Raw genomic sequence first — 72,089 nt, 5'->3', positions numbered from 1 at the left:
CCACGGGATGCAACTGATTGGTTACTGGGTCCTTTTGTGATAGAACTGCCCCCATGGCAAGGCTCGAAGCATCAGTTTCAACGATGTAGGGGAGTTCTGGGCGAGGATGTTTTAAGATCGGTGCAGAGATAAATCTAGTCTTCAAATTCTGGAAAGCTTGTTCCGCCTCGGTAGACCATTCAAAACGTTTGTTTTTCTTTAACAAGGCGGTGATGGGCTGGACTATTCGAGAGAATTCGGGGATAAACCTGCGGTAAAAGTTAGCGAAGCCTAACATGCTTTGAACACCTTTTACGGAGGATGGCGATGGCCATTTGAGAATTGCATCGACCTTCTTTGAATCCATACGCACTCCGCTAGGTGATAATATGAATCCCAAGAATTCAACTTCAGTCACGTTGAAAACACATTTTTCCAACTTAGCGAAAAGTTTGTGTTGACGCAATCTCTCGAGGACCATTTTCACGTGTTTCCGATGTTCAGTTTCCGATGAAGAATAAACGAGGATGTCGTCAATGTAAACAACACACACATCTATGAGCTCTCTGAGGACATCGTTCATAAAATATTGAAAGGCGGCCGGGGCATTGCAAAGTCCGAAGGGCGTGACCTGATATTCAAATAGCCCATACTTGGTGCGGAAGGCCGTCTTCCATTCATCGCCCTCTTTTACTCGTACCAAGTGGTAGGCTCCTCTAAGATCCAGCTTTGTATATATGCATGCTTTTCTGACTTGGTCCAGGAGTTCAGGGATCAAAGGTAACGGATATCTATTCTTAACGGTGATCTGGTTCAGGGCGCGATAATCTATACAAGTTCTAAGGTCCCCTTCTTTTTTTGGAACGAAGAACAAAGCTGAGGAAGCAGGGGACTTGGAAGGACGAATAAACCCATTCGCTAGGTATTGATCCAGGTATTGTCGGAGGTGAAGATTCTCAGGCTCGGTGAGGGCATAAATTCTACTACACGGAGGAGTAGATCCAGGTATCAGGTCTATCTGGCAGTCATAAGACCTATGAGGAGGTAGAGAGTTAGCCTGATCCTTCCGGAAAACATCTTGGAATTCTAGGTATTCAGGAGGTAACTGGGGAGCCTCCGAGGAAATTGCTGCCAGTGCAACACCAGGTCGAGGGTGACAAGTAGAGACACATTCTGGAAACTGAACCGTTCTTGCTCGCCAATCGATCTGAGGATTGTGCTTCTCTAACCAAGGAATTCCTAGAATAATCTGGAACTGAGGGGCCTTGATCACATCGAACACGATCTTCTCATGGTGTCCATCTTGACTTACTAGCGTCACTTCTTGGGTGGTATGCGTTACTGGTCCGGAGGCTATCTCCGTACCATCCACCGTAGTAATGACGTCCTTTACAGCCTTTGGACAAAGAGTCAGATTCATCCTCAAAACCATTTCATGATCCACATAATTGCCGATGGCACCGCTGTCGACGTAAGCTTCAATCGCATGCAATCGATCCGGATGTTCAGGGCTAATGAGGACCATAGGTATCACGAAATGCGAGGTCACGGAACTGGTTTTAACGCTCGGCAAGAGGACCTCTATTCTTGTCGGGCGAGGTCATTTCCCTGCCCAGAGTTTGTGACCCTGGTAACTGCAGCTCCTACTGCTTTCTTGGCTGGTTTCACCGGACAGTCTCGAAGAAAGTGCCCCGAGTTTCCGCAATAGAGGCATAATTGCAGCTGTTTTCTCCTTTCCCGCTCTTTTTGTGTTGGTGGTCCTTTCAGGCCCCCTATTTGCATGGGTTCCCCGGAGTCTACTCCTTTGGTAGGAGTTGGTGGTTTGGAAAATACTCGAGCATCAAACTTGGAACGATCGGCCTTCCTGTTCTGCAGTCTGTGGTCAATTTGAACGACTAAGTCAATATAGTCCGAACAGTCTTGCGGGGGATTCACTACTTGGGCAAACACATCTTTGAGCTCTCCACGTAGACCTCTATAAAACAGTGTAATCCTTTTGTCCTCAGGCCATCGAGTTTCCACTATCAGTCTGTTGAAAGACGCAATATAAGCCAAAAGGTCTTGATTACCCTGTCGCAATGAAAGGAGCTCATTGTCCAAGGCCTGCCCCTGTGAATGTCTTGCAAACAGTTTTTCCATACTGAGCTGAAAAGCATGAAAATCATGGAGAACCGGATCATCTTGATTAACTAGAGGGATCGACCAGTCTGCCGCATTGCCACTAAGGTACGAAAGCTACCTTAGCTTGATCAGTTGGAAAGGCTGCTGGTCGCCATAAGAAGTGCAACCGGAACTGGTTAATAAATACTGCAAACCTCTTTGGGTCACCAGAAAATCGTTTGGGCGGAGCCAGAGGTACATTCCCAGGTAGGTTGATCTGCACTGGGTTCGTAGAGGATGTGGAAGGAAGATTTGCCCCTGATGCGGGTAACGGAGTTTGTCCGGCTTGTGACTGTAGCAATTGTCTAGCGAGATCGTCTGTTCGCTCCTTGTAAATAATCAGTTCCCTTCTTAGAGCATTCGTTTCCTGACGGGCTGCATGCACTTCTGCTCTTAGTTCCCCAAGTAACTGGGCTAGCTGGTCGGTATCCAAGGTTTCCATAGCGCCTGGGTGGGAGTTTTGCGGTAGGCTTTGTGTTCTGTAACGCTCACCTGATTCCCGCAGAGGCGCCGGTCTTGACTGGGTGAATGCCGTATCTTCAAAGGTGATGTGTAACACACGGTTGGCTCTTTGGGCTGGACCTCTGTGCACTGTATGTCTGACTCGAAGAGTAAGATGTCTGCAGATAGAAAATATGGGATTAATGAACTGGGGGTTATTGGGTGCCTCTCTCCTCTTCCCTTTCTCTTCTCCTGTAGAACCCCAAAGGTTAACGCCCTCACCTTAGGTAAGTGAACGCCGAGCTCTCCATCTGCCTCGGGGCAGGGTGCCGTAACCAGTTTCTTCACTGGATAAGGGTGCAGGCCTCTTGACCTCAGAGGACTGCTGTCCGTCGTTAACTGCACGAACGGTAAGTTCTGGGCACTTCAAATGTCTTAAAAGTCTTTTGTAATGATATCTCTTGTTTTGCAGGGTTCCGGCGATGGCGGGCTGATGAGAGTTGAGGATCAAACCCGCGTGCGGAATAGAAGCGCCTGGAAGCACGTAAGTAAGCGCTTGTAGCCTGCTTCACAATGCGCACTAACTGTCCCTTTTATCTTGCAGGTACAAGTTTGGAGCTTTAGAGAAGCTGAAGGGTGCTGGAATACCCACTGGATTCGGCGTGGGAAGGAGTAATGGCACGTGAGTAATAAAGTTGCCCAATGTCTTTAAACGCACCTTCTTTTGTCTTTCAGATGCGGGATGCAGCGCCGAAGGCCTCCAGAGCGTGCAAAGAGCTGGTAAGCTTTTGTCTTTCAGATGCCGGAATGCAGTGCGAAGACCTCCGGAGCATGCAAAGAGTAGGTAAGCCTTTGTCTTTCAGATGCCGGAATGCAGCGCGAGGCGTTGGTGGCAGCCGATGGACCAGGTTAGAGATGCGCTGCCACTGAAGACCGTAGTGCTAACCTGTTCTTTCTTTGTCTTTACAGGTGCTGCTGAAGACTGGATTCCAGGATGGTAAGCCTTTGTTCCCTTGGGCCCAGGATCAGAAGCAGAAGACACGATGAGCGTTCTGCTGCAGAGAATGCAGAATAACGCAAAGCAAGATTCATCCATCGGGTGTGGTTTAAATAGCCTCCTGTAGTGCTTAGATGTCTCCTTCCACAGCCACGCCTAGGTAAGAAAAGAGTTCCTGCTTTCCAGAAGAGTTCCAGTGTTCTGAACCTAGGGAGTGGCTCCTGCCCCACCCAACAGGAAAAGTAGTCCCAAACAGAAGAGGATCAGGGTTCAACTGGCAGGTAAGTAAGCAGCATGGTCTGCTGCAGAAAAGTCCACCCAAGCATTATGAGCCCGGCGCTTCCAGCGCTGGGACTGGGCATCTTTATGAGCCTGGTGCCACTGGCGCCAGGACATGGTCCAAAAGGTCCCAATTGGGACTGGCTGGCACTCGGAACCGGGGCTATGGGTCTGCTTCCAAGGGAGTCGGGCAAGTCCTGATCTTTTGGAAGCAGAGATCATGACAGTCCTTGGCCATCGTGACAAAGCTGGGTCAGAAATCCTTCCCTCAATCCCAGGGTAGGACCGAGTTCAAACCCTCAACTTTCTCCTGCTTCAAGGGTTTCAGAGGCCACGGTATGCGGAGGCTTGACAGGTCACCCAGCGACAGCCGAAGAAAGCAGCAAAGGATGTTGCATGGATTTTTCCGCTTCCTTCTCTGCCCCCGCCTCTGATGCCAAAAAGCAGTGACGTCAAGGTTGGGGAACTCGGCTTGCCTGTGGGGGGTATTTGGCTCTGTTCCTGGCACCTGGAAGTCTTTTCAGCAACCCATGAATCCTATCCGTATTCAGACTTCAGCCTTCCTCTACCATCCTCTCCTCTTCGTCAGATTGGTTCCCCGGCTCTTTTGCAGGAGATCCTTAAGTTCTTGGAGATGCAGGCGATGGAAGCGGTTCCTCTTGTAGACAGGGGCTTCGGTTACTATTCCGGGATTTTTGCAGTATCTAAGAACAACCAGGCTGGCCTGTCGGTAGTCCTGGACCTGTCTTTTCTCAATCTGTCTTTACCGCTGGAACGCTTCAAGATGATTACTCTTGCGCACATAGCAGAGTCTCTGTGTGCAGGGGACTGGATGTGTTCCATGGACCTCAAGGATGCATACCTGCATGTACCTATTTATCAGCCACATCATAAGTTTCTGCGGTTCACGATTTTGTCTTACCACTTTGAGTACAAAGTGCTGCCCTTCGGCCAGAACTCTGCCCCTTGTCTTCACAAAGCTGATGAATGCAGTGGCAGGCATTCTTCGCTTGGAGGGTATCCTCTATACCATTATCTGAACGACTAGTTGGTGAGGGTGGGGGGTCACCACAGGGGGTGGTGCACTCCTGCCAGTGATTGGCAGATGCCCTTCCATCAGTTGGGGTTTTCCCTCAACTGAAGGAAGTCACAGGTATGCCCTTCTCAGGAACTGGTCTTCTACCATTCAGCGAGTGTTCCCCACGCCCGAGAGGTTTCGGTCCCTTCCGCAAGGCGGTGGGGCACTTTCTGGCCAACTCGTCCATCTCGTCATGGTGGTTCCAGCACATTCTGGGCCTCCTGCGTGCTGACTGTGCAGCACACCCTCCTCAAGATGAGGTGCCTCCAGATCCACCTGGTAGCCAAATGGGACCAGGAGACAGGCTCTCAGTAGGACAGGATCCCATTACCACCCCTCCTGTTGCCTGACCTTCACTGGTGGCTGATGGATGGCAATGTTTCAGTGGGAGCCCCCCTTTACCCGACCGGAGCGTACCCTGGTGGTGACAACTGACTCCTCTCTTTCGGGATGGGGGGGGGCTACTGTGGAGGCCTATGCGATTCATGGAGCATGGTCCAGGACGGAAGCCCTCCTACATATCAATCTGCTTGAACTCAGGGCAGTGAGCCTCGCCCTCTGTGGTTTTCGTTAAACAAAGTTGTCCCGACAGGAAAATCATTTAACCAAAACTTTACTTTATTTTTTGTTATGTTAGTAGTGTGAACATTATAGGCTTATCCTGGGGACAACATGTATCAATCGTATGTCTAACCACAAACAGTCCTAATCTGTAGATTAGAACTGTTTGTGGTTAGAGAAATATGATTGATACGTGTTGTCCCCAGAATACCCCCATAATTTTCACACTGTTGAAATAACAAAAAAACAAGTTTTGGTTAAATGATTTTCCTGTCAGGACAACTTTGTTATAATTTACGTAGACCCCCCCCCATCCCGTTAACAATATGGGTTGGTCCTTATGTACAAAGCTCAACATGTTTTTGCCACTTATCGGTGAGAAGTTGATTCTGTCAGGAGAGACAATTCTACTACAATGTTTTACCTGAACCCCCTGGCCTCTCCACTGCGTGGAGGCAGTTTCGATCTGGGAAGGGACCCTTACAGAGAGGATTTGGATTTCTTCAGTCCCAACTACCAGGGAACTGCAATGCAGATGCGGATCATCTGTGTCGCTTGGGGTTCAACACGTGGGAGTTGCACAACAACTCTTTGTGGCCTCTTTTCCAGCGTTGGGGGTTCGCTGACCTGGACTTGTTGACCTCTCCTGTTAATGCCAGGTGCCCCAGTTTGCCTCAAGGACAAGTCAGGGTCGGGGGTCACTGGGAGATGCCTTCCAGATTTGCTGGCATGTCTGCAGGTGTTACACGTTCCCGGCCACCCCTCTGCAAGTTCTGGGGTTCGTGGGCTGCAGCCTCATCTTGGTTGCCCAACATGGCCTTCGAGACCCTGGTTTTCGAATCTGCTGCAGTTGGGCTCCCCTGGTCCCATCCACCTTAAGATCCCCAGCAATGGGCTTGCTGACGCAGCAAGGCGGAGCAGTGGAGCATCCAGACCCCACCAAACTGGCTCTGGTGTCATGGCTCCTGATCAGCAGAGGCTTCAGCATGCTCAATTTTCGGATGACAACTGGGACATCATTCAGCATGCCAGGAGTCCCAGTATGAAACCAAGTGGACGAGGTTCTGCCATTGGGCTTGTGACAAAGGTCTCGACCCTGTTTCCTGCCCTCTGGATGACCTACTGGCTTTTTCAGCACACCTGGGTCGTTCAGGAGGTTGCTTGACGCACTTATTTGGTAGCCATCAGGGTTTACAGTATTTCCCCTCAACATGTGTTTTCAGCAGCCAAACTGGTGTTTAAGGCACCTTAAGGGGTTGCCCAGGATGTTTAATCTGGTGCATAGGCTGCACCCGGTCTGAGACCTCAATGTGGTTTTTGCAGCGTTGCAACGCAAGCCTTTCGAGTTGATGGCCTCGGACATCCGTTTGGTGACGCTGAAGACGGTTTTATTGGTGGTTCTCACCTCTGTGCGCAGGGTTAGGAAGTGAGCTGCAGGCTTTATCTTCTTGCGAGCACTTCACCACGTTGTGATCTTGCTCACTCACCCAAACCTCTTGCCCAAGGTGGTCTTCTGTTACATCTGAATCAAGATATCTGCCTGCTGGTGTTCTTCCCGAACCCACAGTGTGAGGCAGAGAGGGCCCTACATTCCTTGGACCTCAGGAGGGTTCTTAAGTTGTATATCTCGTACGAAATACTTCAGGAAGTCTGAGGCATTGTTCGTGACTTTTGGGGGCTTGTCTCCTGGCTCTCAGGCTACAAGGCTTCCATCGCCCATTGGATGGTCCAGGCTCTTTCATGGGCCTACACAACCATTGGCAAACTTGTCCCTAAGGGGATTCATGCCCATGCGGTCAGAGCGAAGACCACAGCCGTCCTGTTTCAGAGACCTGCTTCTTGGGATGTCATCAGCAAGGCTGCTACTTGGGCTACTCAGTCTGCCTTCTTTTAACACTATTCGCTGGACACCAGCTCCAGGCGTGATGCAGAGTTTGGTCTGGCAGTTCTGATGAACCCCTTTGCTTCCTCCTAGCTATGAGGCAGATTGTCACAGCTCCACCCTATTTTCTTGTTCGGTGGAATCCCCCACAAGGATGGAGGTAAGGGCCCCTGCGCTATACTAAATTTAAAGTGGATGCTCATGTTTGCGCTGCCAATGGTTCCGGTACAGTCCCCATGATGGTTGACGCCCACAAGGATGGAGGAAAGGGGACTATGAGTACTATAGTCATTACAGTAAGTAACTTTCATTTCTACATAGAGGAGCACGGCGGGATGCGCTCCTCTCGCTGGAGGCTCAGGCACTGGTTATTCTTCAAGACATTTTCTTCGTCACTTTTCACCTGGCGGGCACCAAGAACGCCATCAGACTCGCTCCAGCATATAGCTGCATTCCTGCCATGAGTGGGAACTTAACCAGGCGCATGGATCCCTGTTCCGCAAGCGGGGGGTCAGCCCCAGATCGACCACTTTGCAAAGGCCAACTCCAAGTGCCAGTAGTTTGCCAGCAGGTATCCTCAGCTGAGTAGCTTGGGGGGATGCTTTCTCATTGCTTTGGGATCGGCACTCTTTATGCATTCCCTCCAATACCAGTCCTGCTATGTGTGATCAATATACTGAGATGGTGCTATTGCAGGGTGATCCTCATTGCCCTGGCATGGTGACGACAGATCTGGTACCTGTACCTGCTCTGTCTGTCAGTGGCTTGGTCCATTTGGCTGCCTGCACTTTCCAATCTTCTCTCCAGAGAAAACGGACGATTCTGCACCACAACCCAGCGTCTCTGATCCTCACGGCCTAGCTCCTGCAGCCATAGAGTTCAGGCACTATTTCCTACCTCTGGAATGCAAGAAGATCCTAGCCAAAGCCAGAGCGTCCTCTGCACTGTCTTGCTACGGCCACAAATGGAAACACCTTGGTGTGGTGCAGGACCCAGAAGATTACGCCTCTGTGTATCACGGCTACGCAGCTCCTCCCGTACCTGCTTTCGTTGGCCAAGGCTGGCCTGGCTCGGCTCATGCTATCAATATACATCTGACTATAATATCATGGTACACCGGGACTCCTGTTAAGCCCTCCCCGTGGTTGCACAGGCTCTTCAAGGAGTTCTTTAAAGGCCTCATTAGGACTTTTCCACCAGTGAAGGCTCCTTCTCTGGTTTGGGAGCTCAATCTAGTTTTGACTAAGTTCATGACGCTTCCATTTGAGCTGATGCGTCAGGCCCCGCTAAAGGTTTGCTCGTAGAAAACTGCTTTCCTAGTGGCCATCACTTCGGCCAGGCAGGTCAGGGAGATTCAGGCCCTCTCCTGCAAGCTGCCGTACTTGTCCTTCCACGCTACTAGGGTGGTGCTGAGGACATACCCGACCTTCATGCCGAAGGTCCCTTCGGAGTTTCATTTCAATGAGCCGTGGGTTCTACCAGTGTTCTTTCTGAACCCTTCTATGCCTGCTGAAAGGGTATTGCATTCGATGGATGTTGCTCATGCCTTGAAGTTATATGCGACACTCACAAAGGACTTTCGGAAGAATTCTCAATCGTTCATCAATTTTGGACCTGTGAATCACGGGAAGGCCTTGTCTAAAGCTTCCATCTACAGGTGACTCTCTGGCTGTATCATGAACTGTCATGAACAGACCTCTTCCAGGCTGGCCGAGGATACATTCCACCAGTGCAATTGCAGTGATGACAGCATTTCTCTCTGGTATTCCCCTGCTCGACAGCTGCAGGGCTGCTACGTGGAGGTGCCGCGTCCACGCTTTCCTTGAGGTCTCTGAAGAACAGACTAGCCAGCTGGAGGGAGCTCTTCCACAGCCTCCAGAGGACCTAAAGGACTTAGTCTATCATCGGTCCAAGCCCAAGGTAGGGCCGCTCTTTTCCAGTGCACCCTGCAAGGGAGACGCCTTCCCAAGGACTCGTCCGCGTGGGAGGGACCGCCGAGGTACCACGGCTGTATCAGCTACCGGCCAACAGGCCGAGGGATCTGTAGATCCTCCCGGTGATGGTGCTGAGGGGCCGGAAGGTTCTTTTACCGGGTCTTCGCCATAGTACCGGCAGCATGTCCGAGAAGGTGCATTTATGCAGTTCTACCGGCAGATCCGCTGATGTGAAACACCTACAGGGCCTCGGCCTGATGAACAGGGTAGGCCCTATGATCCACACTCGAGTCCTGGATGGGGTGGGCCCAGTGAGCCGAGCAACATGACGCAGGCATGTGGAAGGCAGCTAGACAAAATGGTAGCCGCGCCAGAAAATCCAGACATCCGGCCGACACTGCTCCAAGGAAGGCAAGTGGAGGACCGTGTGTCGAGGTGGGACTGGTGTCAACCAGGTATGTGGCCTACAGCTTGCACTTACTTCGCGCAAGGCAGGTTCCTGCTGCGTCCATATGGGCAGGGCATGCAACGGCTCCAGCAGCCGCCCACTACCCCGTCAATATCGCCTACCATCAATCCAGCCTGCGAGGACAGGTTTTTTGTAAAGTTCCTCGGGCTCATGAAATCTTCCCAGATGGGAGTCATCCTCAGGGACGTCATCAGGGACTTACTCCCTCCAATGGCCCTGGCGCAGCAGCCCCCAGTACAGGCTCCTCCAGTCTCCGGTCAGCCTCAGCAGCCTGCTCTGGCCCCCCAAACGATTGGGCAGACGGTTCCGTACCAGCCTCCGCTGCAGCCTCCGGCTCCGGTCCCCGCACCTCAGCCCTCGGCTCCTAGAACTCCCCTCCGGTGCTGGACCAACCAGATCCGCAGGTGGACACAGATGAGAAGGAGGACCCCGACGCACCATCTTCAGCCAAGGCCTTCCACGAACGTCTGGCAGAGTATTTGGGCCTTCCTCAACCCAAGGTCGAACAACCAGCAGAGGGGGTCCTCGGCGGAAGTCCTCCCGCCACGTCCTGTCGCCAGAACATGTATCCTGATGTAGAAGGACTAAGTCGGTTTGGCCAAGAAGGGTCGGCTCAAGCCCCACTCAGCCCAGCCAGTAAATAAATGCCTGGACGCCAAGTACAGGCAAATGGAGGGGGATACACTCTTGCGATCAGCCCATCCTCAGCCACACACCTCAGTGATTGCTGCGGCATCACTGTACTCCAAGCCTCAGTCATCCTCGGCTGCCTCCTCCTCGGCGGCGCTGCTAGGCAAGGAGGAGATGATCTTGAAGGCGTACGGGAAGAAGCTGTATTCCAACGCGTTCTTGCCCCTGCGCGAAGCCAACACTGGTGCCATGCTGGCAGCCGTTAACCAGAGGCTCGGGTGGGAAATTGTGGATTTCCTCCCAAAGCTTCCGGCACAGAGCCAATTATGATTCAAGGCGGATTGGGGGAGGCCAAGTTTGTGGTGCTTTACATCATGGAGTCCTCAGTGGCCCACATTGACACCTCTAGCCATGCCATCTGTATTGTCACAGACATGAGAAGAACAGCCTGGCTCCATGCTACGAAATTCAACCCAGATGTCCAGGAACGCATACTAGATCTTCTGTTTGAAGGGTGTGACCTCTTCCACTCCACAATGGGCGAGGAGCTGGATTAAAAAAAAACAGCTTTCAAACGGCCAAATCTTTATCCATCCTTACAAAGACCACGCCCAAACCATACACCCAGTCACAGCAGCGCTCTGAGAAGGGGTGTACGTACGGAGGGTTCTGCGGCTTCCAAGAGCAGAGGTCCAGGCAGCTTGACCGTTTGCAGCCCAGAATTGGCGCAAACAACAAAGCCGGGGGGTGGGAGTAAGGGCTTTTTCCAGTGCCCCTGCTCGGCAACAGCCTCACAGGGAAAGAAGGCATGACACACCCCTCCAGTTCCACGTGTCTCCAGTAGGGGGCAGGCTTGCTCTCTATGCACATTTCTGGTGCCAGAATTTCACAGACCCCTGGATCTTCTCGGTAGTCTCTACAGGGTACCGCCTCCCTATCCCAGCCTCTCCTCCCCTCCACTCCCACAGGTAGGGACAACATCTCTTTTGGCGGAGATCCGGTCGCTCGTAGAGAGCCAGGCAGTGGAGGAAGTCCCAGCCTCCCAGCGAGGCTTGGGCTTTTATTCCAGGATTTTCGCCATTCAGAAGAACCAGCAGGCTGGCCTGAGAGTTGTGCTGGACCTTTCCACCCTCAACCTCTCCCTACCTCCACAAAAATTCAAGATGGTTATGCCAGCTTTGATAGCGGAGACAGTGTGCAAGGGAGACTGGATGTGCTCACTGGACCTGAAGGACGCGCCATACTTCCCACGCTCTTATGAACACACTGCACAAGCTGGGTTTTTCACTCAACCTCAAGAAGTCGCAGCTGCAGCCCACTCAGACTTACCTTCTTGGGCCTCATTTGGGACACGTGCTCCGAGAACATTTTTCCCTCTGAGGACAAGATCTCGGCCATCAAGAGGGCCACGGTGCACTTCCTCAGCTGAGAAGTGACCTCGGCCTGGTGGTACCAACACCTACTGGGTCTCATGGCAGCATCCTCTTGCCTGTCCCCAACGCAAGACTCAGGATGAGGATACAGCTGCACTTTGCAGCATCTTGAAACCAGGAACGGGGCCATTAATCAGAGATGATCAACGTTCCTCTGTCGCTTCACCCAGACCTCACATGGTGGCCAGGGACTGCAACCCGTGGACGGGCAAGCCTTTCCGGAAACCTACTCCACAGGTCACCATCACCACGTACTCCTCTCTCGAGGGTTGGGGGGGCCACTCTGGACAACCACTGCGTCCATGGCACCTGGACCCGGAAGGAGCAAGACTACCACATCAATTGGCTGGAATTGAAGGCCATCTGGCTGGTGCTCAGGGCCTTCCTTCCGGTTATCGAGGGCAAGGTCGTCCTCATTCAGACAGACAGAAATCGACCAGCATGTTCTATGTCAACAAACGGGGAGGTACTAAATTCCCCCCACACCCCTACTGTGCAGGCTGGCAGTCAGCATGTGGGAGTGGGCCCTGGAGAACATCTACCTAACGGCGGTCGACCTGCCAGGGTAATCCAACCTGGAGGCAGACAGGCTCAGCAGACTGGGAGCTGATAACGAGTGGCAGTTGAACGACCTAGTCCTGCAGGAGATCTTTCGCAAATGGGGTCACCCTCGGGTCGACCTCTATGACTCCCGGGGCAACAGGAAGTGCCAACTGTTGGCCTCCTGGCAGGGTCGGGCCTGTGTTCCCTGGGTGATGCCCTTTAGATAAGGTGGGATGGAATGACGGCATACGCCTTTCCGCCCATACCGCTCATTCACAGGGTGATATGCAAAATCAAGGACTCTCTCCTCAGCATCATCCGAATAGTTCCATGGTGGCCAGCCCGGCCATGGTTTTCGGAGCTGCTCAGCCTCTCAGAGAGGCTTCCCATTCCCCTGCCAACAGGCCCAGCACATCCTCTGGTGCAGCAGGGGGGCAGGGCCGTCTACCCCTCACCAGAGGAACTAGCCCTGACAGCGTGGTTCCTGAACAGGTCACGTTAGGACATCTCGGCCTCTCTCTGGCTAATCTAGAGATCATACAGGGCGCCAGGAGCAAATCTACCAGGGCCCAGTACAAGAGCAAGTGGACCAGGTTCTGTCAGTGGGCTTCGACCCAATGGCATGTTCCTTGGACGACGTGCTCTCCTTTTCGGCGCATCTCGCCCATTCAGGTGCGCATGTGTTCACTTGCCACACCTACCTTGCAGCCATTGGGGCGTACAGAAACTCAGAGGAGAGTTTTTCCTCTTCCAGCCCAATTGTCTAGAGACATTTGATGGATCTCGCCAGGCTCTACCCGTCCATCAAGAGGCCGCACCCTGTGTGGGACCACAACATAGCCCTGAGCGCCCTGGCGCACAAACCATTTGAACCAATGGCGTCCGCTGACATCAGGCTGGTCACCATTAAGACGGCCTTGTTAGGCAGCCTCGGCTCGCGGAATCAGCGAAATCCAGGCGCTGGTCGACTCTGAACCATACACTGTTTCACAAGGACACACCCAGCATTCCTGCCTAAGGTGCCATCTGCATTCCACCTAAACGAGGAAATAATGCTGCCCATGTTCTTCTCTGATCCTTAGGACGAGGCCCAGAGAGTCCTGCACTGCTTTGATGTTAGGCGTGCACTAAAATTCTACTTGGACAGAACCAAGGGCTTCTGCTAGTCAAATGCTCTATCACCTTTGGAGGTTCAAGACCTGGGTATCAGGCATCCAAGGCCCCCATAGCCCAGTGGATGGTCTCGCCTATGAAAGAAGCCTACGAGGGACAGCATAAGCCACCTCTGACCAACATGCATGCCCATGCGGTCAGAGCCAAGGCAACTGCCATCGCCTTTCAGCGACATGTCCCCTGGCAGGTCATAAGCAGGGCAGCCACCTGGGCCACCCCTTTGGCTTTCTGCAAGCATTACTGTTTGGCTGCCGGCTCTAGATCAGATGCGGCTTTCGAATAGGAGGTTCTTAGAAACCTATTTGCTTAAGGAGGGTCTCCTCTCCACGCTGGGGCTACATTCAGCTGTAATCGCCCATGCAGTATGGAGGAAAGGGGACGGGACGTAAGAGTAATTATAAGTTACTCACCGTAGTGGCCAACATACTCTTAGTCCCATTTACTCCATACGTCCCACTCCCCTAATGAAACTGGTGTCATTAGGCAATATTAATGCATTGTCGATGCGTCTATGGGGACTGAGGTGTGGGGCCGAGGGTGGAGCCGAGGGTGGAGTCAGGGCTGCACCCCTGCGTGCACCTCTAAATTTAAAGGGGAAGAAGGGTTTTTTCTGGTGAAAAAGGTTCAGTCTCCCTTCCCATGGAAGGGACGCCCATGCAGTATGGAGGGAAGGGGACGAAGGACTAAAAACTACGTTGGTCACTATGGTGAGTAAATTATAATTTGACAGGGATTCCAGGGAGGAGTCCTGTGTCGGCCAGGCGGTGCTACACAGCCTGTTTGCTTGAGGTGAGTCTGTTCCAAGGATAAGTGTATTGCTTCTGTTGAGCTTTGCCACCTCCCGTAGTTGTGTGTATATTCTGCTATGTAATTGTATTCATGTACAGCCAAATCCATGCCAGACCCCATGCTGGAGAAGGAACATGTTACTTACCTTTAACTCCTGTTCTCTAGCATGGGTCTGGCATGGATGCACATGCAAAACCTCCCTCCTTCCCCTCTGTGGCTTGTTTTGGTTCATACTGCCACTTAACGTGTTCTACCAAATCTGAGGATAGCCAGTAGGGGTGGAGCTTAGGAAGAAGACTGTCATTGGTTGGGAGCAGTATGACCCAAAAGACAGTGATTGGTTATAGGGGAGACTAGCAGTTTTCAGGTTAAAGCAAAACTGCTCCCTTTTTACCGAGGATTCCCTGCCTGATGGGGAATATTTGTGAGCATGTGAATCCATGCCAGACCCATGCTGGAGAACAGGGGTTTACAGGTAAGTAACTTGTTCCTTCTGTCTAGACACCAAAGAGCCTAGGGATTCAGGCAGCCTCAGCAGGCATAAAATGTGCCGGATGGGTGTGGTAAAAAGATGGATTAAATGGGCAAGAATGTCTATTCGTTGGGTAGAGTGGCTCTATAGACCATTAATGCATCTTGCGCACTGCTCAAGTATTTGCATATTTTGTGTGGTTGTCAGAGGCTGCTTCTCACCTGCCCTCAGGGGAGGAATGGCAGATTGAACAACCTGCTTAATGATGGTAAGGAGGCTGCATGCCAAACTTTGTAGCCCGACTTATATGTAGCAGACTGTTTAGCAAGGTATATGTACGCTAGTTCAGGATTTCATGGCTAAGTACTAACCGCTTCTCCCCTGATGTCCAAACCAGACTATTTGATATGCAATTTGATGGGACACTTCTAATTTGGCTCAAATCCTTGGCATTTGCAAGCGTTGAAGGCAGTGGAGAAGTGACTGGGGTGGCGGGCGGGGTGTGGCTGTGCTGCGGTGAGAGCCTCCCAAGCAGATCTCTTCAGTGCCAGCATGAAGGGGGTCAGCCATTCTACTACTACTCGTCCTTTACCTAGAGGGGGAATTAAGCGAGCTGAACCTAGGCAAGGTCAGAGAAGATTTAAGACCTGTGAAAGGCAGAGGTGGCAAGGGAGCACACGCCTCTTAGACTATCCCCCCCAGACTCTCCTACAATAAGGAATTATAAAATATTTTCAGTGTTTTGTCCCCATCCTCTCCCATCAAAGGAAGAGGGATGGTTCCGTAGATTGGATCCCAAGAAAGCCTTGACCTTTTACCTGCCCAGGACTAGGGAATTTAGGCTACAAGATTAACTTATCATTGGATATATTGGATCCAGAAGGGGCCGAACTGTGACAAAACTAACACTGTCCTATTGGACAGTGCTTCCGCATCGCAGAATCCTACTCGATGGAAGGGAAAGATGTACCTGGGGGCCCTCGGACTCCTTCTACCAGAGGGATGTCGACCGCTGAACCAGGTCATCATTGCATACTTTTGCTTAGCATTGTGCCTTTATTCTCTACCTATTCAGGACTCCTGCTTTGCCAGAGCAGTTCAACATTTCTTAATAAAACATCCATATCTCCCTCTGGTCTTGCTCTCTCCATCTATGTTGTTCATATAACTGTCTTGTGAGACTTAGATAATTTTTGGGAGGACACTATCCATTAGAAGAGCAAATTACTTATCTCTGGTAGCGTTCTGTGTGATGGGCGTTTTTCCCACAGATTTCTCATCGCCCTGCCAGCATAAACCTCTGATGAAGAGCTCTTCCACTATTCTTTGTGATCGTATAACGTGTCTGAGCAGGGACAAAGAAGGGTACTGAGGTCAAGGGGTGCATTACGAGCTTTATATGGACTTTCAACTACCTTTCCTGTCTGTGCTTTCCAGTGTCGAGGAGAGGGTACATTGAGTGATCAAGTGTCTGGAGTTGCACATGGTCCCTTGCCGAGCTTTTGCTCGGCAAGGGACCCTGTGCAACTCCAGACACTTGATAAAGGTAAAGGGGGTTACATGTTCTAACTGATGCTGCAGAAATATACCTAAAATATACCTAAAATGAGGAACATTTAGAAGGCATCCAGGATACTGGCAGTCCAAAACAGAATGTCTCCTACTATATACTGATCACACAAAACTAATGTGATCTCCACCTATTCCATCCAGCATTTCTATCTCAAAGGAACATATTAAAAACTACAGATAAGGTTAAATATCTTGGTGTTCTGCATGATGCCCATGTCAGTGATTCCGCAGGTCAATAACATTTTAAGTTCATTTTATCTGATGCTGTTGAGACAATTGTCGACTATTGTCAACATGGAATTGCGCTACTATTGTGCACTGTTTCTGGGGGCAAAAAAGAAGTGTTCTGCGCCTTCTGTTCACCCTCAACACTGCAGCACATCTAGTCACCAACACGCTTTGGTGGCTCTTATTACACCTATCCTTAAGAAGCTGAACTGGCTCATTGTATTGTAATTTTCATTTGTCCAATTTTACCAATATTATAGACTCCATGCGCTCTTAGTGGGAACGTCCTTGGGGGACCGAAGTCCAGAGTGTTGGAGGTCCTGTGACATTGGCTGAGAAAGGCATAGCAGGGCTGGCCAGGCTCCAGTAGAAAAGCAGCCCATGCAGTCAGGCATGTGGATGGGTGCTGACAAGAGTAGGGGTGGAGTCAGTCCTAGAGACTCTTCAGTGTTCCCAAATTTATCGTATGACTGTGCTGCATTCTGCTGTTGTGGGTGTTGAGGCAGTGTCTGGTGTAAGTATGCAATGAATGTATGTGAATAGCACAACCACATCTTTGTCATCCTTGCCGTATCGTATGTGGATAGCCATGCCTGTGGCCGGTGTAGTGGCGTATTATACATACTTTGCCTTCATTGCTGGCTCTTTGATGTTAGGGTGCCTGTTCAGGTATTTAGCTTCTTCTGTTGGTTCTTGCCGCTATGGTACCAGCTACAACAGTCTGTTCCCAACTAATCGCCATAAGAGGTGGACGGTTTGTGTTTCCCAGTTCATCTAGGTGGGTCGGAGTGTGATTGTGGAGGAGGTGGCATAGGTTCTATCACACCACTGTGCTTCTACTATTGTTGCGATTAGCACATTTTCTTTACATGCCTGGTGCATCCATTCATCAGTCCTGTGACATTACATATGAGTGTTGTGAAACAGCTAGTGGCGCTTGAGGGGAAGGCATGGTCATGATAGGAGTATGAGTGAGTGTGGTCCGGGCCGCCTCGAACACAGTCTACACCATCAGGTTTTGGAAAAAAGTTGGTGACGCCACGAACGCAGCCAGCACCACCTGGGGAGACAGTTCATATACTCTGGATTTAAGGCTAATGCAGTGAAGAGCCAGGTTTTGAGGGAGAGGTAGTTTTCGGTGCAGCGGATATGCAGAGGAAGAGTGTTCGAGATGGTGGGCTCTAGGATCGAGAAAGCTGAGCCGGCAACGCTAGTGGAGTGGTGGGATAGACAGGAGGGGAGCTGAGCCTGATCTGAGGTTTCTGGGGGGTTGGCGGGCTGGTAGTAGATGATTTTGTTCTAAAGGAACTCTGGTCCTGTATGATGGAGTGCTCAGTGAGTGATGCACATAGCTTTGAGGGTTGCTCTAAGGCGAACTGCGATCCAATACAGGATTCGGAGTGCAGGGGTGACGTGTTCTTTGGGAGAGAGGGTAAAGAGCAGTCTGGCTGCTGTGTTTTGGATACGTTGAAGTTTCTTTAGCTGGCCTGCTCGGACGCCGAGATGGAGGGAGTTGGCGTAGTACAGACGGGAGATAATGGCGAGTATTGCAGAAACTCTTCGAGGAGGAGAGGTAAGGAAAGATTTGTTTTAGGATGCATAGGTGTAAGTGGCAGGTTCTGGATATAGAGTTTCTGCTTGGAGTGGGATAGGTGTGTGTCCATAGTGCATCCATGATTTTTGATGGGAGGGGGGGGGGGGGGGGGGGCAGGAGGGGTTCCAAGGCAGCTGCCCATGGTAGAGGTTGGGGAAACAGAGCAGTTTTGCCACATATTAGGACCTCTGATTTTCCCTGGTTGAGGATAAAGTAGTTGTTGGTCATCCACTGGTCGATGTCTGAGAGACAAGAGGTTAGGAGGTGATGAGGGTTGGATCTTGGGGATTTTAAAAATTATCTGCGTATTGTCTGCATAGTTGTAGCAGGTAAGGCTGTGTGAGCGAATGAGAGCTGGCAGTGGGCTTAGAGGTTGATGAGTGGTGGGAGGGACGCTCCTTGCGACAACCCTTTCGTGACTGGGCAGGGTGGGGAGGAGAAAGGGCGAAGGAGAACAATTTCTGAGCGGTTGGAAATAAAGGAGACTATCCAATTAAGGGCAGAGTCTTGGATGCCTAGGGCAAGGAGCCTGTTCCTTAGTATTGTGTGGTCGATTGTATCAAAGGCTGCAGAAAGATCCAGAAGGATGAGTGCGGCGCACCCTTCGGAGGCGGAAGTTCTTTTATTGTCCCAGATGGAGACCAAGGATGATTTAATTCCACAGAGGGGTCGCCACCCTGGGAGGATAGCTCAGTGGCAACGTGCTCGCTTTGGAAGAAACACGTCACGAAGCAACACATATTCGATCCCCGGGTCCGCGCTTTGAAACCTCTGGGTATTTAAGTGCGTTATAACTATGCAACTAAGGCAACAACAAAAACAAAATTCTGTAACAGCGCCTCGATGCCCCCAGGTTGTGTGAGTGCTTTAAAAATGCTAAAATAAAATAAACCCCGATTGAGCAGGGTCGAGGAGACTATTGGCTTCTGTGAAGAGGCGAAGTTGCTTTTATGCTGGGCAGTTTATTAGTTTGGCAATGAAGCGGGTATTGAAGATTGGGCGGTAGCTTGGAGTGAGAGCGGGTCGAGGATGGGTTTTTTGAGAAGTGGTTTATGTGCAAAGTTTTGAAGGCCTCTGGGAAAATGCCTGATGCGAGCAAGCTATTTATAGTGGAGCGGGCTTCACTCCCAACACAGGTGGAGGTGAGGATCTTTTATAGGTGGGGTGGTGGCTCCAGGTGAGCCCGAGGGTCGGCTCAGTGCTAGCAGGTTATCAAAATCAGCCTGTGAAAGAGGTGAAAGTGGGTTGGGAAGGGGTGAGTAAGGGTTCGGGTTTGTGAAGTGACTGATAATCATTGGCGTATGAGGGCTAGTTTTGTGGTGATGGTATGGTGATTTTCGAGCACTACTTTATTGGAAAGTTCATCGCAGAGACCTTGTGAGTTTGCGGACACGGGGGGGGGTTAGGTAGCTGTGGGAATTGACCATAGGATTTTGTGAAGTTCCCTGCATGTATTTTTGGAGTTGGAGATTCTGTTTCCATAATGCTTTTTTGTTTTTTTTTTGGCTGTCTTATTTTCATGCAGGTATGCCCTGTTCAGTCTTGCAAGGGCTGTTTTGTTAGCCGTAGTGGGGTGGACCTCCAGGCGATGCTTGAGGGGTTTGATCGCTTTGAGGGATGGGGGGTGTACCCCTTTTGGGGCAGGGTCGATCGTTGGGAGGGGTGACAGGATAGTGTGAGGGGGTCATTGCTTTGTAGAGCCATAAGTCAAGGAGTTCAATGGAGGTGTGGCCTTCCTTGTGAGGGAGATCTAGAAGTGTATGAAGAAGGGAATTGGCCAGGTCTGGACTGATGATGATGATTTTATTCCAAAGAAGGAGGGAGGAAGGGATGGAGGGAGGAAGGGTGGGGCGGTTGAGGGATTGATTGGTGGAAGAGGTGGGGCGGGGCGAAGCTATTGAAATGTGGAAGAGATAGCCTAGTGATCTGACCAGATGAGTGAGGGGGGATTGGCCAGTTGTGCAGAAGAGTGCATCTAAGGTGTGTCTTGCAGTGTGGGCCGGTGTGAGATCAATTGTGACAGGCCAAGAGCTAACAGATTGTTGTTCAGGGAGCAGGTCATGACGTTGGCGGCGACATCAAACCAGATGTTGAAATCTCCTAGGTCAACAGTGTTGGTCGTAACCAGGAGGCTTGTATAGAAGAAGGAAGCTGTGGGTGACTGAAGAGGTAGAACTTAGCGAGGAAGAATTTGCATTTGGTGTGACTAGGAAGGCTCTCTGGAAATTACTGACAAATGTTGTTTGTTGAGGATGGCTAGGCCCCGGCGCTCTGCTGGCCCTGATATGTACAAGTAGGGAGTAGCCAGGAGGGAAGGCTGTGTGTGCAATGGGGTGGAAATCATTGGATGAATAGCAAGTCAGCGTTTTCAGTCGATATGATGTCAAAACTTGTCTTTTTTGCTACTGATCTGGTGTTGAGTATACAGAATGGAATTAGAGGGTTTTGCTGTGAGGTAGGCATATGGGGAAGGTGCTAGTTGTGCGTGGGGGTGGAAGGAGCATTGTTGTCAGTGTTGTGGAGGTTCTGAAAGGGGTAGGTTTAAGGTGATATTGATCAAGCAAGGGTGTTTTGGGAGGATATGTGAAAGGTGATGGGACAGGATTGGGAGTAGGCGATGTGAGATACCTGAAGGTGTCTCACCCACTGGTCCCCATGGATCTGTCATCCAGTTGGCTAGGACACGGCCATCGCTTTTGGATCCAGTTCCTGGGGGCGGACCAGTGCGGAAGGATCATCTGTATGAGGCTTCTTCAGGGAGTGGGAGTGGAACACCAGATGGTGAGACGTGGTATCCCCTTCCCTGTAACACTGTTTCCCCATTGTACCAGGTTAGATGCTTAGAAACTCAACCCACATGCCCCCTCCACTGCCCCCTTTCCCGACACGAACACTTTCTCAAGGACAGCTCACTGTGAGAGAAAATGGACTAACTCCTGAGCCGTATACCTGACATGTCGCAACAAAATGGTCAGGCAATTACTGCTCATTACACACACACCTGACTTCCATCACACTTCCCCACATGGATAAAAGGCAGAGCACGAAAGCATACTCTAAGTGAGGCCAAGCACATGAGGAAGCAACAGTTCCAAGATGGTAGTTTAATATGTGGAGAAAGACGGCAAGACCAGAGAGGATTGCAAGGAGGGAAGTGCCCTTGACATTTTCAGAGGAAAACCGTTATGTTTCTTATTCCCAAAGGCTTGTGAAAGTAAGACCTGGAATTAAAGCTGAAGAAACCTCCATTGTGTGTCGTAGGTACCCGGTGCTTTCCCGCGTCGATAGCCAAGGCGGAGAAGAGCGTTTTCCGCCATGGTACTGTCCTTGGCTCCTACAAGAAATCAGTGCCAGTAAAGTCAGCACACCCGGTGAGTCTGGGAGACTGAAAGCAGACTGGTCTGTATTTGAACCATGGTTGCAAGCGGTAATATTGTATGAAGAAACCTGAAGAGAACAGTGTGTGAAGTGTATTTGACGAGCGACGCAAATATAATTGAACATTATAGGAGAGACTGAACTGTTGAAGCCAAGATAGATACTGCATACAGAGAGGTCCGTCACCTGAGAGTCTGTTAGGTATCCAACACAGAGGTGGCAAATGTAAAATGATTTGTAAAATCGAATCGGTCCTGCAACGGGTCAAGCTTAACCCGTGCACATTCTAAAGTCTTTGCTAGTTAATGCAAACTAAAATTGGTCCGAGGCCGGCTGAGGGGGACTAATTGTGTAAAAGGAAGGATCTGAGCCTGGCTGAGGGGGATCTGCGGTGAACTGTGAGTCACCTGAGAGAATATTCACTGATCATTGAAGGAGATCTGAGCCTGGAAGTGGAGGGATACAAAGTAACGATTGTTGTATAAAAGGGATCTAAGCCCGGCTGAGGGGATCCAGAGTGAATAGTGAATCACCTGAATTAAATATTTGTAAGAGGAAAGAATCTTTGTTTTGGTACATCAGGCCTGCTGAATCGAGCAACGTTGATGATGAGACTTGGGCACAGAAGGCCCTGATGCTGGGTATGGAACTGTATCCTCGTGCCGAAGAAGCCAGAGAGTGTGCTATGCTAGAGTTGAACTGCCTTGTCCCATCCTGAAAACGTGGGGAAGTTAGGCCAACTGCCTGAGCATCCTTACCTATCATTTTTGTGAACACTTCTTTCTTTTTCATAAACACTACCCCCATACTATTTAGAGGTAAGGATTGGCAATAGTGTGTTGTTTTTTTTTTTTTTAGTATAGGCCCTTTTATTTTGATGAGACTCAGTAGGACTTCATTATTATTTGATGGTCGTAGCCTGCTCCAATCTGCAGATTTAGGATTAGATGGGCGTTTTGTTACACCCTTGTTGAAGTTCAATAAACATCCTTGAACTGTGGTCATTTGTGTCTGTCTTACTGTTGATACCATGCCTTCCTTACAGCGGCGAGGGCTGGAAAGAGCAGGGTCAGTGTGCAGTAGGTGACTTGGAGAGGAGGAGAGAGCAGTGTGTAGCTGGCTGTTTGCCCACAGTCCGGTCTGAGCGATTTGCGGGGAACAGGGGTGTGTCGGAGGTTAGGTGGGTTATCAGACTCGATAGTATTGGCCCAGGGTGTAGTGTGCTGCACTGAGGGAGGGGAAGTGTGAGTTAGGTGTCTGTTGGGATGGGGGCATTGAGTTGGTGGTCGAGGGGAGGTGTAGCTACCACAGGAGGGTGAGGGAGGATTCAGCAGGGGTGTAATGTTTATGGTACAAGATGCACGCTAGGCTGTAGGGGTGGGGTTAGGGTTGTTTGCATGACGGCGAGCTGCCTTATTTCTGTGCAGGAGGTTGGGATGGGCAAGGGCGGTCCAGGGTGACGGAGCATTGAGGTGGTTGTGGCGAGTGGCGCACCAGTGGGCTTCCCGGGTCTCCTTTAGGGTGGAGAAATATCTGCTGTGGGGGTGCTAACAGAGAGTAGAGGATTCAGATGAGGAGAGGGGCTGGGTGTGGAATGTCTTGGGCCTGCATCCCTGAGTGGAGAGGGATAGATTTAACGAGAGTAAACTATGGTTTTGCACTTTGGCGACAGTAACTGCCAAACCACAGAATTTACTTTGGCATAGCAATGGACACACTTATAAATCAACTTTGGTACTACCCTGGTAAAACCTGGATTTAACTGTGGCAGAGCGATGGACGCCTATAGCATGAAAACCCAGATTCAATTATTTCAGTGAGAGGGGAAACGACCCAACCTTGGCAGCAGCTATCCAAGCACCCCGAATCGACTTTCACACAGTACTTTGGCATTGCTGTAGAAACCACTAAAATGTTAGCCTGGTAACCAGAGGTAAGGCCTAGATCCCACCCGGACACCAGCAATGTAATCCCTTATGTTATATACACTTGTAAAGCGCATTGTACGCCCGGGGGCATCATGGTGCTACAATGTAGAGATGAAAACAGACGAACTGCAAGAAGGACTAGAAAATAAAGGTTTTCAAAGCCTGCTGAAAGGGAAGGTGGGTTTTCCTGCAGAGAAAAAGGGTCCTACCAAGCCTTAGCTGCTGAAAAAGACCTCCCTCCTACCGAAGAGAATCTAAACCGCGGGGGCTGGACAGCCTTCAGAGATTCAGAAGGCATAGACGTGGCAGGTATGTAAGGACAAAACTTTGAAGATATTTGGCATCCCTTTTGTAAAAGGCCTTGTGAACCAGACACTTTGAACTTAATGCGTTGTTGGACTGGGAGCCAATGAAGCTGGAGTAGAAACTGCTATATGTGCGCCAAAAGGAGGATGGAGAACTCCTCTAGCTGCCATATTCTGCAGCAGCTGCAAGCAATGGAGCAGATGCTCTGGAAGAGCTAAGTACAACGCATTACAGTAATCGATATTACTGGTTACTAAAGATGAAACTAACAGGGAAGGGAACTTTGACGGAATACAGGGGCAAACTTTCGAAGAGTGCTCAATTTCAAATGGGGCGTCTGACAAGCGGAGGAAACCTGTTAGAACATAGAGAGGATGAGATTTTGACCCCTAAGTCCTTCTCAGAAGAGTGGGGAGGGGGAAAAGGACCGAGGATCACAGGCCAGAACTTGGGAGTCCAGAACAGAGAGGGTGGTAGCAGTACCCACCACCAAAACCTTGGTGTTCTCCCTGTTCAATTTAAGCCAGATCAGAGCCATCCAATCACCCACTGCCTGTAAATCCCTCCTTAAACGGCCCCCTGTGTCAGGTTGATTAAGGTTGAGACGCACAATAATCTGAATGTCATCAGCATACGAATAAAACAGAAACCCCATGTGTGTGACTGATGACAAGCAGAGGTTGGATGTTCATATTAAGGAAAGTAGGAGACAACGAGGAGCCCTGAGGGACTCCTCATAACAAGGAGACGGGCGGAGAAGGGGGGGGGGGGGGGGGGCAAAGAAACTGATTGAGAGCGTCCTGCCAAAAAAAGAGAACCAGGTGAACACCTGACCATAGAGGCTGGCAGAGGCGAGACGGGCAGCCAGGATGGGGTGGTCAACAGTGTCAAATGCAGCAGACAGATCCAGCAGGATCAGGGCACCCAGCCCCCCCTGGTCTGCCAGTTGTGCCAAATTATCATCAACAACTGAGACCAGCACAGATTCAGTACCTCGCCTAGGGTGGAAGCCTGACTGAAAAGGATCAAAAAACCCAGAGGACTCCGAAAAGGTACTAAGAGGGGCAACCAAAGACTTGAGCAGTTTCTTCAGACAGGGAAGCAAAGAAGTTAGGAGAAAATTGGAAAGAACGAGTGGGCCCAAGCCAGGCTTCTTAAGCAGGGGAATGACCAGAGCCTGTTTAAGGCTGTCTGGGATCATGCGAGAGGAAAAGGAGTCATTAACGGCACAGGTTATCCAAGGAACAAGGTAATCGGACACATCTTTAAGAGTAGAAAGCAGAATCGGATTGCTAGGAGAGGCTGACTTTAGATTCTTTATAGCTGCCAGGACCTCTTTTTCAGAAAACAGGAAAATCATACCAGAGATAGGTAACTGTCAGAGGTGCTAGGAAGGCAGTGAGAAGGTCCAGGCTGCGACGCATGAGGACAAGTCAATGGCTTTACGAATGGTGGTTATCTTGTCATCAAAGGAGGAGAGTGAGTTGCAGAATTCCTGCGAAGAGGGGGTAGATGGCTGGGCTTTAGCCTGCGGCATCAAGGATTTGACAGCCGCAAATAATGCTTTGGGCTGATTGACAGCCTGCTCAATCTTGATACTAAAGAAAATATTTTTAGCCTCCAAAATGGCTTTGCTATTTAGCCGAGGCCAGACAGTAGAGAGCTCTATCGGACGGCAAATATGCAGCTCTCCACTTTCTCTCTGCCTGTCTACGATGCAGATTAAGCGCAAGAAGCTTCACCGTGAACCAGGGCTCAGAGCGATGGCATTTCACCAAGTAACATTTGAGAGGGGCACAAGAGTCAGCAGCTTACTTGAAAGCCTCGGCAGTAGACATTGTGCAGTGAGGGACACTAGCACAGCCCCTGGCAATAAGTGAAACTGATTTTCTGAGTGGGGACAGAATGCCAGCAGCGTTTCTGAATGAATTGCAGGGTGTAGGGAGAAGGGGAGACCGCCATGGGCATGGAAAATGGGATCACAGAGTGGTCAGACCAAATAATAGGAAACGCTGAGATAAGACAAGACTGGGGAAAAAATAAAATCGAGTGGTCCCGAGACAATGCGTGGGGTAAGTAATAAGCTGGGAGCGACCCAAATCTGACATAGCCAGAAACTGACTGATTAGCTGGCAGTTAGCTTTGTTCAGAGGGAGATGAAGGTCTCCCACAATAATAAATTAGAGTATTTCTGACGCAGCATGGCAGCAAGAGCCGGAAATCCATTGCAGAACTCACAATCATAGCCCGGAGGACGATGATCAGGAGCACAAATAAAGTACATGTAGCAGAGAGGGGGATACTGACAAGAATCACAGCCATCTGAAGTGAATGATTGAATTGAATGGGGGCAGCCTTAAGGATAGATTTAAAAAGTACACCTACCCCACTCCCCGAACGGGGTTGAGCACGGTCACAGCGCACAAAAACTCATAGTTGGGAAGAAGGGATTGGATCACTGCAGGCCCAGCATGAGGGCCAAGCCTGGTTTCAGAGATGAATACACAATCGGAGGCATAATCTACAATAAGACTTTTGCAATTTTCAGCATGTGTCACTAAGAAACTGGCATTAACCAGAAATCTTTTCAAGTGTTTAGGGGTTTTTAACTGGATCGCTGCAGGAACATGGCCTCTATCAAATTTAAGAGGGAAGGTTGTGGTCTCAGGGGTGAGGGCAAGAAGCTCAGGCCGTCAAAGAACACAAGGGCCCACTGGCAGTAGAGGCCCATTGCCCAGCCTGCCCTGTGCACAGACGGGCTTGCCTTAAGCCTCCCTTTGGCACGCTGACGGCGCGCCCGCTGTGGCCACGCAATGCGCAAGTGTTCTCTCCGGCACATTTATGCCAGAGAGAAGGAAACAAAGCCCTGCCTTCCTTAAACAGGAAAGGGAGGACTCACGAAACGTGAGAATGAGAGGATAACCTCGAAGGGAGGTGGCAAGCACAGTAAAAGGACAAGCACATAAAAGCAGCAATTTCAAACGCAGAACGCAATATAAAATATGAAGGCAGCCATAGGGAGTATTCAAACACGAGGCTTTAAAATGACAAGCAGCCTCACCTCAATGTAGTGCAGGCGTTCTCTCCGGCACATTTATGCCAGAAAGAAACGAAGCGCTGCCCTCCTTAAACGGGAAAAGAGGACTCGCAAAACGTGGGAATCAGAGGATGGCCTCGAAGGGAGGCGGCAAGCACATTAAGTGGACTAACACTTTAAAATCAGCAATTACAATAAGTATTTAAAACACAGAACGCAATATAAAATATTAGGGCAGCAATACGGAGCATTCAAACATGAGGCTTTAAAATGATTATAAGCAGCCTCACCTCACAGTGAGGACTTTGTCCTTACAGAGGATTTTGACTTTTACACCCTCAGCAATCAACTTTGGTACTATAATTGAAACAACAAGATTTAAATGTGGCCGTTCGAGGGATGGCAGAGAAACGCCTAGGTTTGACACACAGTAGCAAATGTAGAGACCTGGTAGATAGCAGTAATTGGGGAAACGACCAAATCTGGTGCACAGTGGGAAATGTTAAAACACCGAAATGTAGCATAGCAGAAAATTGAGAAACACCCAGATCTGTGGCACCTGTGCGGTGGGAGAAAACAACCAAATCTGAGACCGAAAAGCAAACGAAGCAACACCCAGATTTGAGACACTTGTGCAGAGGGTAAAAATGACCAAATGAGATTTAACACTAAATTGAGAGACACCTAAATTTGAGATACATCAGAAAACAGAGAAAACCCCAGATATCTGAGACACTGGAACAGTGGAAGAAAATGCCAACTTTTGAGATTCAAAAGTGACCCGAGACAGCCTAGATTTGCGATGCCTGTACAGTGGGAGAAAACACCTATATTTGAGATTCGCACAGTGACTGGAGACACCCTAGATCTGAGATGTAGCAGTAATTGTAGAGCACCTCAAACTGGTACACAGCAGTGATTGAAAACGTATTGCTAGCAGATTAACTTCAGTTTGCTATGTTATGCATGATAAGAGTGGTAGGGCTTTACTAAAATACAGCAATTGTACTCCCAACCCAAATCCCGCTGATCTCATCAGTCGCTGCTGGTTGACAGTGACAGGCTTCACTTGTGAACACGGACAAACACGGATTGGAGCTGCTTCTTCAAGCACTGCCCTTTGCCTTTGGGCACTTAGCCGAAGGCTGCCCGGGCAGGGGCCCTGCCCCATGTGGTCGTGCTAAATGTATCCCTTGGGCCAATCGGGACTGGGGCAGAACTGGAGGTGGGCCAGGGACACAAAAGCAGAAAGCGGGTTCAAGGCAGGTGCACAGAGCGTGGAAATGCACAAAAAACTTTTATAAAATGACGTCTACCAGAGAGGCAGATGTGTTCCTGCAAATAAGGGACTAGGCCTATCAACTAGCGTCAAATTAAAGGCTGTGAGGATTCCAAAATGGCCGACGTGTAGAGAAGACGTGTGGGAGTGCGCTCCGTCTTTTCTTTTCCTAAGCCTGTCCAGAAATCAACAGCAGAAAGACTCCCTCTGCCTTGGGTGACCACGGTGGGAGGTACATGTCACCCACCATCGCACCTTCGCAAAACTGCACTGGATGATGGGGATAAGCAAGTACTGAGTGACAGATTACACCTGAGAGCGGTTAACTGCTCAGCAATGCCCCCCCTGGGCCGTGAACAAGTGTGGTCGCTCCGGCGGGACCCGGGAGGCCTAGTAAGTGCAGCATTCCTCACTGGCTAGAAGGTAGCGGACCGTAACCCCACCCCCCCACCCTCTGGCATCGAGGCACAGTAACACAACACACACAGAGGAACACAGATAATGTGCAAAGAGGGAGGTGAGCCCAGCTAACGCTACCGAGGGGGAAGAAATAATAAATGCATTCGCCAGAGGACTGTTTTGTTACAGCTGAACGCCGGCACCAGCAGCTTGGAGTGAGTCAGGAAACGCCCTGGACCACAGGAGCCATTGGGAACCCACAGTATTATGTACACTTTTCCAGGCAAGCTGAAATCCTGATCACTCAGTGACTCTCAATGTGCGGGAGATCATTGTACTTCACCAATTAGACACCCCCTATTAGTCTGCTCTCTCCATGCACGGCGCCAGGCAGTGATTAGCTAGACGCTGAACAACCCAAAATAAGGTACAAGCGGTACCGATGAAAACAAACTTGAGGGTCTATTATTCACGGATACAGGGAAGCAAAAGCAACTCTGTACATTAACAGAAGAATACAGGCAACAAAACCCCACTGGCACCCATGTTTGCAGTATATAATCCCATGTGGGGACTAGCTACGTGAAGGTGATCCAGGCAGTATTGAGGAGTCTCTTAAGAAGCTCACACTCGCAGACATATGTCTGGTGGCAAGGACAAGCAAAGTCAAGCTGGGAAACCCCAGTCACAGCAGAAACAACATAAGTAGTTGGAAATGCTTTGAGCAAGTAATACAAATCCCTCAGGGACGACGGCTACGCCAAAGCTGCAATTATCAGTAGGGCAACGCAAAGTGCCACACATGGCAGCCTCCATGGAAGGCTTCACCAAAAGCTTTCAGGAGTTTCAGGAACGGTTTACCTCAAATTTCCAATTGCAGTTTTCACAGTTCACTGCAGACATCAGAGGGTCACTTGCTGAGGTTACCAAAGAAATCGCATCTTTAGCAGAAAAAGGGGACTCGATTGAACGGGCAGTTCAAGCCATTGCAGAAGAAAGTAAACAATTGGATGTTGTCTTGGAAAACTGTCTAGGACAACACACAATCTTGAACTGCAATATGAGGACCGTGAAAACAGATCTCGATGATCCAATTTCCAGATCAGGAACTTTCTGGAAACGATTTCAGACTCCGAATGGAAAGGAGCAACAATCCGGATATTTGCAAATCTTATTGCTGATGAGGAACTTATAGACATTCCGCTGGACAGAGTCCACAGGGTAGGTGCGAAGAGAATGGAACCAGGCACCCGCCCCCGAGACATTCTAGCAACATGCGCCCTATATGCGCAAAATGAACTTATTCTCAAGGAGACGAGAGCTACTGCAACAATTAAATATAACGGGGCGGAAATTCAATTATATCTGGACCTCTCCAGGTAAACGCAGTGACATGCATGAAGTTGTGAGAACTCTTCAGGCCAGGGGCATAAAATAAAGATGGACAATTCCTTTTGGGCTACTATTCACCCTGGATGGCAGGCAAGGAATTGCGTCAAAGGAGTCGGGAATGGCTCTGCTACGTATTGAAGATTCCCCACAGGGGGATCCATCAGAAGATGCTCAACTTCACACAGCATAAAGCCCAAGGCGATGGAATGGCAAATTTGGCACCCGACAAAAAAAGAACCGTAGGGATCCTCAAAAGGAAGAATGATTATCCCGACTAAGTGGCCCGATCCCCAAGTCGTTGTCATAAAGATCACAAACAGACTTAATTTGCAGAGAATCTTTTCTGGACGGAGCAATCATTAACAGGAGAATCTCTGACGTATAGCAAGACGAAGAGCGACAATTTGGAATCTATCTGTTTAAGTAACAGATAGGGAGTCGGGACTTCCCGCACTTTACCCTGGGACAAAAGATCGATTGCAACCGGGTCAGTTTATCCCGGAACTTGTTAGGAATTGTGATTTGAAACAGGTGACTTTTGGGGGTGGGTGGGTCTTTTAAGGGGGGAGGGCCATACCAATTAGTTGTTACGTCTAAGGGTTAGTAGCGGTAGTTGGGGGGGGATACACCTGCAGTGCAGCGGAATACTTTTATATACTAATGTGCCAGCATTTATCAATTTCATAGCGTACAGGACACAATAACCAAAGTTCAAGTGTTTGTCATGGAATGTAAAGGGGCTTAACACGCTGCAGAAATGCGGGTGGAGTCCTTGAGGCGGAACCAACCGGATTTGGTTGCGCTTCAAGAAACCCATATCCGCAAAGCAGGTAAAGGTAAACTTTGCGTCAATATCCGACAACAATACAAGCATGCGCAGTGGGTAAAACTGCGGGCGCACTGATCGCAATCAGGGAGGCTTGTGGTGTTGTGTGGTTGTCATTCTTACTAAAACTCATAGGGAAGGCAGATATGTGTTTGCAATCTTAAATGTCGTTTCTATCAAACTCACAGTGGCCTCACTATATTTATTTATTTCATTTGTTACACGCCCAGACCTTAGGGTATCACGGCGTGGTTACAGACATCTTAATAGTGGGTCATACAAAAAGAAAGACATGCAGAAAGTAACAGAAGGCAGGTCATACAGGTTAGGCACGATCAAAGTTACAGATTTGGGCAAATGGTCATTCTACTAGAACAGGAAAGAACGGGTCTAGTATTGGTTGAATAACCAGGTTTTCAGTTGCTTTTTGAAGCTGGGGAATGAGATCTCTTTTTTGATGTAAATGGGGAGGGAGTTCCAGTGTTTGGGTGCTAGTACTTGGAAGCTGCTACCCCCTGCTCTAGTGTTGTAGCGGAGAGCCACTAGGAAATGATTGTCGTTAGATCGTAGTGTTCTAGTAGTTTCTTTTTTCTGTACTACATTATTCAGATAGGTGCTTTTTTAGTAAGGCATTTGTGTGCAATACATAGAGTTTTAAAGATTATTCTGGCTTCAATGGGTAACCAGTGTGCATCCTTCCTAATCTGCCAAATGTGATCAGACTTTTTTTATCCCTAATGCTGCTCTTAGTGTTTTGCATGAGTTGCAATTTGCTGAGGTTGGCCTTTGAGCTCCCTAGCAATAGTACATTGCAATAATCCAGTTTAGATAATACCAACGCTCCAGCTAAGGTAAGGCAATAGGTTGGGGTCAGGAATTGGCGGCTTAACGCTATCAGTCTGGATGTGTATGCGGTGGATGAAGAGAGGGTACTGATATATTTGGTCATCCTGAGGTTAGTGTCTAGGTAGACACCTAGTGTTTTGACTTGCTTGAGTAATGGGATTGGGGAGCTATCTGTGTTGATAGAGGTGTAGTCTGGGTGAAGTGCGGCTATTTTGGTTGGCGATCCCTCGATGAGAATTTCAGTTTTCTCATTGAGACAAAGGCTGTTTAATGCCATCCAGTTTTGGATGATCGTGTATATATATATATATATATATATATATATATATTTTTTTTTTTTTCCAATAAGTTTTTATTAACAATTTTAACAAAAATACATGAACACAAAGCCCTCTTCCCAACGACCTCCCCTCCTTCCCTCCCACCCAGATCCAAGAGCTCCCCAGAAAACGACCATGCATAATAGTCCAGCCAAACTGCTAAACTAGTTCATTGAGCAGCTTCCTTAAATCGGCCTCTCCGTAAGATCTCTGCATCAGTTCTCACAAGATGATTCATCTTGCGGGCGAATTATGCCCAGCAGTTCCATACCCTTAGGGCACCAGGCTCGGCGGGTCCCCGCTTGAAGGTATGACAGTAGGTTGGACCAATCTGTAACGAAACGCAAGTGGTCACTTTGGATGGAGTAGGTGAGCCATTCCAAGACTACTAACGACCAGATTTTAGCAATCAATTCATGTTCTTGTGGAGGGTCCTTTGATTTCCATTTTCGGGCCAAGACCAGAGCTGCTGACGACATTGTAGAGCTTACGGTCTGCCTTCGTAGCAAGGGTTGCCAGGATACCGTTTAGGCCCATTAAGTCCAGGCCTCTGTTTTGCCCTACCCTGACTCCCAACATCTGCGTGACTGCCCGCTGGATCTGGATCCAGAACTGGTCGATTTTTGGGCAGTCCCACCAGATATGAGCCCAGGAGCCCACTGCCCCGCACTCCCTCCAACACAACCGCAACATATTGGGGAATATTTTATTTAGCCTGACCGCAGTTAAGTGCCACTGGAGCATTAATTTCAGCCACATCTCCCAGATCTGGATCGATCTTGTAAGCTTAGGGATCTGTGACCACAGTTTTTCCCATGACGGCTCCTCTCTGTCCCCATCTCCACCTCCCATTTCTTCATATAGTTTCTGGTCGACGTGTTTTCTCCCAGTTTAATATATTTATAGATGGAAGCCAGAACCCCCTTCTCCCCCGTGTCCGTATCTAAGTACTTTTCAAACGGGGTAAGGGAACGAGACCCCGCCTGCTTAACCAACGGATGAGAAAGCCAATACCTCATCTGGAGATAGGAAAACCTCTGCCTCTCCCCTATGCCAAAGTCATCCTTACACTGCTCAAATTGTTTAACCTCGTCTCCGACAAACATATCCTGCACCATCCGGCAACCCCCATGAAACCAAGGGTCAAAAGCCAACGCATTAGTAAGTGCTGGAGTGAATTGTGGGTTGCTGTGCAGGGGTGTGTGCGGGGATGGGAAGGAGGTGATGTGTGCTCTTTTTACAGCTTGATCTCAAGCCTCACTTGTTGTCGCGGTTATTGCGCTGCAGTACAGCTGGATGGGTCTATCAGGCCGCGGCAACCACAGTATGCCCTCCAGGTTCCCTCCCAACACCGCCCTATCCATCGGCCTCCAAACCTTCCCTCTATCGTTCCTTTGCCAATCCTTGATGACACGAATCTGAGCTGCCAAATAAACCCTAAAGTCCGGCTCCCCCAAGACTCCACGGGCTGGCAGAGCTTTCATCAGGGAAGCCGCTACCCTCCGGCGTTTCTGGTTCCAGGCAAAACGATTGTTTATTCTCTGGATGGCCCTGAAGAAAGATGCTGGGACAGGCACTGGAAGGGCCAAAAAGTGATAAAGCAGCAGGGGTAAGATCGCCACCTTTAAGGCGTTAATACGTCCCAGCCATGATATTGTCAGGGGCCCCCAATCGGATGATTTGCCTCGTAAAGATCTTCCAGTGTTTTGGTTAGATGAATTCCTAGGTACTTTAAAGATGGGTCTACCCATCTATACTCATACGCCCTCCTGAGGTCCAGTTCAGTGCTGACTGCCAATGAGAGAGGGAGGACTTCAGATTTATGCATGTTGATTTTTAACCCCACCACTTGGCCAAACCGATCCAGCTCCCTACCCACTGCCCGCAAAGAGGTGACTGGGTGAGTCAAGGACAATATCAATGCGTCAGCAAAGGCTGATACCTTGTGGACATTGCCTCCGAACGGGATTCCCTCTATATCCTCGGCTGATCTTACTGCTGCCAAAAATGGTTCCAGGTGAAGAGCATAAAGAAGGGGTGACATTGGACGTTTTGTGCCTCTTCCGACCAGGATAGGGGCTGAGATTCGGCCATTGATAGCTAGTCGGATCACTGGATTTTGGTAATTAGCCCTAACTCGGCCGATGAAGCCTGGGCCAAAGCCCATCTTGCCCACAGCGGCAAAAAGGAATCCCCACTCAACCCGATAGAATGCCTTCTCGGCATCAATTGCCAGCAGAAGAGCAGGGATATTCCTTTTCTGTGTCTTTTCGACCTGGTGGTCCAATCTTCTTACATTGTCAGATGTTTGCCTGCCACTAATAAAACCTGACTGGTCTGTGCGTATTAATTTGGGGAGGATTGCTTTGAGACGCTTGGCAAGAACTTTGCTATGAATTTTGGCATCCACATTAATTAAGGCTATAGGACGATTGGACCCACACTCGGTCGGGTCTTTACCCTTCTTGTGAATCAGGATCACTTTGGCTTCGTTCATAGTGTTGGGGAGGACCCTGGTGGACCTTAAACAATTAAACAATTTAGTAAGAATGGGAATTAATACTTCATGTACCTTGTAAAATTCAGATACAAACCCGTCTGGGCCTGGGGCTTTGTTGGAAGGTAGATTGTTAATTACGCTTCTGATTTCGTCAGAGGTTATCCCGGCTTCCAGTAACTCCCTATCTTCCGGCGAGATCTGACGAAGGACTGTTTTGTTTAGATAGGCCTCCTGTTCCGAGAGTGACTGGTCACCCGAGCTAAAAAGGTTAGCATAATATTTGCAAAATTCGCCTTCTATAGCTGAATGATTGGTGTAAAGATGCCCGCCCTCACCTTTATTTTTAAGATGGTCTTGTCGCTTATCTCCTTCCTTAGCAATCTGGCCAGAAGACGATCAGATTTATTGGCTTTAATATAATATCTTTGGTGCAGCCAGAGGAGATTTCGCTCGGCCGTCCTTCTTTGTATAACATTCAACTGCCCTATATTCCCTTTTAATGGCTGCTGACTGGTTACAGCCCATCTGAGCCATAATACCTTTGAATCTGGCTTCCAGTTGTTGCTCCTCCAGTCTCAGCTCCCGATCTCTTCTGGCCTTGATAGCTATCAAAGTTGCGGGGCCGAGTCATCCCAGTTGTTGTGTTTGGCGAACTCTAGTACCTCCCCCTCTAGCTCCTTAACCAGGATTGCATCTTTGAATAGAGAGACCGGGTATCTCCACTTCCATAGACCAGGGGCTCCCTGTGGTCTAGCTATCGAAAGGGTAAGTGGAGCGTGGTCGGCAAGGATAATTGCCCCTATATCCTTGTCTATAGCTCTCTCCACCAGTGGTTTTGAAAGCCATGCATAGTCAATATGCGAGTGTGTCCTGTGTGCGTGTGAGTAAAAAGTGTAACCCTCTAGGTCGCCATGGAGATCCCGCCATGCATCGACCAAGGCCAGATCCTGCATCATCTTTACCAGATCCCCAGACGGTCTCCCTTGCGTAGCCCAAGAGGAAGAACTCCTATCCTTCGCAGGGTCCCATGCTAAATTAAAGTCCCCCGTTGGCAGAATGTTGGCCTTGGCAAATTTCCCTAGGCGAGTGAGAATGTTTTGGATAAAGGGGTCCTGGACCTGATTCGGTGCCTAGAGGGTTGCTACCATGAAGATCTCAGCCCTTCCCTCAAGGATCACCGCCAGGTACCTCCCTTGGTTATCCTTCTGCAACTCCTTGATGGCCAGGTCGAGCCCGTCCTTCAGAGCGATCAAAACTCCCTCCTTTTTGCTTGCTTGTGTGGCCTGAACAACTCTAGAGTACCCCCGGAATTTTATCCTCTGCGTGTCCCTAGAATGTACATGGGTCTCCTGCAGTGTTACTACATGGGGTTGTCCCCCCCCCCCCCTGAGGAATCTCTCCACCTTTTAACTTGCGAGTTGAGCCCGTTTATGTTTAATGAAAGTAACTTCAAAGCGTCTATGCTAGCCATATGAGGAGCCTATAAATTTCCTTTTGCCTGGAGGAGGCGCCAAACCCCCCCCCCCCCCCCCCCCAAGTCACCCACCCTGGGAAGTTGCATCTCATCCTGCACTCTGCTGGCTGAACCTCTGTTCTGGGACCCTTGGAACTTCCCACTCCCGCTTTCCCCTCAACCCCCCTCCCTTTCCAGGCGAATCTGGCTGGTGCAAGGCTTGTGATACCAAGACGAGAGCTGGACTCTAAAGCTGACCCAGAACCACCCCACGCAGGATTTCCCAATCCCATTCCAAGACCCCAGCCCCCCCTCCCTGCTGCACTTAACGTCTGATGAACCACCCGAAACCAAGCACACTTTGTCAATGGCTAGCGTCATCCCCGGGCTCAGATTTGGGCCACAAAAGGCTTCTCGCTTCACCAGGATCTGTTGGGGGACCCGCCTGCCACCACCGGGCGTTCCACATCTGCATTATTGATAGATTTCCTGGGTGCAGGACCCAGTTCCCCCTTCCTCACACGTTTGGGCCTGACCGTAGACCATTCCCATGGTTTGCGGCCACTGGGATGAGTCACCGCCGCCGCAGGGGGGCCTGAAGGCTGCTCCTCCAGACCTAGCAGGGCCAGCCCTTGGTCGCAGGTTGTAATCTTGTGGTGAGAGCCCTGCCAGGCAAAGGTCAAACCAAACGGGTGGGACCGTCTATAGCAGATTTTTTGTGATCGTAAATGGGACAATACAGGACCCATACGTCGCCTTTTGATTAGCGTTATCTGTGCCAAGTCCTGATACAGGAACATTTTGTGGCCATTGTAGGTGATGTGTGCAGCCTTTCTAGCCTTTTCCAGAACTTTCTCCTTTACTGCGTAGTTGTGGAAGGCCTCCAACACGTCTCTCGGCCTCGATCCTGGTTCCGGTCTTCGCGGTCCCACCCTGTGGACTCTGTCAAATGGCATCACTGGATCAGACTCTGAGTTGAGTAGGTCAGCGACTATTGATTTTAGTGTTTGGGTCAGCTCCTGATCTGGAATGTCCTCCGGCAAGGATTTGACTCTAATATTCGCTCTTCTTTACCTGTTCTCCAGATCCTCAGCCTGTAACTCCAGATTTTGTGTAGCAGCGGCCAGCGTTTCCAGCAGATTGTCAACTTTCCTTGCATCCTCTGTCAGCTCTGGGATGGCTCCCTCATTAATGTCCACTCTCTCTTCCACTTTATTGATGTCCCTTTTGATTTCTCTTAGGCCTTCTGCCAGATCTTCTTGCAGCTTGTCCTTCTGCTTCTGCCCCACTGCTGTGATCTTCTCCACCATTTCACCCATGAATTGTGAGAGCATTGCCTGGGTGACTGGCCTGTCCTGTTCCTCCTGGGGGGAGGGTGTCGCTCTGTCGTCTGAGCAGTTTCCCATCTCTTGGCCCTCCGGCGCCTCAGTGTCCTTTGCCCAGAATTTCGGGAGGGGGCCGTCCATCCCTTTTTTGGGGCCTTTCCCAGAAACTGGCGTGTCTTTCCCTCTATTTCTCGACATTTCCGAGTGGGTTGCTTGGTGGTGTGATGGCTAGCATGTGGGGACACGGCTTGACTGGCAAAGCGGCCTCAGACAAGGGGAGGGAGCTGACTCTCCGCCGCGGGGGGGCCTCCAGGGGCCGGGAGGCGTTGGCACTATATTACACAGGCAGCCCAGGAGTCATCCCACTGTTGTGCTGCTTGCAGTTACCAGTTCTGGTTATTCCGGTATGTGGCCGGTTTGCTGATCCACCGTTGGTGTGCTCTGGAGTGTGGACCCCCAAAGTCGCTGCACCCTCCACCTTGACAAGGGACCTCCCACCCCTGGTGCTGAGTTCTGCTATGTAGTGCGCTCTGAGGAGATGCCGCCCCCCCCCCCCCCCGATACCCTCAGGAAGCATGGCAGGCACTCCCGTGAAGGCCCAGAGGTTGCTGCAATTGCTGCCTCTGCTTATCTGGCTAGGGCCGGCTTCCGAGGGCACAATGTCACACCAGCTGTACCCTGGGCCCCTGCGTGGGGATATAAGGCTGCTCGGGCCGCCACAAGTCCTCCTTGGGTCAGATGGGATGGCCTGCCTCCACAGCTCAGCGCCCCGTTCAAACGGGAGCAGCGCACTCCCCAGGGGCCGAGCTCTCCTTCCCGGGGATAGCGCAGTTCGCTCTCCGCTGCCAACGCCTGGGCAGCCGGTCAGGTGGTTCCAGGACGTGGGGGAGCTCACCCCTCCAGGACAACCACATCAAGCGGGCGGGCAGGGAAGTCCAATCCGGCACAGCGTGCCTCCTTCTGCCCACCCACCTGGGGCTCCTCCGTACCTTCACTCCTTGTGTAGCCACCGGGGCAGTGCTGGGCGGCCGCCCGGCTCTGAGGGTGGGCGGGCTCTCACTGCTCCCCCTCAATTTCGAGCCAGCGGGATCCACTGCCAATGGTCTCCTCGAGAGGCCGGCCCCAGCTAGGCAGGTGCTTTGCGCGGGGCTTCCAAAATGTCCCACAACGATCTCGGAGTCTGCCTCCCGCGCCCTGTCCTGGGCGAGTATGGCGGAGGCCGCGATGGTCTATGGTGGAGCCGGCACAGACCCTTCGTCCTCGTCCTCGGCCGCACCGCTCCAAGGAGGCGACTGCTGGGGGCTGGATGTTCCCTCCCGCTCCGGTGTCTAATTTAGCCTGCTACAGGTGTCTGGGAAGGGCTAAAGCAGATGCAGGCAGTATGGCTGTGATTAGCAGGTCGGGAGCCTGGGAAGCACCGACCTCACCGGAACGTGGCCATCTTGGAATCAATCATGTATATTTTGTTAATGACCAAGGTGTCCTGGTCATAGTTACCTGAGATGGGTATGAGGATCTGGGTGTCCTCTGCAAAATCGGTATAGATGACACCCATATCGTCAAGGGCAGAGAAGAGGAGCTTAGTGTATGCATTATGCAGTGTAGGGGAGAGGCATGAGCCCTGGGGAACTCCTATGGGCACTGGTATAGGATCAGCAGCTTCCTTGCCTATGGCCACTCTGGAAGTGCGTTCCGCCAGGAAAGATTTCACCCACATTGTGGCATCACTGGAAAAGTTAAAATCATTGGCTAAAGAGGTACAGAGTTTATCATGGTCCACCAGGTCAAAAGCTGCAGAGAGGTCTAACAGCAGGAGGATGCAGAGTTTGCCTGAATCTCTAGTAGTGTCCATCTGGATTTTGAGGTCCTGGAGGGCCGTTTCTATACTATGGTTGGGCCTGAAGCCTGATTGTCTGGTTCCTAACAGTTGGTTCTGTTCAAGATGTGCTTGGATTTGTGTGTATGCTATTTTATCAATGAGTTTGAGTAGGAAAGGAACCGTTGTTATTGGTCGGTAATTAGTGGGTACTGTGGGGGTCCAGTGTTGGTTTTTTGAGGAGTGGGGCGACCCACGCTTTTTTGATACTGGCTGGGATTATATTGGTGTTAAGAGGAGTTGGCAAAATTGGTAATGATGGGGGTGAGGGTGCTTGCGCAAGCTTTAACTAGTTTAGCTGGGACACTATCACCTTTGCAGTTGGAGGCTTTAAGTTTGGTGATAGTGTTGAGTACTATTTCTTGTGAAACTGGGCTGACATGGAAAGGAGGCTTGGGTTTTTCGAGAGGGGTTGGTGAGGTGTTGGTGGTTAGTGTTTTTATCTGCTAGAAGCCGTCTTTTGGAGGTAATTTTGTTTTCTAACAGCAGGATTTTGGCGGAAAGAGCATCTTGAATGGTGGTGCAACATTCTTTTCTGGCCTTCTCTGAGGTAGAGTTGGGCGTAGGGTTTTCTAATTCTCTAAGGATACAGAAGAGTTCTTTGGCATCACACATGGCATTGTTTATACATGTATTGTATGCGTTGGCTTTGTGGGATATTATGGCTGATTTATAGATTTAGTTTGAATCCTTGAAGGCTTTGGTGGAGTAATGGGTGGGACGTTTGTTGTAGGCATGTTCAAGAGAGCGTTTGGTTCTTCTTAATAATGCTAGTTCTTCGTTGAACCAGAAGTGGGCCCTTTTGTCTGTGCGGCAAGTATTACTTATAACAGACGCTACTTCGTCAATGGTAAGGGCGGGGCAATTGTGGTAGTAGTCTGCAATGACACTAGGATCTTAACTGGTGAATAGTTTGGATAAAAGATTTTTTTAAGGGTGGAGGTGAAGCTCTCTACAGTGAGCTTGTGGGGATTTCTGGTTTTGATGGTGTCCATTAGTTTAGGTTTGAGAGGACGGGGTTCATCACTCATGATGGTTATACAGTGATGGTCCGTCCAGCCAATTGGGGTGATAGAATCAATGGTTAGTCTGGTGTTTAATGTCAGGATCCAGTCCAGAATTCTGCCCGTGATATGAGTGAGTTCATTCACCATTTGCGTAAAGTTCAAATCTTTAAGAGCTGCTTGTAATATTGCAGCTTTATGGTCTTGGTTGTCATTATATCCTATGTTCTGGTCTCCAAGGATAATGCATTTTGTATTGGGTTTGAAAAAAACCCCCATGAGGGGTCCGAGTAGAAGGGGATATCTGTTTCTGGGTGACTATTTGAACTGGGAGTTCTATATATTACTATGATATTGATAGTAGTGTTCTCATTTATGGCAAGCTTTGCGAACAACAGTTCATAGCCTGAGATATCTTCAATGGAATTTGATCGGAGTTGTATGTTGATCCTGGCTATGATGGCTACGCCTCCACCTATGGCATGCGTTCTATCAGTTCTTAAGATGTTATAGTCAGGTGGTAAGGCCAAAGCAAGTAAAGGGCCTGAAGCTTGGTGAAGCCAAGATTCTGTGATTATCAAGAGATCCAGATTTTGTATATGCCCCGAATATAGGCCAGGAAGGTTTCATGAAACATGTGATGGGCCTATGGAGTCATTTATGGAGGGGGAACTATTAATATTGGGGGATTTCTACTTGGCATGGCATCCCTTGCTGGACAGAAGTAGGGTAACCTGAAGGGCTCCGCCATCCCCCTTGAGTGGGTTGCAACAGTAATTTTTAGATTTTTCCTTAGTAGATATTTGGCTCACCCTTAAGGGGGATGAAAAGGGCTATACCTTTTACTCACATGTGCATCAGTCCTTCTCCCGTATAGACTATGTCTGGACCTCTACTTTTGGGAACAATTACGCAAGTCACGATACACACAATCACACTCTGCGACCATGCCCCTATCACATTAACGATAGAGATGGGAAAAGATAAACCAAGCCTTTGTTCTTGGAGATTTTCATTAGCACTATTACAAGACCAAGCCGTCGGGGAGGAGATCGATGGACATATTGGAGAAGTTTTGATTCAAATCTAGGGGGGAGACCTCAATGAATATCACCTGGGAATGCGTTTAAAGCCACTACCGGGGGCCGTCTTAAAGGTGCAGAAGCCAACAGGCGTACACAGCTTACAACACTAGAAGCAAAATTAGACAAGGAATTATCCCACATTTTGAAAAAAATGGAAATGGACACAGGACCAAAGATGCAGAAGGCATTTAGGGCAGCAGCCGGCAGACTTTTATTTTTTCTTTTTTTTTTAAACAATTTTTATTAACTTTTACAACAACCAATCGACAAAAACAAACCCAACAGTGCATGTCATATAACTTCAAGCGTCATATACAATGTTGTGAAATGTCCACTGCCTCCCCATTATCCTCCCCCTACTCCACTTCGTTCTTCGCCGTGGTTTCCTCTAGGGGTACCTCCCCCTCTGTATTTCCGGAGGAATCATGTTCACTCAGGCATGCCAGGGTGGACCCAGACAATGTGGCCACTAAGTGTCACCATGCCATCAGATTTTCCACTCCTCCCCCCGCCCCCCTTATTGGCCACTTCATTCCAAACCGCTGTTTCCGCTTATGCCCATTTCTGGAGATCGTGCCACCAGACCTCTACCTTTGGCCTGTTTGCTTTCCAACCCATGGCAATTTTGCGCTTGGCAAGTATGTAGGCCAAGTCCTTGAGTTTACTCGCGTTTTTCAGTTTGCGCGGTCTAGAAAAGCTCCCTACCGTGCATTCCCACACAGATTCCATATTTAGCGTGATCCCCTTCTCGATTAATCAGTGGGCTACTTCTCCCCAGAATTTTCCAATTTCGGGGCATGCCCAGAACATATGTATCATCCCTGCATTCACTTGCCCACATTTGGGATATGTTTGTATTTCTGTGCTCTTGAATCGAGCAATCCTCCGGGGGGGTCATGTACGCTCTATGGGTAACATATAACTGGATCTGTTGCAGCCTCGCATTCCTAGACACTTTTTTATGGCATCTCTGGACCCTCTCCCACAACCCATCATTCATGGGTTCCCTGGCTTCCTCTTCCCAGTTCCGTCTCATCTGGGTCACTTCCTTTCCCACCCTGGACATCAGCCGTTCATAGATTTGCGAGACCTTGTGCCCCCCCCCCCCCCCCCCCTCTGAGATGTCATAAATTGTTTCTATGGCTGTGTCGGGTTGGTCTTCCAGCACTATTTCGGACCATATCTCTTTCACCCGCTGTACCAGTCTGGTGTAAATAATATACTGCCCTAAGTGTAGACCTGTTTCTTCTACCAGAACGTTAAATTCTATTGCCCTCCCAGCGTTGCAATGCCCACCGGTTCCCAATGCATACGTATGGTCTTCCTCAGTTGTTCGTCGACTCCGGTCAATGCCACTAGTGGCACTTGCGGAGTACACTGGGTCAGGTTCTCCATGGCCTAGCAAGGCTTACGCCACATCTTTCATCCCAGTTCTAACATCCTTGTGCACCCTTTTAGCTCCGATTTTGGCAGCCATATCCATTCTTTCAAAAAGAACGGAACACATTCAGACCTCAACAATCTGGACTGCGATATTGACTCTTCCGTTAACCACTTGGCCACATATTGTAATTGGCTGGACAGATAATAGACCTCAAAGTTGGGCAATTGTATTCCCCCTTATCATACATGTTCTGCAGTTTCCACAGGGCTATTCTAATCCTGGTATTGTGCCATATGAACCCTCTAAATATACTTTCAGAACTTCAACAAAGAATCGCTGGGGTATCATGTATGGTACATTCCCAAAAAGTAACAACCTTGGCAATACTACCATCTTCAACAGTGCCACCCTCCCTACCATGGCCAAAGGGAGCTTAGCCCAGAATCTCACGCTATTCTCAATGTTTGCCACTGCCATCTCCGTATTGTTTATATTCAGTCTCCACCGTGTGATGCATATCAATCGCCAAGTATCTAAAGATTCTAGTCTCCCAAGGTATTTGTAATACTGGTAAATTTTCTTGCAGAATTCCCTTTATATCTCCCCTAGGGGAATATACACAACTTCTTAGGGTTAACTGTAATGCCAGAGAGCAACGCAAATCGCTCCATTACTTCTAAGATATATTGCAGGTTTTCTTCCAGATATCTCAAGTATAACAGCATATCATCGGCATACATTAATATTAAATTTGGCCCTCCTTTCGTGTAGATTCCCACCTCCCCGTATTGTTGCCTCAGATATATCGCTAAGGGTTCTAGTGCGAGGATAAACGGCATCGGGGACCAAGGGCAGCCCTGTCAGGTGCCTCTCCTGAGTTGACCCCTCTTTGAAATGATTGCTCCCGTCTTGGTTCTGGCTAGCGGTGAACTATACAGTAGTTTCATCCACTTCAGGTACCCGGGCCCTATTCCATATTCTTTTAGGGGTCTCTTGGGTATCGAGTATCTGTCCGTTCTCCCCCTCTATTGCTCTAATTGTTTATCTGGGTGTCTCATTTTTATATAACCATGCTAGCCACATCCCCGGCTTGTCCACGCCAGCGTGCTGTCTATGTATTTCTTGTAATTTAAGTTGCATAATCTCTCCCAGTGGCCTCCACACTCTTGCTGCAATTGGCTTATGGTTTCGAGATCCTCAAGGGGGTTATCTCCTCTCTGCATAATTGCCTCTAATGTCGCCTCTGCCTTTTGCAACTCCTGCGTTTATGCCTCCTTGCAACCCTTTGGATTTGGATATAGCTGCTCCCCTCACCACCATCTTAAATGCCTCCCATAGACTGCCAGCCAATTCTACGCTTCCAGTGTTATTTTCAAAGTATTCTACAATTTCCTTTCTCAGGTCCTCCCTGAACACTGTGTCTTTCAATGCTTTGGCTCTAAGCCGCCACGTTGGTATCCTAGCTCTTGGACGCGAGTATTGCCATGTTAAGATCAGTGGCGAGTGATCCGAGAGGAACCTTGCTTTGTATTCCGACCGCACTAGCTCCCCCGTCAGCTCCAGAGTAGCAAACATATAATCTAGCCATGTGTACAAATTTTGTGGGGCTGAGTAATGAGAATACTGTCTTTCGTGTGGATGGTGTAGCCTCCATATATCCTCCAGATGAAAGTCTCCCCACAGGGTCCTCAAGGTGTTGGCTTCAGGGGTAGGTTTGTCTAACTTCCTGTCTGATCTGTCCACCCTGGGGTCCAGCGGGCAATTAAAGTCACCTCCCCATATCACCGCACCCCCAAGGTATGGGCTAACTTTACTATATAAGGTCTTGAAATAGGCCACAGAGTCTTGGTTTGGGGCATATGTATTAATGATGCACAACTCTCTATTTTCTATCAATCCCTGTATTGCCACCATCCTTCCATCTGATTCCACGGTGGACTGTAATAACTGAAAGGGGACATGTGGTGCTATCCAAGTAATCACCCATCGGGCATATGCAGAATACGTTGCCCCTATGATTGTCCCCTTCCATTTCTTCCTTATCACATTCTGCTTTTCTTTTGTGAGGTGAGTTATATATTGTAATAGGGCTATATCTATCCTCTGCCTCTTTAGATACATCATGATCTTATTCCTCTTTAAGTAATTATTGAGCCCCCGACATTCCAGGTTGCTATCTTAAGGTCTCCCATCTCTCTTCCATACCCCGTCCCGCCTCTGTCCTCCCTTGTCTTCCGCACCATGTGCAGTAGCGCGTGGGTGTAAGCTCAATCCCTGTCCCCAACTTCCCCTCCCCACCCCCTCTGTCCCTTTTCAACTTCCCTTTACCCCAAACTAACCCATCCCCCGCCCCAACTTCCCGTCCAACACCCCCCACCCCCCGACTCACTCCCCTCCCAGCGGCAACTGTTGCCCAGCTCCATCCCTGGATCTCAGGCTTCCCTGCATCTAGTTACAAACAAGAGGGTAGTGAGAATACAGTGTACAGGGTGAAGCCCTGACAGGCTGGTGTATTAACACAAAAAAAGGGGGGGCAACACGCAACTGTATGTGGTTTTCTAGAGTGCAGTGAGGATTCCCTATACCAGAGGGTCTTGTAGACAAAACAGTGACTGAGAAAATACAGGGTCAGTGTAGAGACAGAAGGATAGATGGGAAGAACTCACTATCCCTGCCTAGTCCCTAATGGAGTACTTGTCATGCGCCGCGTTCCCAGCTGGCGCCTTTGGCCCCGTTGCCGCTTACGGGCTTTCTGATTCCCGTCATGCTTGACGCTGCGTTCACTAAGCGGTCTAGTCTTTCTCCGCTTGGTAGATCGTAACGTTATTTAACCACTCCTCTCAGCGCGTTGCAACCTTCCACGGTCAGCTGCTTTTCCTCGCTGCCGCGGTCTTGCTACACGCTGTTTACCTCTTGCTCCTCGAGCCTTTCCCTTCGTATTTCCTTTCTTTTTCCCAGTCCATCTCCGGTCCCCGCCTTCAGTACTCTACCTCCTTCCTCCTTTCACTCCCTCGTTTCCCGGCTTTCTGCTTCTTGTTTGTTTACTATTTTTTCCGGTGTTGCTGGAGTTTACGTAGCCCGGTGCCTCCTGTTGCTGCCTTCTCCCATCTCTCGTCTGTTTTCCACGAGCCCAGCTGCCATGAGGATACCTGCCAGTCCTAGGTTTTTTTTTGCCTATTCTGGCTTTTTTCCCCTTTTTGTCCCTCCTGGGACAAAAGACACGGGCAGGGCGTATTTACATGCTCTCACTGTGACTTCCTCTTGTGGGAGACACGCTCAGCCTCGAAAAAAAGAAAAGTACTACACGGCTCACCGAGCGCTCAGCCCAGTAGAGGAGGACTTCGACTCCACAGGTGAGGAGGTTGAAGAGATAAAGAGGGGAACTGAAATTGTAGTAGAATCCGGTGCTGACAGTACTTTCCTTAGAGAGCGCTGATGGATTGCTTCTCCGAAAGGGACAGGAAAAGAGGATAAAGAGAAATCATTTTTGAAAAAACCACCATATAACAATCAAGAGAATTGTTATACTCCTGTATGTCCCAGGTCACTGATATCCTACTGGATCGGTAGGGGCGAATACGTGTTTAAAAAGAGTCAACACCTAAGGCAAAGAGAAGGTCAATGTTCTACTTTGGGTACACACTATTTTAATATCCCGTAGCCAGGCTGAACAGTCCTAGGGTAGCTCTAAATTAAGAACTAAAAGCTCAGAAGTCCAGCGGGTTGCCATAAAAAGGATGTGGCAGGCACTCCCTTTCTGGGTGAGCTTTTTTTGACGAAGAGAAATAACCCACAATACCCGTCTAAAAGATGCTAAGTGTTAAACAGAGTTAAAAAACATATACAAGGGTTGTTCATGGTATAGGTAGGAATGGTTTTAGCCTCCACCATGTCACAACCACTGTCTATCGGTTTCAGTGGTGTAAACTTGAGTGAGACCACTTTCTTCAGGACAGTCTTCTTTAAAAGGATATTGGTGATTTTGAGCAATCAATCGCCAGTTTCTGCCACAGGGTGTGTACTTTACCCTGCTTCTCCTCGCCATTGCAGGGAAGTTCAATAGAAGAACCTATGGACAAACAAAGATAATCCATAGTCACTCCTCAATCACTGCTACAAGCTCAGATGCTTAGAGACTACAGTACAAGTTAATGTATCTCTCTATAGTTCAGTGAGGTTGAGACACATCCTTTTGTCACACATTCAATAGAGAAAGTTAGCTTAACACTTGAGACCAAGGTCCCTGTGTGAGACTACCGATCAAATATTTGTATTTCTATTTTTATTCTCTCATCTGTGTGGAAGAAGCTCTCAAGGTTAAATAGATGCAAAAAGTGTGCTGACCTTCCAGCTGCCATGTACCAGATTGTTTGGGATTTTTTGGTGGCAGAATCTGCTGAAAGCAGACAGTTGTCCGTGTTTGTTGAGTGAAACAACCACGAATTGGTAACAGTAAGGAATGGGGAAGAAACAAGGAAGGTGGTCACTAAGAGTGGGGATCAGGTTGATGCAACTCCCCTTCCCTCTTGTAACGTCAGTTTTGTCCCGCCTGGGCGTGCCCAACTAGATATATCGAATAACTTCATTTGTAGACATTTGTAGTTTGCGTAAGGCAACACCTAAAGTATGGTATCGGCGCTGGAGAAATGCAAGCAGGGCTAGGCCTCCCAGCTTGAAAATGCCACTGTCCATAGGGATGTGATTCTAAATCTTATTACAGGAGTACACAGTCATGGTGTAATCCCAAAAGGTATCTTGTGCGGTTCCATACCAGAGTGACAGGGGTACCATCAACAGTCTATTACGTTATTTAAGTAGACTGTATTACATATAGAGAAAGGGCATCAGTAGACATACCTACATTTGTTTTTTTCCCATTTTTGACCGTGAATTAACGCAAAGCCGTGTGTTTAGAGTTAGGGAAGGAGCGATGGTTTGCGAAGCCACGCACTACATCATGCAGTGAAACGAGCATGTATTCTTGCAGTAACCACTTAACTTGCTTCTAACGATCGACCAAGGCGTAGTTCACCAACGTATCCGGATCTGTGTGTGTCGGTTCCCAAGTTCCGGATGTAGCAAAACGACAGTGAGTCACGTGTCAGTCACGTGTTCGCGTGTGAACGCTCATGCACTCACAAACCCGGATGGGCTGTGTCTAAAGGGTACGGGGTGTGGGGTATGGGAATTGTAGGGGCATCGGGCGGGTTGGGAACTGTTTAATATAATCTTTGCAATTCCAATAAAAATTATGTTAAAAAAATGAAAGGCTGTGATGGGTCAGAAGACGGACACTAACTCTTGGAGGACATTTTTATGTAAGGTTTATTAAATAAGTCAGAAAGGCCTAGCTATCCCTATGGCTATGGGGTGTTCCCTACCTAAAGAATAACTAAGGTGCTTGTCAGTCATCTTTTTCTCAATGTCCAAAAGAAATCTGTCAACCATCCAAAGTAATACTATCTGACCCTATCTCTATCGTAACAAAATAAAGGCAGGAGAATGACTCCCTTCTTCAGCATTGGATCTTTCATAGATACACATTCTGTAAATATTCCCATTCAAGCTGGGAATCCTCGGTTACTTTTTGATTCCCCTTTCCCTAGGCAAGAAGAACCTACATGTTGTAGCCCAACACCTTTGTATTGGTCACTTTTGGTCCCCAGCAATCGGACCTCGACTAGTCCTAAACTGTGGACCCCCCTCTTTCCCTCAGATTCTAACTGCATGTCCAGCTGAGGGAGTCCTCTGATTTTCAACAGTCAGGGTTTAGGTTACAATCTTCAAATGTTTCCAAACAATACGCATTTTTTTTCTACTTCATTTCTACAACACCAGGTCTACTTCTTCAAGGTGTGGACGTTTTCTGGATATGGAGGGTAAAAGGAGGGTCTTTTTTTAAGCCCTGTGACACTAGTGGCCTAAAAAACATATATGAGGGAGATGAGCACTCCGACTGCATGTACTGCCTATACCCACACCACACTGTTAAAAACTGCACTATCTACTGAGATCTTAGTTTCAAAACTTTCAAAGATAGAAACAGAACCCTGGTCTGCTGGCTCAATGAGGAGAACTGCCCAGACTAGCCCTCCAACATCCAATCGACCAAGAGCATGGTCGCTCCTGCGGGGGAACGACCGCTGTCGAGGGAAAGGGCCAGGTCGGGAGAGTGGCCAATGAAGAAGACCCGGGACAAGATTGCCCACGGCTACAAGCCGTTGACGGCGGGTGAGAAAAGACTGAAGGGGGCCGGAGAGGCAGTCATCACCCGGAGAAGACCAGCCTCTGGGGCGGAAGTCAGGAACAGAAGGCGGCAAGATGACAGAAAAACTAAAGCACAAACCTAGAACAAGGTCAGTGCGAGAGAGCCAGGGCTTGTCAAAGTCACTGAGTCCAGAGGGGCGGGGCATAAGACACCCAAAACGCCCGGGGCTAGTCACAGCAAGCAAGGCTGTAGATGTAAGCACTGTGAGAAACTTGAAGTTGTCTCACCCGCTAGTCCCCGGGGATCTGTCATCTAGGCAGCCAGGACACGGCCATCGCTTTTGGATCCAGTTCCTGGGGGTGGACCAGTGCGGGAGGATCACCTGGATGAGGGGTCTTCGGGGACTGAAGGCGCTACACCGGAGGGTGAGACGCGGTATCCCCTTCCTTGTAACACCTTTTCCCTGTGCTACCAGGTAGGATACCTAGGAACTCAACACCCCCCCTTTCTCAACACACATACTTTCTCAAGGACAGCACACCGTGAGCGACAACGGACTAACACCAGAGCCATATACCTGACTTGTCCCAACACTATGATCAGGCAAGGTCAGGCAATTATGAATAATTACACACACCTGACTTCCATCACACTTCCCCACACTGATAAAAGACTGAGCACGAAAGCACACTGAGTGAGGCAAAACACACAAGGAAACAGTAGTTCCAAGATGGCAGTTTAATACAAGGAGAAAGATGGCAAGACCAGAGAGGGCTGCACAGAGGGAAGCACCCTTGACCTGAAGAGACCATTACTTTTGTGAGCCTTGGAAAGTAAGAAACCAAAGACCAGGAACAAAGGCTGATCAAAACTGCGCAGTGTGTCGGAGGTACCCGGGGCTCTCCCGCGTTGATAACCAAGGCGGGGAGGAGCGATTGGTGCAGTGGTAATTTCCTCGACTCCTATAACAAAGCGGCATCAGAAAAGACAGCACAGCCGGTGAGTCGGGGAGACTGATACCAAACCAGCTTGTGTTTTGAACCAAGGTTGCAAGCAGCAACATTGTATAAAGAGAACAGTGTTAGAAGCGTTTGTGATGAGAGACGCAAATACCATTGGAAGCCAAAGGAAGTAGTTGAACTTTATAATTGAACTTTGGGAGGCCAAGAAAAGATATCATACACAGTGGTCCGGCTCCAGGTGGGTGCTCATTTGAAAGTCTGTTAGGTATCCAACTGATGCCGAGTGTGAGAGAAATAAATATTGAAGTCGAAGTGGTTATGCAATGGGTCAAGCTAAACCCTGTGCACATTCGAAGGTCTTCGATAGTTTAATGTACATCACAATTGGTCCGAGCCTGGCTGAGGGAGACTAATTGAATGAAAGAAAGGGGATATGAGCCCAGCAGAGAGGGATCCGGGGTGAACCTTGAAGAGATCCTCCAGTAGGCCTTTGGGCTCATTCTACCAGAGGCATGGCAACTTCCTCTCCATTATAGAGGGGAGTATCAATAAAAGAAATGTGTGCAGCTGCTACATGGTCGTCCGTACATACTTTCACCGAACATTACAGTTTACACTCTTCCTCAGGCTGGGAAAGTTTATTTGGTAAAGCTGTGTTGCATTCTTTGCGCACACCCCCATGAAAACGTCTAAATTGTCATACAAATTCTGACTCCCTCTTCCAGAAATACTAGACACTGCTTTGGGAGTCTATCAAAAGATAAGGAATACGTGGGAGGACACAATCCATTCGAAGAACAAGTTACTTACCCCTGGTAATGTTCTTTTGACTGGATGTTCCACAAATATGAGACAAGTGTGGCAAGGAGGATGCCAGAGCAGTTGTCCAGTAAGCCTCCAGGTCAGTTTGAGCAAACCCTCCCCTCTGCAAAGGTGCGACCAGTTTCTCCCACTGCACCCTGGCCTGCTTCCCCTGCCATATAAACTTCGTTAAAACAGATTTCAGAGATTTAACGAGTTTTGCAGGGACCTGTATAGGCACATTAAGGAAGGTGTACAGAAATCTCGGCATTATAACCATTTTTATTTTCGAGATGCAACTGAATATAGACAGAGGCAAAATCCTCCACCTCCCCTAGAAAGAATCACTGCGCTCCAGCTTCACCTCATAATTCTCCTGGTAGAGCAGGTCCAGAGATCTAGCCAGAGGGCCACAGTAGGTAGCGGGTCTGGTCGAGATGCCACTGAAAATCAAACTCATGATGGAACCTCCCAGTCCCGTCAGTCAGGGGAAACGGCACTGACTTGGAGGGATTGATATTAAGTCCAGAGAACCGACTGAAAACTAAGACATCCCTAATGACGGTGCCAGATTCATCTCAGGGTCCCCGATAAACATTATCGAGTCATCCGCATAGAGCTAAATTATCAATTTGTGTATAAACAATTGAACTCCCTCATCAATGTGCCACGTTCGAACCAATTCTGCTAAGGGCTCCACCGCGAGTGTGAACAGCAGAGGAAACAGTGGACACCCCTGTCTTGTCCATCTTTCCATCGCTATGGTGGCAGAAAGCCTACTGTTCACCCTGATGCATATAACCGGGCCCTTATATAATAAAGAGACCATGCCAATAAAGGCCTACCCCATCCCATATACCTCAGCACAGCGAAGAGAAACGGCCTCTTGACTGAATCGACCGCCTTCTCGGCGTCAAGAAGGGCTGCCACCACCAGAGATTGATGATTGAGAACTGTCAGGAGACCAAATAATCCATGAAGCCCATAGGACATGGATCACCCAGGGATAAACCTAGCCTGGTCTGCCAGTACACACCTCGGCATCAATGGGGTAAGCCTATTGGCCGACGATCTTGCTAGGATCTTATCTACATTTATTAGGGAGATAAGGGGTGGGACGTGCAGTTTTCCGTCTCCTTCCTGGGCTTCAAGAGGAGAGTGACCACAGCCTTGCGCATGGACCCCGACACTTCGGCGTCCCTCAGCGCCTGTTGGTGCATGCAGAGCATATGAGGTACCAGTACGTTCGCATAGGCCTTGTAGAAGTCGGCTGAAAGCCCGTCCAGGCCGGCAGCCTTCCCAGCGGTAATAATTTGATTGCCTCATGGATATCTTGCTCTGCCAGCGGTTTCCCCAACCAATCTTTCTTCCTGTGCCAGCCAGTATAGACCAAGCTAGTCTAGATTTTGGACCAACTTAACCTGGTCTTCGTTACACCTGGATGAGTACATTGTTGTGTAGAAGTCAACACATGCCCCCATTACACCCTTGCCCGTCTGTACAAGCAACCCTGTATGGCCAAGGACCCCAGTGATGTGCGACTTAGAATTTTCAGATTTAATTAGGTGTGCCAATGTGGTCCCCGTCCTCTGACCCTCCCCATATCTCCTTACTGTTGCCGATCTATTATGAAATGTAACCTCCTGGTCGACAGTGCTCCTGAATAAGAACAGTTCTTCACAGAATGTAGCCTGCTTTTCCTCGACCGTTAAGAACCCTTCCCACGATTCCAATTTGCACGCAAGCAGGTCTCCCAGGCGGTATTTCGACCCTAATGATTTTCAGTATTCCGGCCTCCTTGGTGATACACAGCCCCCTTATCACACACTTGAATGCCTCCCACAGAGTGGAATATGAGGTTACAGAGCCATCATTCTCTTGGAAGAACCAAATTACTCCCTCAAAACTGTGTCCTGAAGGCTTTCGTTCTTAAAGAACCAGCTCCTGCCCCCATGTCCCATTCCTGTAATGAAGAGATGAGCAACCACCGGAGCATGGTCGGAAAGTGTGTGCGCAAGGATATTACAATCCAAAAACTAACCTGACTCTTTGGTAGAGACGAGAAAAAAATCCAGCCAAGAGTTAGAGCCATGTACAGGCAAACTAAATGTGTTCCCCGCTTTCCTCACCATGACTGACTCTCCAAATATCCACCAAGTCCTCATTAGCACACATCTGTGACAACTTACCAGTAGTCTTGGATACCCCTCTACTAAGTCCCCCCGACCTATCAAGCGTGTGGTAATGACAGTGTTAAAGTCCCTTGCACAACATACTATGTTCTCTGGGTGCCTTCTTATTTGGCCTTAAATAAATTCCAATGTACCTATGGAGTCTGTATTGGGACTGCAGTAGGTCACGAAGGTAAACCCCTGCCCTTGTATCAGTCCCGTGAGGATCAAGGCCCTCCCCACATCTGTGCATCGAAACCCCTCTGTGCTTTTGACAATTATGCAGGCCCCCCGAGAGTATCTGGAATATGATGAAAAGTACCTATGACGACCCCAGGCTTTGGCAAAGACAGAGTCACAGGTAGGCAAGAGGTGCGTCTCCTGAAGGAAAGCAACATCCACGTGGTGCCGTTGGATGTACAGTAAAACCCTTCTAGCTTTTGACGGGCAATTCAACCCCCTGACACTGCACGACATGCATGTGACCCCCTTATCAGCAATTCACATTGGCGGGGCTTTGCTGTGCATCTAGATACCAATCGGCTTTGTCCACACAATTGCTGGTGTGCTGAGAAAACCAAATCAACCCCACCCAACAACCACCAAACTGTAAAACCAGTCCACCCTAATCCCCCCCACCGACAACCCCAACCTGCCAGTTAGATCCCCAATGCGCCAGGACTGTCCCCTCGCTCCCACCCATAAAACAACCAAAAGCCAGAGCATGGGAGCTACTCGAGGCTTAGCGACTCCCACCCACCACAGTCGGTGTGTAAGCCCCCCAGCAGCTGCTCCCCCTTGCAATGTGAAGAAAAACACAACCACATTGGAGCGCCATTATGCCCCGGACTTCAGTTTGGGCCTCTAGGTGAAGATCTCCCCTGACCCTTTCCGCTTCTTGCCGGCACAGCTCCAATACCTGCAGTGTCCAGAAAGTCACTCGCCTCCTCAGGAGTTTTGAAAGAAGAGTGCTCTACCATTGTGCCCAACATGTAAGCACGCTGGCAACAGCATGCCATATTTGAAACCCTTTGCTTGAGCCTTTTCTTTACTTCAATAAAGTTCTTCTGTGAAACCTGCACCTTGTTGGAAAAAACAAAATCGTGGAAAAGCAGAATCTGGTCACCTCGGTAGCTAAGGAAGCCCAGTTCCCTTGATCGTCGTAGTGCGTGGTCCCGATTGCATTTATTAAGGAGCCTTGCGATAATGGGCCTGGCGGGTGCACTCCGGGATGCGATGGGCCTTTTCGATCACAAAGACCGAGGAAAAGCCTGGCTCGCCAACCATCTCCCGCAGCAGCGTCTCCACCATCTGTTTCATAGGGATCCTGTCTGCAGTTTCTAGGATTCAAACTATCCGAATGTTATTTCGATGGAACCTGGACTCTAAATTGTCCTGCTTTTTTTTTTTTTTTTTGGATCTCCTTGACCGTCTTCCTGAGCTGGACCACTTCACTAGATGTCGCGGCAGATGAATCCTCCACTCTGGAGAGTTGGTGTTCCGCTTCATTTAGCCTGTCACCATGCCTATTGATCTGGGCCTGCATAAGGTCTAATGTACAGCTAAGAGTACCCATTCTGTTGTCGAATGAGCAGGTGCCGGTCTGCAATTGGGCTCAAATGCATTTGATATCCACAAGAGTGTCCGGTGGAGGCTCCAATCTGGGGGTCAGCCTTCTCCCCACCCCCTGACCACCCCACGCTGCATTCCTAACATGTGAGGGGTTACCATATGGGAGTTTTGATTGAGTTTTATAAAGTTTTCCCATTTTGCTTCCGGCTGTTGCATATCCAGAGGTGTATTTAAAGGCTGATTAGATCAGAGCAGCACTCAGCGACCCACCTTCAGTGCTGGCTATTCTCGGCAAGAGACATCCAAGGGGGCCTAGCACCACCAGTAGCCACCTTCAGCACTGGCTATTCTTGGCAAGAGACACCCAAGGGGGCCTAGCACCACCAGCAGCATAGAGGCCCCACCGGCCTCCAGGCATCCAGCTCAGATCTCCCATACAGGCTCCAGGCCCGCCCCGTGCTCGAGCGTCGTACCTCTCGACAGAAGCCAAGCATGCGATGCACCAGGGCTGCCCTCAGATCCACGACGTAGCTGTCCGATACTAGGCCACTCTCCACCCAAGAGTAGCACTCGCAGCAATATGCACTTCACAACCACTCTATCAACTGGACATTAGTGTTGAGGTAGCCGCCCGCTCCTACCCTGCAGACCAGGCTACCTCTTAAGCCCTCTCACCTCCCAGGGCAGAGGGGTCCCCCAGCAGATTCAAAGATCCCTGCCAATTAGGCCCACCAGGCCACTCACCAGCACACAAAGTTAATAGCTGGTGTAAGGTCGAAAAATGCTCATCTTCGAAAAAAAAAATGCTTAGGGTGCTACTGTGCATGCGTGAATTTCAATGGCAAAGCAAAATCTGACGGTACATGTAACGTCGGATTTTGCTTACCCGTCAGAAAATGCTTTGTTCTACGGAGCAGGGGCAGCTCTACATTACCCGTCATAAAATGCTTTCTGTTCTACAGGGCAGGGACAGCTCTACATTACCCATCAGGAAATGCTTTGTGTTCTACGGGGAAGGGGCAGCGCTACATTAACCCTATGTTACCAATGTCTCCTCCAAGTTTTGTATTTACTCCTTATCTATTTTAACGCTGTGTTGTACAGGGCAGTGCAGCATTAACCCTATGGTGGCAATTTTGAACCCCATGTTGCATCATTTATGGTGCGATTGCAAAATCTGATGGCAGGGTAATCAACATCTGTCGGCAAGTAAAAGGGCATTTTATGATGCCCTGCAAAGCCACCTATGAGGAATTGTGCCAATATAACCCTATGGTGGCTTGGCGCCGCCCTTCCTGGGCAACTTGAGTTGTGCGTCAGCATTTTTAACGTCATGCTGCCTCATTTAGGCAGCTTAAGCAAAATCTGATGGCAGCCTAAGCAAAATCTGAAGGCATGTAAAATGGCATTTTCTGCTGCCCTGCAAAGCTTCCTGTGAGGAATTGTGCCAACTTAACCCTATGGTGGCTTGGCACTGTCTTTCCCGGGCAACTGGACCTGTGCCTCAGCATTTATAACCCTATTTTGCATCATTTAGGCAGCCTAAGCAAAATCTGACGGCACGTAAAATGGCATTTTCTGCTGCCCTGCAAAGCTGCATGTAAGGAATTGTGCCAACTTAACCCTATGGTGCCTTGGTGCCGTCCTTCTTGGGCAACTGGAACTGTGCCTCAGCATTTTTAACCCTATTTTGCATCATTTAGGCAGCCTAAGCAAAATCTGACGGCACGTAAAATGGTATTTTCTGCTGCCCTGCAAAGCCGCCTTTGAGGAATTGTGCCAACTTAACCCTATGTTGGCTTGGTGCTGTCCTTCGCGGGCAACTGGAGCGGTGCCTCAGCATTTTTAACCCTATCTTGCATTATTTAGGCAGCCTAAGCAAAATCTGACGGCACATAAAATGGCATTTTCTGTTGCCCTGCAAAGCCGGCTGTGAGGAATTGTGCCAACTTAACAGTATGGTGGCTTGGCGCTGCCCTTCCCGGCCAACTGCAGCTGTGCCTCAGCAGTTTGAACCCTATTTTGCATCATTTAGACAGCCTAAGAAAATTCTGACGGCATCCTAAACAAAATCTGACGGCACATAAAATAGCATTTTCTGCTGCCCTGCAAAGCCGCCTGTGAGGAATTGTGCCAACGTAACCCTATGGTGGCTTGGGGCTGTCCTAACCCTATGATGGCTTGGTGCTGTCCTTCCCCGGCAACTGGAGCTGTACCTCAGCATTGTTAACCCTATGTTGCATCATTTAGGTAGCGATAGCAAAATCTGGCAGTGATACCGCTGTGGATTCGCGGGTTATTGAGTCCTTTCATTTTTTTCTTTTAGAGTATTAAGGCTGTTTTTGCTTCGAAGTTTACACGTTTTACTGGTAATGTGATGATTGTTATGTCAATTTTAACCAAACACAATAAAAAATGTTTTTTAAAAAAAGTATTGAGTGCTTTCCTTTCCCCAGCTGTACAGGCTGATTACAACCTGCAGGCTTGTCCGGGCCCATTTTTAATTCCAAGAGCCCCCGTGGTGTTATCTATTGTGGTGGTTGCCCTCCCCGGGCTTTCATTTTGCCTTAAAGTTTAGCCTCCATGGTGCTTTTATTCTGGTTCGGGGCCTCTTGGACCCCTTGAGCATCATGTGGGGGGTGGGGGTACCCCATTATGTAAAGTCTTTGAGGCCCGCCTGGGGTGTCAGCTTTGCCACTCTTTGCCAGTGTTTGTCTGGTTAGGCGTGCCTGCCCCCCCCTGGAAGCTCCACCTTAGCTCCTCTATCCTGCTCTAGGGAACCGAGGTGCTGGCGTCACTCTTGTGGGCCCTTGATTGGATCTCGCCAGAGCCTCCAGGGTGTGGTGCCTTGGCCCTTCCTGGCCTCAATCTTCTCCTGGATGGTTGGTGTGGTGGGGGTTGTGAGGTAGTCCTCAAGGGTTTAGCTGACTGCTCTGTGGCCCGGAGCCTCTTCCCTCCCTTGCTATGTCCTACGGTATCTTCCTCTTTGTGTTCGCTTTAATGGAGGGACCTCACCTGTAGCACTCGTCGGGGTGCTTATGAGGCTCCACGGGTGCTCCTGCTATCCCCCTGTTGCTCTCCTCTACGCCTGCCCCTTCAAGGCTCCTGCTATCCCACTGTTGCTCTCCTCTACGCTTGCCCCTTCAAGGCTCCTGCTATCCCCCTGTTGCTCGCCTCTATGCTTGTCCCTTCAAGGGTCAAGGCTGGCTCTGGCTGCTTTCCCACTCATAAGGCACTGGATGGAGGGAGAGGCTCTTTGCAACAAAACTAGCTGCTTAGGTGCTGCTGGCAGATGAAAGTGTCTGAATTACCTGGGCCTCCCTTTCAAGGCCCGACAGAGGAGAGGAGTAGTGCCTTTGAAGGGTTAGTCTTGCCCAAACTATGTAATTGGATGCTAATGAACCTGCTAATAAAACAACTACCCTTTTGTGAGGGTCCAATAAGTAATGATATTGAGCATTGATTTCTAATACTTTAAGGAATGTAGCAAGCGCACTGTGTTGTGATATGCACTTAGTTAGCAGGCCACACCATTTTTAAAATGTTCGTAGGTAGGCCACCCCCATTAGGTATTGGACCATGGCCATCATTCAAGACACGCCCCCAAATGAGACCCCACCCTATTACTTTCTTACCCCACTTAACGCCCTGGGAGTATTTGAAGCAGGGTATAGATAATATATATAAAACATTCTTGCAGAGGGCTGGTTGTGGGTTCTCCGGATTTGAAGCACCAAACTCAACACGAGTCCGGGACACTTTCACTGAAGGAAAATCCTAAAGTACATGTACCCCTAGTAAGTCTGCATAGCACCATGGATGACACAGTGACTGTGCAGACCACTAATGATCTACCATCGCAAAAGGTAGGATACTCGTAGCCTTACCTGCCATTGCCCCTCAAGGTAGGGGTATATTCAATCTTGCCCCACAAGGGAGGAGTACACCAAATTTTGATCAATCCAAGCATTCGGTTCTCCTCCAATGGCCCGACCTTATGGCCAACATTTCTAAAGAGCTACTCCTTTGTAAGGACCCATTTGACCTTGGCCTTTTGTCGGGTGCATTAAACGATTGGGTAGCGGACCTACGGGTGACGAAAGTGAACTCTGCCTCCCAGACACACTGGAATGCTAGCACTGATGCTCCGTTACAGGCAGCGAGGGTAAACGCTGCCAGCCAAACTCTTTCACAAAGGGAAATGACAGATCAAGCCACTCAAACTGACCTCTGTATTGAGGAATCCCTGAGTTCTATCAGGCCAATATTGGCATGCGATGAAAGGGCAAAAATCCCTAGCGTACACTTATTACAGGAAACTGTTCCTTTCTTATCGCTGCATGAGCCAAGTGCTGGCCATAAAGAGGTTAAACAGCCCACCGTCATGAATGCCAAATTGAAAAGGACTTCCCTACGAAATCTGCAAGTAAAAAAATCATATAATGGACTGGACCTCTCATGACTTTGTAATGGATCAAAGAAATTTAATTATAACATTCAGAAAACTAAAGAAAGAGCCCAAAGAAGCCCTGCACAATAAGGTTCTCGCTTGGTTGCACCCAAGAACTGGCCCAGGAGTAGTCGGACTCAAGGACTTAATGATCATTCGAGAATAGATCTGAGTGACTGTGTCTGCTACTCAAATGTGACTGCATTTTGGTGGGCTGTGGTGCCAGCACCTTGCCTGCTTTTCTCAGACGATGCAAATATCTACCCAAAGGGACCTCAAACTGTAACATTATTCTTTGAATTTCGATCTTCAGAGAGTTATTCTTATGGTCCTTCCTCTTCCTGATTATTGTTAACATGCTTACTCTGATTTTCTCAATACTTGAACTGCAGTTACTAAGTGGATGGTGATTGTTATGTCTTGCCATTTTGCTCTTATCTTGTTATCGACCCTTATATGTATTTATTGTTTGTCTTGTCTGCGCCCTTAAGCCTCCAGGTCCTCAGGTGCGCAATACAAATTCAGTAAAGTAAAGTAAAAGTGCTCAAACACTGCCTGGGGACTGTATGGGAACCTGGCGCATATAAAGTGTTGCTAAGTATCACACACCAGGTGAAAAGTGCAGATTCCCTCTTGTGTAATTATCACACCATTGACGAGAAGTCCTGTCCTGCCTCCCCTCACTGAAACAATTACACTCATTCTGAAACCAACGCTACAACTGACTGAACACTACACATCCCATCTCGCAAAACCGCAGCTATCTGGACAATTGGAGATGCTCACTGCCAACCTTGCATCCCTCAAGGCCACATCGTATGTGCCAGATTGCCTCTGTACTCGAAACCCTTTCCGACTGAAGCACTCCTCCTTTACCTGACAATCATTAACTGCTCCCGGCAGGACACAACTGTATTCGTTCTGGAGGCAAGTGGCCTTCATAGAATCATAGTTGGCTAGCCAAACTCTCCGATTGGGTTTATAGCTCTTTGGTGACTATTAGCCAATTTGGCGAGCCGTTCTATTTGGGATATGAGGCACACTGGGACAAATCAACTTCCAGTGCACCAGTGGTGCAGGGATGAATATCGGTTTCTAAACCATGAAACAACCCAACAACCTCTAGTACAACATAAGGTATCTGAATAGATTGGAAACAGAAGCAAATTATAAACCTTGTTCAATTTTGGTAACATGGACGGAGCGGCAGGCTTATCTGCGAATACTCATCGATTGTTGGTTAGTGTCAACACAGCGATAATACAATTATTACTCAATGTATTTGCTTTGGGTAATAATTGCTTTGTGAAAGCGAAGTGAGTGGAAAGCATCTAAAAGCTCCTCCAAGCCTGTTTTTGCCATTTGATTGTATTAATCTATGCTCCATGCCTCAGTGAATCCCTCTCCCTGCCTTCCCCAGCAGCTTCCTCTTCCTGATCCCTGCCCACCCACCTCCATGATTGGTCAGATCACTTGTCTTAACTGATATGAGTTTCTTGACCTACTATCCGCCAGTTGTCGCTGTGTACCCCCGCCTGTTTTCCCTTGTCGTGACTGTGTGCCCCCACAACCCGTTAGGTCCCAACATTTTATTGTGTGCCCAGACCCCCTGGTTCCCATCTCGTCGCTTCCCACTCCAACAACCTCCGGTCCAGTGTGATGCCCCCATCTTCTCGCCTGATCCCCTAAGATATCGCCATCTACCCCATACCCCTCTTGTGTCCCATGTTGGCGCTGTGTGCCCCCAACCCCTCTGGTCCTGTGATGTCTCTCTGTACCCTCTGGCCCCCTGTATGCTGTTGCCATTTGTCCCTAAAATCCACTGTTCTGTACACCTTGCACACCTGTTTTAGGTTGTTGAAGCATTTAAGGGAACACTTAGTAGCACAACAGTGCTTTTGATGATTTTAAGGTGCAGAGGAGATGACAATTAACCCTGGTATCTGGGTGGTGAAATATATGTGAACAAGATAAGTTCCTGGTTAAGGAACTCCCGTCCCCTGCACACTATCACAAGCTCGTCGATGAAGTAAACATTTAGGAAAATTTAAGAGGTTTATTTCAATTCATACACTCAATTGTGATTGCTGGCATACAAGCCTATTGTACTTTCCAATGATTGATCTCAGAGATGAGGATATTTCTCACTAGCATCAGGTGCTTACATCGTGTTTACTTAAAACCAGTGCTAAATTCAACGAATCTGACCCATACAGAAGCCATTTTTAGCTTATATTCTTTAACTCTCTCGGGCACTATTGCCAATAAGAACACACACTTCTATACTCCATAGCTAACTCTTGAAAGACCATTAGGGTACCATGACCCCACAGGAGAATATTCCCTTGACCAACTACGTTATGGTACCTACAGATAATCCATAGCCTTTTGTTTGTTGATTGCATTTTGGTTTTTAGACTATCGGTCTACTTTGGACCGCATTAAGCTTAAACAAGCGTATTGTATAGTCTAATTTGGGATTACCAGAGTCAATGTTGTAAATAAATGGGGGGAAAAAAGGGTTACAATCACTAGAATGATAAGGCAATTGTATATGGTATCACAAGAACCGCTTTTTTCAAAAATATTCTTTTGAACATAAAAATGTTACCTTTATATATGTAAAATAGAAACAAAAAGTACTCTACTATAAATGTAATTGTTTTTTTTTTAAATGTTCCCATAGATGTGTTCCATAATGTTGAACATACCCCTGAAGAAGAGATATTCATCTCGAAACGCTGTTTGTCCCTAACCCCGGTCTCCTGCGATGCCCCTGTGTACCCAACCCCTACGGTCCTCGTTTACAGTTCCCAGGCATGCCCTCCTGTCTGTGCCCTAGCACCTGCACTGTCTAGGTGTCTCTAGATCGAGTGCAGCAGCTAGTCTTCACATTTGTGCTGTTCATGCCCTTTGGGAGTGTCTTTGCTTTCTCCCTCTGTCCCTCCCTTGTCATCGAACGCCTTTTTTGCACTTAGACCCTGTGTGGATGGAATATCATATCATATACCTGTATGCTTACTCTCTACTCTACACATCACACAATTAGAGTGCACCTATACCCCTCGATCAATTCGGCCTAGCTGCTCTTATATGACTGCTACACCACAAACACGTCATCACTCTAATAAAATACAGCTGTATCCCATTACAAACTGGCCTAACACAGCCAGAACCCAGTCTGGGTGTACACCCACCAGACTGCACACATTCAACTGATATCATCAACACCACATACACCCCAGTCAAAAATGTTGAGTGTCATAAAATGGATTGAAATTATATATACTGTAAAGCTTATGAATTATATGTTCTTTAGCACTACCAAGGAGTTCTCCAGGATGAAGTTTCAAGGCACAGCAAAATAGTTCCTACTGAACGGTATGTGATGTTTCATCCCACTCTGCTGCTCCTGTCAGCAAGCATAGATGTATAAGCCCCCATTTGCTTTAGTGGCCCACATTCTGTATAATTGAAGGCCATTTGAAGTTATGCTGATTTGATCAATGTTAATACAAAGAAGCAAAGTAGTAGAGAAGCAATCAAGTTTTACGCTGATTATTTTTTTCTTTACAATGAAATATGTATTAACAGAAAATAAATTACAAAAGTCATCAAGAACATTTATTTTGACAACTTCGAAGCAATGGCACTCAGAAGGAGGTTGGTGCAAAATGTAGGTCACCCACACAAGCCAACGCTGAATGCTCCAATGAGGATGACTTCTCTAAGTGTAAAGAGATGAAAAATGTAAGGCTCAACAAAGATTGGGATGCATACAATAGCCACCAAAATGTAACGTATGACAGCATGAACATATTAATAATGTATTGGGTATTTATAATGTGCCTATACAGCAAATGGTGCATCAAGGCACATATATTTATAATAGTAATGTGAAATTCCTATGTACATGTCATCACAGTAAGCACAATGGTCCGCAAGTTCAGGCCCAGGTATCCCACGACAAATCGTACAATAAATTGTGAGCCTAATCTCACAGTTCTTGGGGTCTGTTCAGTGCTCCAGCGGAATAGGACAAAATTACCGTATGCAAATTACCGACCCCACCAAAAGACCTAAAATGCATACCACCAAAAGCTCGAACTACAAAAGGTTTGAACCTTTTGTGGTATGTATTTTTTGGTGGGGTTGGTAAAAAAAAAAAAAAGAAAAACCAAAGGCTGCGGGGGTGTCCCCTGCAATACCCCGCTCACCATACTATACAGTATAGTGAGCGGGGGACAGCCCTGCAGCTGACCAACAAAAAAAAAAAGAAAATGACCCTGCGGTGCCGGTTCCCAATCAAAGAAGTTAAAGGGATCAGGCGTCTCAGGGTCCAGCAAGATGGAAGGCAAAGTAAGTAAGGGGGTTGGGTAGCGGTGTGGGTAGGGGTTTGTGCACATCGGGAATGTTCAGGAGGGAAATGATCGAAGATTATTTCATGCAAATAATCTTCGGTCATTTCTCCCTCCAACATTTCCTTTGGGGAAAAAAATCACACAGATTCTCTCCAGAAACCTGTTTTCCACAGTTCTGATGTTCTTTTCTCCTTTGTTCTCTGTCCCAGGTGCTCGTGCAATAATGTTATCCTGTGAGTGCATTCTAGGTTTATGGGATATTGTTATTCCTGTCCCATTAACTTAGTAAACGTCCACAAACCTCCCAAACTAGAAACAGTTGAGACGCAGCTGCCCAGATAGTGGAGAAAGGGATGCCGGGATGCTTACCAACGGCAGGCAGTGAAACGAAGTGTGGAGAGGAAGCCATGTCTCCAGGTGTAATGGGTCATCTGTCTGTTATGCAGGGGCAGCACAAACGCATGCATCCCTGTAGGGTTATGGCACCTGCACTATAGTAGTACACTGTAACCCCTGAGGGATAGAGAGTTCGGGTCTGTTGGATTGGATAGGCACAGGGAACTAGGGTAACTGGAAAGAGAGTTAGGTAGACGGTGTGGAAAGCAAGGGGGAATTAGGGTAAGGAACACGTTACTTACCTGTAACTATTGTTCTCCAGCATGGGTCTGGCATGGAATCACATGCTCATGAATATTACCTGTTGGCGGGCTGGGAATCCTCGGTATATAAAAAAAGTTTCACTTTCTTTTATAAACTGTCTTTCTACTATAAACCAATGACTGAGCTCTGGGTCATACTGCCCCCAGCCAATGACTGCCCTCTCCCTAAGCCCCTCCTCTGGCATCCATCTTCAGATTTGGTTGCATGTAAAGTGGCAGTATGACCAGGAAGATCCCCAGAGAGGCAGGAGGGAGGGTTTGCATGTGATTCCATGCCAGACCCATGCTGGCGAACAACAGTTCCAGGTAAGTAACGTGTTCCTTCACCAGAATGGGGTCTAGCATGCATTCACATGCATATGGATAAAGAATACATAGCAGTACATACACGACCACGGGAGGTGGCAAGGCTCAACAGAAGGAATTACTCTTGCCGCCTCACCTTCAAGCAACCAGTTTGTGTAGCACTGCTTGGCCGACTCTGGACTCCTCTCTGAAATCCCCATCAACGCAGTAGAATTTGGTGAAGGTGGGGGTAGATCTCCACGTAGCAGCCCTGCAGATATCTAGCAGAGGAACGCTGTTGTTGCAGCGATTGCTCTGGTGGAATGGGCTCTCGGATGGCCAGCCAGCGGTTGTTTTGCCAACCAATAACAATGAGTGATGCAACCGAAGAGCCATGTGGAGATGGGAGCCTTGGACAAGGGCTTCCCATGGTTCACAGGACCAAAGTTAACAAAAAGCTGATACGTCTTCTGTAAACTCTTCGTGCGGGCCACATAAAACTTCAGCCCTTGAGCCACAACCAGTGAGTGCAAAGTCTTTTAAGCCGGCAAAAAGGCATTGGATTAAACACAGGCAACACCAAGGGTTTGTTGAGATGAAATTCGGACGGAAACTTGGGCATGAAGGAGGGGTGTGTCCGCAGCACCACCCTTGTCTCGTGGAAAGTGAAATAAGGCTACTTGCAGGACAGGACCTGGATCTCACCTACTCTCCTGGCAGAGGTGATGGCCATAAGGAAACCTGTCTTTCAAGATTGGAACTTGAGCAGAGCTTTATGCATAGGATCGAAAGGGGCCACCGTGAGCCTAGTCAGCACCACATTGTGTTCCCACGCTGGGGTAGCGCCTTCACCCGCGGTAACAATCAGAAGAGTCCCTTGATGATCTCCTTGACTAAACAGTGCAACCAAAGCGAAGACTGTCCTGGAGCCCTGGTTTACGACAACAAGTTGGAAGGACTTGTGGGGCCGTGACCCTCAAAGAGTTAATCCTCTGCGATCGGCACCAAGTCGCGAAACGCTTCCATTTGTGTCTAACACTTCAGAGTCCACAATGCCCTGGCCTTGGCAAGGATCTCACTGCAGCCTGCAGGCAGCTCCTAACCACCGAACTTGAACGCTGCAGGAGCCAGGGCTTCAGGTTCAGCGATCCTAGGTCATGGTGCAGGATTGCACCTCCTTCCTTGGTGAGAAGATCCGCGACCACTGGTAGCTTGACTGGAGGGGATGCTGACATGCTGAGAAGGTTCGGGTACCAGATTTGCCTCGGCCAGACTGGCGCGACGAGGATCATCCTGCACTGGCACCGTCTGAATAGACTGACTTGTAGTAGCAGCAGCAACGGAGGGAACACATACAGGAACAGGTCTTCCCAAAGGGAAGATGAATGCGTTCCCCATGCTCCCCGGCTGGGGGAAGCCAATGGTGAACCTCTGGCACTTGGTGTTTGTCGCTATCGCAAACAGATTGATGTGGGGACTGCCCTACCTGAGGAAGAGGTTGTCTAATTCACCCTGCGGAAGTTCTCAGTCGTGGCAAGAGCGCAGCTCCCTGCTGAGGGAGTCGTCAATGTTTTTGACTCCCGCTAGGTGAAAAAGAATGAGAATCATCCCCTGGGTGATGGCACAGTGACACAATTCCTGCCCCTGTCTGGAGAGCGCCGGGGATCTCGTGCCCCCCTGCTTCCGGATGTAAATCATTGTGGTGGTATTGTCTGTGAAGACCCTCACCACTTGCCCTCGAGGGACAGAAGAAATTATTTGAGGACCCAAAACACTGCCTCTAGTTCCAGGACGTTGATGTATAGTGTCTTCTCCGGTATCCACAGGCCTTTGGCGTGGAGAGGTCCGTTGTGGTCTCCCCAGCCCTCCAGGGAAGCATCCGACGTGAACGTCTCCTGGTACGGCAGGCTCTGAAGTCTGTGCCCCATGCGATGTTGGCGCACACACCCCACCACCTTATCGCTCGACGGAACTCCTCATCGAGCAGAATCCTGTCCTTGAAGCTTCCGGACACCTGGATCCAAAGGGAGTCCAGTAATTCCTCAAGTGGTTGCATGAGTACACATGAATTCCCTGTAGTCCCAGATTGGCCGCCAGCCGAGCCAGGCACTTCGCAAAGACTCTGGGCGTCGACTTCAGTCCGAAGGGGAGAGCTGAAAAACGGATCCCCGTTAATGGGATGAAGAAATGAAAGAGCACACTGACTAGATTGAACAAAAATAGAGTTTTCTGAATCAAAAAGCGCAAAAAATTCAGAAGGCTCTAAGAGCGAAACACGAGGACTCCCAACACTTGAATGTGCGGTAAAAATCCGAAGATGGCTGCCAGAGGAGGGGCTTAGGGAGAGGGCAGTTATTGGCTGGGGGCAGTATGACCCAGAGCTCAGTGAATGGTTTATAGGAGAAAGTGAACCCGGTTTTTCTTTTACCAGGGATTTCCAGCCTGACGGGGGAATATTCACAAGCATCAGAATCCATGCCAAACTCCACGCTGGAGAAATGCTCCTCGACGACTTCTGCTTCTCCTCCAATGATCCCATGACTGTTGTTAAATCTCTGTGCTCATGAGGCTGTGCGCATCACACACACACTTCATTACCTTGACACTATGTTGAGACAAAGGACTGCCTAACACCTTACCTAGTGCGTGCTTCACTACTGTGCAGCATGCATATAACACACTAATTATGGCCAGTCAGTGCGCGGAGGCAGTTGTGACAAATACAAGTTACATTGGTATGCACACATGTTATGCATTGGTGAATAAACAGGGCTACTTAGCTCGGGCTTGTAGATCTAGGCGGGATTGTCAGTTCTGTGCTTGCAAGACGTTCCAATTGCCATTTCAGTAGATGGTGAAGGCATGCACTAAAGAAACAAAGGCTGAAATCAGTATGTCAGAGTGTTAGTGCTCTGTTCATTTAGTACTGCATTCTTTTGCTATGTGTAAGCATCTCCTAGGAAACATTTGTTGTGTAACTCGCATAAGTAGATTTTTTTCTTTTATCTTACATTAAGCACATTAGATTTCTATTGTTGCTTAACAGTCTTTGCATTACTGGTTGTTGCAACACTAGCACACAGTTGTGTCTTCACACTAGGTAGACAGAGTAATGACAAGCCAGCCGAAAGACGCTGCAATCCCTTTAGTGAGCATAATGAGTTGCTTGTTCCCCTCGGCATAGAGGAATAGCCCAGAAGTGTGTGAGGGCCAGGAGAAACAGAAGACAAAGCAACAGCATGAACAGTGACATTCAATCAGTGGAAGTACTCATTTTATATCACTTACAATGCCAATTATCCTAACAGGGGATTTTAACATAGCGTGAGACCCCTCTAAGGACAGAACCAAAATAGCACAGGGGCACAAGGGAAACCCTGGCCTTGGTAGACGCATGGAGGGCATTTGAAGGAAGACAAGGAGGGGTACACCTTCTACTCACATGCTCACCGCAAGCACTCCAGGATAGATTGCGTGGCTCTCCAGATGTCTGCTGGGCCACACGACCGGGATCTCGCTCGAGACTATCATACACTCAGATCACGCACCCATAACCCTAAACCTGAAAAGCAACCGACGACCTTGCCAAATCGGTTCAACAACTGTATCAACTAAATTATCCGCCCCTCCTAGAAAGGATCAGACCAAAAATGATAGACTGGGGGCCCCTATCCATAACACTGCTAGGCTGAATAAATGTTATAAAAATGGTCATCCTACCCCAACAGTTGTACTACTTCTCAGCCCTCCCTGTCCAGGTACCGCCTGCCCTATTCAGGTCTCTGCAAAAAAATGACGAACATATTCCTATGGAACAATAGAGCACCGAGAGTGGCTGCTAGAGTCATGAAAATGCCTACTTGTAAAGGCAGGTTGGGGGAACCAGACCTTAAAGCCTACTATCTGGCAGCCCAGATGAGTTATCCGGGATTGGCAGATTGAAGATAGGGGAAAAATATGGAGGCCAATGGACCGATCAGTAGCAGGGGAAAACTTGGATTAGATACTGTGGAATCCCAAACCAGATAGACCAGCCCAAATGTACTGTAGCACGATTCTGGCTCTAGTGAGCGACGAGTAGGATGAAGCAACGAAAAGGGGACACATCACCTGTCACCGTTCACGCCGTGTTTGGACAATTTACAATTCACCTGGGCCACAAAACTGCTGCATTCACCAAATGGCGGCAGGGGGGGATGCCAAAAGATCAGAGGTATGTTTGTGCGGAACCAAGTCAAACTATTCGACCAATATACGGCATACTTCGAACTGGGGGAGAGGGAGAAATTTCGCTATGCACAACTGAGGCACTGGTTACTCCACCCCTCCATGAAACAAGCAGGGACACGCTAGTTAACGCCCTTTCAAAAATACCTGAATATGGATCATGACACCAAGGATAACGAAGCCCGGAGATGGCACTTGAGCACTATGGACTATCGTAAACCAAAGGGGGGATAGGGTGGGGGTACACATTTACGGTTGAATTGTTCTTCTTAAAAGTTACGTAAACAAAAATACAACTGACCATTGCTTCATCCAAGCATTTTGAGTCAATGAGGTTACAAGCCAGACAGTAGTCATCAATGTTGCCTGCAAGAGAAAGAAGTGTTACTTTGTCTGATTCACTGCTTAACTCTATAACTCGGGTGTCGATAGTTTCTTAAATATACTCCTCTAAACAAATGCATGGACATCTTTCCTAGTAACAGTACATTATTGTTGGCTACATAGGGTATGCATAGGACCCATTTTTTCTCACATGTAGGCGGTTGTAAAACCACCAAGGAATCCTAGTTTGCTGTAGGGGGTGAGAGAAAATAACCAAAAAGGGAGAACCTTTTTTTTTTCTTTTCAGACAATGGCAATAAAATGATGTACAAAGAAGCCTGTGGTTTGTTCCTTGTAAGAGCTAGGAACAAATGGTTTGCTGTGCTGAATTCACCATTTTCTAGGCTTTCAGGAACAGGTTAATTGGAAACCAAAACAACATATTTTGATATGCTAACCAGCTGTTTTGTGAGAGGTAGGCGATATTTTGGCCTTTTTTTGTCCAATAGGACATGCTTGGACGTAATGGAAGAGAAGGGCAGGAAAGCTGAATGGGAAGACAGAAAGGCATACATTTCTGAAAAGTAGACAAAATTCCAACGCTAGGAAGGGGTGATTTGTGCAGGCCAGGCAACAACTATGTAGGGAAAAATTCCATAGTTTGGGGAAGGAATCGGGAAAATAACAGAAAAGAAAGGTATGTGGTGGACATGGTTGGGATGGTAAAGCAAAAGGCTTCTGTGAATTTTGAGAATACCACAAGCCAAAAATGGAGCCATGGTACACACGATTTATATGCTTACGGTCTAAACAGATGTACTTAGCATGTGTAAATAAGGCAAACAAATCTGGTGAGGAAGGGCCCAGGCAGACCTTTTGAAGGGTAGGTGACTTGTGCAGGTTACAAAAGTGTATAGTGCCTAAAGCAGTGACTAAATGTAGGTCACATTGGGAAATGAAAGGCTTGTGTGACAAAGTGCAGCAGCAAGTGTGTCAAATCGTTATGAAAACCACACAAACACAACAAATGTACCTTCCCGTGTTCCCACAGGCGTTGAAAGTGAGCGTCCCCCAAAAATGCATACAACTCCCCAATGACAGTAAAGAATGGACACACCCCAGAAGGGAATGAGACCAAGCCTAAGTGCGGGTGAAGTTAAGTTTGTCTTTAAGTTCAGAAATAGGGTGAGCAAAGAACTCTGCAAACTCTGAGAGCGCTCTGCCAGACAATAGAAAGACCGTTATTAACGGGGCGTGGCCTTAGCTCATGCTGTGAGGACGTTCAGGCTCGGAGCTCCTGCTTAGATCCTGAATTGATCCTAAAGCTGACCCATAAATAAGCTAACTTCGCTAAAAAAACGTGCACCGGAGGGTGAAACAACCGCATCTTTAATCCCCGAGCTGAACGCATAGTAAAACCGGAGAGGGAGGAAGGAGGCGGTGAAGAGAAGAGGTGGTCCCCCAGCATCCAAAATGGCCGACGCGACCACGATCTGGCATTGAAGGGGAGGAGCGGCTGAATCGACCAGCGAGGCAGGCCACTGCTGCACACTGCGATGCATTAGACAGCGCCTGGGGAGAACGCTGGGCTCCTTGGGGCCTGACGCCGCTGCTGCACGGCCCCCCTGCACACCAGAATGGGCCGGGGAAAGCAAGTGGCAGAAAGTGCAAGGCGCACTGGTACGGCAGACCAGGAACAGCGACAGGATGGCCCGGACACAAGCAACGCATCACCAGTGATCCGCTACATGAGGCCAACAATAGGAAGAGGCGGACGGCTTGACAGGACCTTCGGGGCCTGCCGCGCATCCCTGCAGGTGCTGGGAGAACCCCCGGTGCAGGCTGAGAGGACATGCAGGACAACACCTGGAATGGCGAAGAAGAGCCCCGGCAGGACCCCACGGGCATGGAAGGTACACTGAGGCTTTTTGTGGGCAGGGGAAGTACTTTGGCCAAACTCAAACAAGCTGGCCTGGGTGAAAGGGTTGGACTGTGAAACCAGGGCACATTAACCCCCCCCTAACATGGCCCCCCAAGCAGACAACAAAGGAAGGCTCAGGACTGGGCCCTAGTGAAAGCAAAGAGACGCTGTAACATACGGGCAATAGCTGAGGTGCCACCCCTGGGGCCCTGCATACGCGGGGGCAACGCAGGGCGGACCAGGAGTGCTGCGCTGACCCTACAAAGAATAACACGGCCCGCTGCGGCACAGTGAGGAAACGCAATCCAGGCCCAGCGTCAGGGCGCCGCTTATTGAAACCCAGTTGCACCAACCAGCAATACCAAACTGTCACAGGTCGCGGACGGCCTGAGGGACAATAACTAAAAGTGCGCCGACCAAGACAAGCGCTTGCTTACCCTGATCTGACCACACGGGAAGGACAGTGGTGTACCGGCGGTGCTGGGAAAACCAGGGTCACCACACAGACCGGAATGAAGGGTAGCAGGCTCCGCTGCGGCGAGCCCACACAACCCAGACCCAGTGCCGTGGCGCCGTCAACAGAGCACTGGAGCACTAACCAATCGTGCCAAACTCTCACAGACCGCAGAGCGCTTGAGATTCATTAATCAAGAAGCATGCAAACCACGTCACAAAAGAAGAGGCGCTGAACTGCACTAATCTGAACGACCCCCTCACTGAAAGGTCAGAGGCTCGCTGAAGGCGACGGCAACCCAGACATGCTACATAGACCAAAGCGAAGGGTGTCATTGTCTGTCGCGCTGCGGAGAGCACGACCCAGCTCACACTCGGTGCCAGGGTATCACCAGTGAACTGCCAGGGCGCCACATAACAGCGCCAAACCCTCGCAAGCTGCGGCTGGCATAAGGGACCACACACACCTACAGACATGTACCATCACCTAGAGGGGCGCCAGGCCGTGTTGAACTGAGGGACCCCTGCATGGGAGAGACAGCAGCGCACAATAATGCCGGGCAGGCTTCAACACCGCACCGGCCAACACAAGGGGACCCACGGCTCGTTGCGCAGCAGCGTACACAACACAGCCTGAGCCTGGTGCCGGGGCGCTGCGAAGCACAACACACTAACGCTGCACCCCAACAGGCTGCGGGCAACTCAAGAAGCAGCAACCCCACAAGCTCAAAACACAATAAGGAGTGGTGCCCGGCTGGACAGACCTGGGGACCCCCTTTCTGCTTGTGCGCTGCTCTCCTCACGGGAAGGAGAGCAGCGCACAAGCAGAAAGAGCGTACATCACCAAAACGGGGAGAACCCGGGGGAAAAAAATGACCACACACAACACGCGACCTAATAGCGCTGAAGACATGCCCTCCATGAAACATAAGAAGGACCCAACTATCATGGATTCCTTTAACGCTGCCAAGAGAAGGACACTGTCGCTAAAGAGGATCAAGTACTCAAAGCCATTGCAGCCTTGCGATCCTTCATTGACACAAAGATTGAAGAGGTCAAATCGGATGTACAACTGATGTTCATGACATGAGAAATCTCACGGAAAGAGTCACTACAGCTGAGACGGCGCTGAAAGAGACAAAA

This window comes from Ambystoma mexicanum, chromosome 1q (genome assembly GCF_040938575.1).
Source record: "Ambystoma mexicanum isolate Mex_15411 chromosome 1q, UKY_AmexF1_1, whole genome shotgun sequence".
Classification (NCBI taxonomy): Eukaryota; Metazoa; Chordata; class Amphibia; order Caudata; family Ambystomatidae; genus Ambystoma; species Ambystoma mexicanum.
The sequence above is the reverse complement of the archived record's forward strand: the minus strand, read 5'-3'. Positions refer to the sequence as shown.